Below are 58359 nucleotides of genomic sequence, written 5' to 3'. Positions count from 1 at the left end.
TCTGTGATTCTGTGATTCTGTGAATATATTTACAGCGCCATTTGAAAATTAGGCTGACTCACTGAGTTCTACCCAAGTATTTATTCTTATATTATACATTAAACAACTTTTGAAAATAGAAACAATTTATTCATTGAATATATATTTTAGAATTCTATACATGCTACTCTATAGAATTGTATTATATAGGCTTGTATGTTACAGAATTGTATTATATATATTACTATATATTGTATTATTTTATATTCCATTATAGAATAATAATAATATTAGTAATGATTTTTAAGTGATAATGTTTTTCCACTTCTAATGGAGTTCAAGAGACCTACAGAAATAGATGCTAAATAAACACTAAATTTACTGAAAAGTACCAAAAGACCAAAATAAAAGTTGCTTAACAGAGAAGTCTTCAGAATAAGGGATTTGAGCATACGAGAAGAAATTACAGTGTCCCAGAACCAGCATGATCTTACTAGAGGAAAATGAAGCATATCATTACAGGAAAAAGAAATTTAATAAGTCATAGGAGAGCATCATTGACACTTTGGACATATTATTAGGATGCTTTAATGCAGTGCTGTGTTCTCTATGAAGTATTAGCACAAGAAAAGCTTGACATCTCAGTGTGCAACATTCACAGAATTACAGAATCACAGAATCACAGAAGGTTAGGGTTTGGAAGGGACCTCAAAACATCATCTAGTCCAATCCCCTAATTCAAATTAACTTTGACCTAGCACTTTATTATTGAAAGGTTTGTCAATAAATTCTTCTGATAAAAAGATTACCTAAGAGTCACTGCCTAAGCAGTCACCAATCTGAAGATTTTAGAGGACATCCCACTATAGAATGAAATATACATACTGGCAAAGATGTATCTGTTTTAAAATCAAGTCAATGTAGAGTCTGCTAGAGGAAAACTGCTCAGATATTTCAATAACTTGCATGTATTTATCACAATCTGTGATACAGACAACATAACACAAAGGACCAGATTTTGTTCCTAGAAACACTTGTACAGCTGTAGAGCCTTCATGCATGCAGTGCATAAAAGTAAATCTCAAATCTGAGAAAGTTAATTAGGTCAGTTTACTGGTTATTTTATTCAACTAGATCTTTCAGATGTTGTTTTCTCTTTAAATAGCAAAGAATCCTTACATTTTCCTCTTAGAGGCCACAGTTCCTCTTATATTCATGACAGAATAAACTGTTTCCCCTCCTATTTATTTATATTTATTATGATTCCTGAGACAGCCACAGCACTGGCCTGCATGAAAAAAAACTTCAGAAACTGTTAGCCATAATAATTCCTGCCCATATTAAAGAAATTAATTTCTGTGAAGTTTTGCTTATAGTACTGACCTTTGCTTTAGTACTGAATATTTCTATGGATAAGGGTTCTGTAACTGTAAATCAGCTGCAAATGGGCAAAAAACCCACAGAGATCTGTAGCTATCAGAGACTATGTGTTGATTACAAGGCAAGAACAGTCAGAAACAATGGTCCATACATGTGCTCAGTGCCTTGGAGTGAACCATAAAAAAACACTAGGCTGAAACAACGAGTAGTACAGAAGAATAGTGACAGATCCTTAAAAATAGATTTAATTATGTCTCAGATATTTAAATTACTTTCCTTGTAGCTGCATTCTATAGACTCTTTGCTAGTGATAAAACTGATTATTGACCATGTACAACTTTTTTAGTCAGATAGCCATAATTAGAAAATATGCACAACAGGCTGACATACGGATTTGCTGCATTGGGAAAAAGAGACCATATTCCCTGTATTCTAGAAATTATTTCATTAATAATCACAAATAGATGCAGTACTATGAGCAAACACCTGAAAGAGAAACAAATAAAGGTCAGGAAAGAGATTAGGAGGAAGGAGTAGGCAGGGAGAGGACAGAAATGAGATGATAATCTTAGTCCTAGAGCACAAACTAGTTATGAGTTAGTTAAGAGTAGGCTTCTAAGTACATAGAAAACCTGTCTCTAGGAGAAGTTATACTTTCAGATTTTGATCTTGGAGAAGGAGAGATCAGAAAGAGTATTCTGAGCTAGGAGCAAAATTAGAGTTGCCTTGTTAACTGAGAATATTACACTGGTATAAATTTGGTGATACAACTCAGACTTAATGAAAATTTTCTCATCTGTACAACGAGAACACGAAATAAAAGTCAAAATACATAGTAGCTATGCCTGGTACTTCCTTGTCTTTAACTTGCTTTAATCCTTTCCTTCAGCACAAAGAAGGCATGAATGTTGCTAACTGCTGTAAAAAAGTGCTGTCACAACTGAATGAAAGCATTTCACACCAATTCTCTATGGAAATTTATATAGAACATGAAACAGCAGAGACTTCAGCCAAAAAATGTCTGTCACATTTAAATTAATTCTGTGCTGTTCACAAATTTAAGTGCAAGACAAAAATTACAGTTGCTAAACTGCTAGTTGTAAATTCACTGGATCTCAAGAATCTCTTCCTAAAGCAGAAGAAGTTTTCATCTTTGCTGCATATATATGTAACTTTTGGTCTTGTAACCAAAATAGTCCTTGTAATAACCCTTAGCACATCTTTTTCTTGCAATACTCTTCAGAAAGTTAAGATAAAGCGTGTTTGTTCCAACATACACCTGGAACAAATGCAAATGCCTTCAGTGCACTACCAGTGGATGTGACAGCACTCACCTGTGGACTCTTGAAACTCAAGAAATTCAAGATTAAGGGAAAGTCTAGATGAAGGGTAAATAATAATTCTTCTCTCCACTGACAACTCCTGATCTTTTATCTACATCAGGGATAATTTTGGCATTACAGATGTACTCTTCTCTTACGTGGATAAGAAATTCAGCTGAAAGGAAAGCATAACCAGCTTCACTGAAGGAAGGACACGTACCAGTTCCTTCTATAGCTGGCTATTTATTTCTCTGAAATATAAAAATTGTTCTGATAAAAATTGTTCTGATAACCTGACTGCTTCCTGTTTAAACAGAAACAGATCTGGCTGCTGAAGGTGCCACACAGATGCATATTTCATTTCCTCTCATTCAGCTGCTGTTTATGACTCACCATTAGCAATTTTAATTATAAAAGCCTTCAGTTATAATTTTTATATTCTATCATTATTACTTATTACTAAGTACCTAACTCTAATTATGATGTGGTAATTACTGTTGTTGAATGATGGCAGTCTTCTATCTTTGATTTAAACTATTAGAATCAATGATTCTGCATCTGAAGAAGCCACCACCATAAAATATTGATCAAATAATTTTACACACAGTAGTTGGAAGCAGCATAATGCGGATATTTAAGACTAGCAATTAGCAGGAGACTTTTCTGAATGCAATGGCATTTAAATCAGTAATAGATGTCTGAAAGGACAAAGATATCATTATCTACGGAAGAGCTGTAGGGTGCTTACCACTTAATGAGTGTTAAAAACCCTGAACCAGGTCCTTGGAGACCAATTCCAAAATAATATTTGTTGCATGGTGCCTGAGGTGCTTTAACTACTGTAATACTCAGGAAGGCCCTTTCATTTCCAATTATGTTGCCCACTCTTCACTTGTAACCTTTCACTTGCACTCCCTAAAAGCACTATGGCAGTGCCTTCAACCCAAAGGAAAGCATCCCAAGTGCCTTTGCCTTCATGGACCTGCACTGCCAGAGTCTTAAGCATTGTGTTTGTAGATTGGCTTGATAGGTTTTTGCCTGTTACCCCATACTCTTAACTTTGCCCTTTGTAGTTCAACTTTACAGACACAGAGATAAAATAGGACATAATAATTTGCAAACCTCAAAATATTAACAACATGGATGTACAGAGCTTAGCAGCCAGTCACCATAAAACACATGCACCTGAAGAAGTGTTCTCCAACGGGTGCTCATGCCATCATAAGTGAGAACAACCAGCTGGGAGTTTGAGGGAGTCCTGATGAAGGTTATAAAACTCCCACGGAACAGTGTTGGGAAACATCTCTGCATCGGCAAAGGTGCTCCTTTGGGTCCCTACCACTTCTCCAAGCTGGTCACTACTGATATCCACCCCCCCCTCTCTACTTTTCCTCTCCTTTTCCTTTCCACACTCCTAGTCCCCATGTCCCTGCTCCCTCCAGTAACTTTGAAGTCAATGTATGGCAACTGTTATGTACTCTTTTAGCAAGGCTTTGAACATGCAAGTTTCTATCAATTTTTGTGCAACATATTTGGGCTCCTTTGGACATCAGAGCGTCATAAAATCACAAACCATAAAATGTATTTGGTTGGAAGGGACATTTAAAGATCATCTAGTCCAACACCCCCTGCAGTAAGCAGGGACAATGTTACCAGGTCAGGTTGATCAGAACCCCATCAAGCCTGGCCTTGAATACCTCCAGGAATGGGTCCTCCACCACCTCTCTGGGCAAACCTGTTCCAGTGATCTACCACCCTCATATTGAAGAACTTTTTCCTAATATTCAACCTAAATCTACCCTTTTCTAGTTTAAGATCATTAACCCCCATCCTATCGCTACATGACCTTTTGGACAGTTCTTCCCTAGCTTTATTATAGACATCTTTCAGGTATTGGAAGATGTCCTCAGGTATCGTCCTCTGGAAGAGCTCTGCTATATTCATTTATTACAAAAGGCTGTTTATTTCAGTGTTTAAGCAAGGTGTTACAGTTGTGCTTTTGAATGTCTCCTAAGTGTCATAAACCTGAAGCTTAATACTTACATTGAGAACAACTGACATTCAAGAGATATCACAAAACATGTCTAAATTAACACTTCAGTGTAGACAAGGAGCATACTTCTGAAGTTATTTTCCTGACAGCCCTGGTATTTGTGGTCCAATACTCTTTCCAGACCAGTCTTGAAGTTGACTCATTTTGGAAGGAACTGGAAAATGCATACTGCCAGGGACTCAGTCCACAGGCCCAAACTAGATTTAGTCTGAAGCAAAGCAGCCTGAAATGAACACAGCATGGATCTTAGAACCTCAGCAACAATTGCTTTACTCCAGAAATTCATTTCCACAGGGCAAGCTGTATGCTCTGTGCTAATACAAACATAGCTTGGAGAATTTAATAAAGCAGTCAGATTTTTTAGCTGCTTCTCTGCTGTTGACTGCTGGTTGCAAAAATTTTTCTTCTTTTTCCAAAAAGGACTGGCATTTACTCTTGCACTATGGATAAATCAACTTACCTTTTCATGATCACTTTAAACTTCTATAGTAAAGACAATGAATTCCAGGTCGGGTCATCTCCATCAAAACTGATCTGAACTAGTGAGCTCATGGATTCTGGAAGATAAACTGAGCTATAGGAAACAAAAACATTGAATCTGTGGCCTCTGTACTAAAAATATGCTATGCCAGCAGTTTCAAATATTGGAATTTTTCCCCTCTCATTTTTCTAGGGAAGAGATACTAGCTTCAGTTGAATTCTCAGTTTAAAAAAAATCTTATCTGCAAAACAACCAACTGCAACTCAGATGAGAGAACTACTTCAAATTAAAAGACAAGAACCCTAGGTAGCTAACTTTTCTCAAGGTCTCGAAGGAAAGTTTATGATTACTTGGCTGCAGAAGGATATTTGCACTGCCAATCTGGATTTAAAGACTTATTTCCACAGTGAAGAATGTAATTAGCCTAAGAATTCAGAAGAATAGAAGGCAGCTTTGCAGCATCTTTTGCCTTGAAATACATAAAATAATCCCCAAACAAAACAAAACAAAACAGGAATACAAACAAACAAACAAACAAAAATCACAAAATACAAAGCACCCTTCTCTTCCTAAAAAAAAAATCCAAAATAAAAGTCATCTCTATATTTTACCTAAACTGAACTCTAGTCCAGCTGTCTAAGGCAGTTTCTCCTGTGAGTTAGTGAGATGCTTTGATAGGTAGGCCTCATGTGAGAAATACAAGCCGGGATGGTCTGCATACTTTGGAAAGTAAAGAATAAAAGGTATATAAAAGCCTCTTAAAAAAAAAAGGCAAACATGACTGTTTCAGCCTGTAGCTGATTTTTTGGCACAGACTCCTTAGTTTTCCCAACAGAGTTAGACTTCAGCTGCACCCTACACACTTCATCATACAACTTTTTGCCTCCACCAAGGTCAAGAAACTTCTGTCCTCCTCCAGAAAAGCTCTTCTCTCAGCCCTCCCACCTGCCTTTCCCGCCACAGAGGTGGGGATTAGAGAAGACCTCCTTGCCAGTAGTGTCTGCAAGGATTAGGAACTATTGCAGTTACAGGCATAGGTACATTTCACATAGCATTTGCTGTCCTATTCTCTCTCTTCTTTTTGGCAAACAAGAAGTGAGTCAAGACAAAATAGTCTTTAAGAGATATTTACACTTGATTATGTCAGAGGCCAAAACAGCATTACTGCAGGGGAAGGTACCACTTACTGGAATTATGGTTGTTCCTTTTCTCAAGTTACCATAAAACTTTGGCTTTCAAGGCCAAAGGGTTCTTCTGCAAAGTACTTAAGTATTTGCTGCGTTCCAACTATTTGGCATATTTCTTTCCTTTTGTACCATATTTACTCTTGACAGTAAATACACTCTTGGCGTAAATATGGGGTACTCTCATTTACCTGGCCCCTATATTACTGGTATCTTGTATACCTTGTCTGACTTGAGAGTTGCTAGAATTGTATTTTCTTCTTTACAAAAGCTTCTGCCCTGTTCCATGCTTTTTGCTCCATACACATTCCCCACATCCACCCTTTGGAAGGTTAGTGGTTGGACTAGAGGGGCTTGTGCTCTCTGTGGCAGTTTCATAGGTGCACCACACAACCCATCCTTTAGAGCCTCTATGTGTATTTGCCGTCAGATGAGCCTCCTGGATCCAGCAGAACAGGATTCCGAATACTCTTTTCCTATCCCTTTACAGACAAAAAGATATTCCATCCTGCATCTCCATGACTTACTTATTTCCAGAAAGTCCCATTACCATTTTCACTATCATTATTTCTACTTTCAGTTTGTCTTGTACTCAAATTATGTCAGCAGTACATAGAGGGAGAGGTAGAATTACTCTAAAATAAACTCAGCCAAAGGGTAGGGTTTTGAGTATCCCCTCAAATAATGAACCAGTCTCTAACACTCTCCTTTAATTCCTTCTCTTTGAATGCAGGCTGTCACCACTGTAATCAGACTCATATTCAACCCAGCCATTTTTGTAATGACCTAATTCTCCAATGCATCCTGTATCGGGAGGTTCAGTTTGGGGTTTCATTTGTGATTCTTTTCACTCTCATCACATCTTTACACATCAAACCCACTTTCAAAGTTTTATTTTTCACATAGCTACCTCATCCATCTATCCATCTCGAGTTTTTACAATTGTCTTATTTTCTTCAGCAGCCAGTGCTTGGCTTTCCTAAAACGTTAACAGCCATAACAGGTTTGCCAAAGTAAACCTTTCCTGTACAAAGGGGACCTTTTAATTGTCAAAAGCATAACATCAGTCAATCGATTTTTGCCTGGTATTTTTTGCTAAAGGCAAGTAACAAGAGCAACCACTTGCTCCTGTCCACTGTTACTTATTCAATAGAAGTTTACAATGTGTATCCCAACTAAAACTTTCAGTGAGACTATTTGTCACAAGAGTCCTGGACATGAGCTTGTCTTCTCTTTCACTGCAGCTTTGGTTTACTTAAACAACCCTAAGGAAACAAGTAATTATTCCTTCCACCACTTGAACCCCCTCCAGAGTATATATCCTTGTGTTGTACAGTGGTTTTGTTTTATAAGACATGCAGAGATGTGATCTCTCCTATATGCAGAAAAGAGTATAAGGTACAAAATCCCACTTCTTATGCATAGCACATTACCAGTTTGGAAGAGCAGGGTGAGGATGTAACTAGGCTTGCTCTCTGTAAGATATACTGCAGTCACCTGCTTGATCCTTCATAGACATCCATAAAACTGTTTCCAGAAGGACTCAGAGTGAGGCTGGGGGCGTTTGGGTAGGAGGTGGAGCACTAAACTTTCATTATCTGATCAACTGTGTACCACCAAGAATGGGGTCTTATCAAGTCAGACGCTGTTCTGCCAGCTCTCCCCAGCTGTTGACACCTTTTTTCCAACGGAACATGCTGAATAGTTGAATAGATCACATTTATCCAGTTTGTCATAAAATGTGACAACTACCTCATAGGTGTCTGACCCCAACTTTTGTGTTTTGAAGATTCTGCTGCTTCAAAGTTCTCTTAAAAAAACAGCACCTTCTCTGGCTTGTGCCAATGAGACATAGATGCAACACCTCATGTTTAATTACTTTTGGAGCTATTTGAGGAGATACAGACACAGACCTTGATGCTTCAGAAAGACAGCTGAAAATAGGAAGTGTTTCAACAAAATATGTCACTGCTCTCCATCACATAAAACAGAAATAGCACCTCAAAGTGAGAGACGCTGTTCATACAAAGTCAGCTGACCATTTCGGAGAAGGCTGTCACATTTTGTAGACCTAAATCAGATCCATTTGACAGCAAGAGAGTATTCAAACCAAATTGCTCCTCTACCAGCTTTTAGGAAAATTTAAAATGACTTCATATTTCCCCTCTCTGCAGTTTTATGTAGAGAAACCTACAACTCTCTTAAATACCTGTGCTACAGATATTAATGATTAAGAACAGTGATATAAATCACATGTTTAAGGTTTTTTCTAAACACTTCCTACAATAAGAGACAAGCTTTCTCTAAAAAATATATGTAAATGTATGTAAACTAAGTTGTTGGGTGTGTCTAAACTCCTCTCATCTTTACGTCTTGAATGAAACAGTTAGCAAATGTATCAGTCTGCAATTTGCAGGAGAATTGAGGCCAATATTAGAGCATCAATATGTTTCTGGGTATTTTGATATTTTTCTAGTAGAAGTAAGATATTTAGAAGAAAGAATAAAAAATAGATTTTAGTCAATACATCATTTTTTTGTTAAAATTCCTGTTAAAATGACTTTCAGCCATTTCTATATCCAACTTTCATATAAATATGCTTTTACACTACAGCATCACAGCTCCCATTCCACTTTTAGTATTACTATTACAGCATTAGTTAGGATAAAAACCCTTATTGGATTTGAACAGACTACTCTGTAAATAGCAAAGAGTCAGAATTGCAGATCAGCATCCCATAATAGTTCACATTTTTACAGAAGACTGCTGTAAGTAAAGAGACAGCAGTATAACATGTGACCATACACTCAGACAATCTAATTATTTAAATGTACATCACATTTTTAAGGCTAGTGACCAGAATGCAAATTGTCAGTTTTAACTATTGGCTTTGACTGATTTGTCTCTCTGTGCTGTCATGGAAACCTATACTACATTAAAGACAAAGAAACAATGGAACCTAATTAATGTCCCATGCGTCTTCTGCACAGCAGTACTGGGCAGTTATTTGTAACATTACGGCAGCACCCGCAACATGCTTTTCAAATGCTCAGCATTCAGATTGCTCCTCAAAAAAAATAGTATTCATATAAAAATATAAATATCTATATAGAGAATGAAGAAGTCAGAAGCACAATATAGATAGAAGACTCTCCTTCCCTCCTTCCTTTTCCCTGGCTCACGTATTTTGATGGGTTGATTTAAAGGAGAAAAGGCCATTTTGAACTGCCCTTTCTTTTTGTCCCTGCAGTCTGGCAGTTTCTCCATAAGAGCAAGAAGCAACCTGGGTTAGAGGCAACAGCCTGTCAGGCTGTCTTGAAAGGAGACGTCAAGAGGGAAACATCAAGTTGGTGATGAGAGAATGTTAAAGAATAGTTGAGAAAGAAGAATCTCTCCTTGTTAAACACTACTTTGTCACCTGCCTTCTGTCATTCATGTGTACTGTGATATCTCTGTACGTTACTTCCAGATCTGATTTTTCCTCAGAGAATCAGTGTTTGATGAGGCAGGAACCACCACATCTTACTTTTCTAGACTGATCCTTAGAAGAAGGCTCTGCAGATACAATGATACACATGATGCTTTATTGTTCCTGCTGCAGCTTCAGGTAAAAAATTCAGTATTCATGGAGAATGTGGAAAAGGGTAGAGGATAGCATGGGTGAAAGTCTTGTAAGCTTAATTGAGACTTTTCTTTTGATTATTTAATCAAGTTCTCCAAGTCAGAAAGACAGGAAACTAAAGTAATACTTTTTTGCCCAGGTTAATCAATGGATAGTTACAGGATTTTTTCTTTACCGCTGATTCTAGACTACAACAAAAACCACCATGGCTCAGTGAAGGAGATGCTTGTTGGACACTATCATTTAATTTCTCTATAATGATACATGCTCCACTTCTGGGAGTTATGAATGAATAAAACAAAGCATCTTCCCAGGGTTAAACTGAATCGCTTCACACATGATTGATAAAACAGTGGAAAAAAGTGTTTAAGCAGGGAGTGTATCTACTTCTGCTGACGGACCATCGAACTGGCTGTGGCAGTGACGGGACCCTGGTGCCGGCTGCCCCATGCCATCAGCCCAACTGGGAGCCTCAGCTGTGACTCCTGCTCTTTTCTGTGCACAGGGATGGAAAACACTCGAACAAAATACAGCTCCCTGACCCCATTGCATTTGGCAGCTCCATTCCTCTGAAGCTGCTGACTGCATCCCTTGTGTCCTATAGCTTAAAACCAGAGGAGGAGGAGTTGCAGGAGGTGGAGTTTAGCCAGGATTCCTTGCCTGAATTGCTGGACAACACTTTGAAGGGCCTTGTTTTTCTCCTGCCACTGAGAAAGAGCACAGACAACTCAGGAGAGCACAAGAGCCCTGATGACATGCAAATTTTTCAGATGTCTCCTGAGTAAGAGAGATAAAAGCAAACAAAAATTACTTTCTAGACTGTGAAATGAAACTGTTCATTAGAACAGTTACAGAATAATGACTACAGGATGTCATTAAAGCAGGCTATACTTGTCGAAGGTTGTGATAACACTAATTAAAGATACTTTTTCATCTGAATCGGAGTATCAGCCACTGTCACTAATTATGCAGTTAACGTGAATGTGGCACTAGTTGTACTAATAGACAGCAAAAGAAAGAATCACAGGCAACTCAATATTTACTGATGGATCATCCTGAAGCTGGCATACCAAAGCACTATTCAAAAGGTCATAAGATACTCTTGAATTATTTACAGAAATAAAACAAAGACAGGAAGAAGAAAGAGAAAACCATTAAAAAATAATATTTTTATCCATCCACATTTCAGGAAATAAAATAAACCATTTTAAAGAGTTCATAACAAAATTGACTGCTGACCAGATGACTCCAGAGAAGAGTGGGACTGAGACGAATGGGAAAGGAAACGCAGGAGACTGCATCTGAGCAAGCATTGGTCTGCGTGTCATGAGTGATAGACATTGGTGAGCAAAAAAAGACCTAATATGTTAGATTAGAAACACATGTAGATGCAATACGGAATTGTTCAAGGGCTTGAAGGAACACTAAATACAAGCTTACTGAAAGAGCAGTGCCAACAGAAAAGTTTCATTTCTTCTTCAGCATTGAACTGGGTTAGAGAGTCATAAAAGTAGTATTTTTTTCCCCTGTTACTCTGAGTGAATCATGTTGTGCTGAGGCAGCTGTTGGTCACAGAGCTTCTCTGGTAAATTGCTCATCTTAGAGCCTTTTACTTGTGATGTGGAGGAAGACCTGCTCATTTCTCAGTAGCATCTGTGCATGAGGCAGCCACCTCACAGCTAGTCCCAAAAAGACGCTTCACTCTGTGATTCTAGGTTCTCACCATGTCATTTTCAATGTTTCGCTCTTTTTGAAAAGCCTGCCTTATCAATCTTTCTGTATCTTTATGTCCTAATGACTAGTGCTAGTTTTTCAGAACAGTTAAAATTCTTGTTTCCACTTGAACAAATGCTAGAAAACTGCATGCTTCATTGGTAATGTTCTGTAATTTAGTGATCTCAAATATGGATTTTGGTTTTGAATATTATCATCAAATAAAGGATATTTTGCTTAAGGTAGTATCAGGGTGAAAAAAATATTTTTGTTATTTTTTTTAAATGGTTGTAGAGTTTTCAGCTTCCACAGAAGTAACAGCATCCACAGAGGCCTATAGCTCATCTTTTTTCTTCTTTGGAGACACCTGAGAAACAAAACTTGATTTCTTCTTCCACTTTCTTTATTTTCAAATATCAGTAAATGAAGTTCAGACCTTGAAAAATCTGACCTATGTACCAATACTGGTTACATTTTCTGATTATGTTAGATCTTATACCCACTGAAGGGGAAAACTGCCCTCTCCTTTTATCCCACAGTTCACGTCCCTCACTAGGCTCATTATAACATCTGTTTGCATTTTTATTTTCTCCCACCCTTCTACCAGCACATCTGTTGGTAAGCCTGTGAAAGCTATGGTTGTGAAGAAGAGTTACTTTTTTTAGTTTCATTTTGCTTATTGGTTTGCCATCGGGACTCAATCCCACCACCTCGCCTCTTCTCTAAAAAGAATTTACCCTCTGCATCCTGGATAGATTCTAGTTTAGGAAGTTAGAGAGAATTTGACAGGTAGAAGTAATTTTCCTTCTAGCTACAACTGCTTTGCAGAGGAATTTAAATAGTCATCTTCTTCATAGTCCATGACCTTTCCTCATTCAGGACATAGTTTGTAAAAAGTACAACATCAGTAGAAAAGGAACCTTAAATCCTCCTTTGTGTGGTGTGTACTTATGAAACATGAGAGTTAGTCTCTTCTAATGAGAACTTTACACTGCAAAACTGTCATTAATTTAGAAACAAGATATCATTAATCATTTTCTGAAGGCTTAGTATTGGCTTCTCACTGCACTTTACAAGTACGACAAATACCATTTCAGTTCAATAAAATGGAATTAAGTGCACACTTATGCTGTAGAAATCTGTACCTGGCTTTTAAGATAATAAAACATTTGATAAATTTTAATGAACCAAAGCAAAGGGTGTCCTAAGCAGACAATAGTAAAACAATAATTCATTAGAGAACTTCCTGCTTTGGTTCAATCCCACTATTGGCCATTTTAAATACACTCTATTCAACACAATTAAACAACACAAATTTAAATTGCCTTACACTCAAGATTTTTATTATTTCTTTACATGTCTTATATCTGTATAGACTTTTGTCTTCTGTTCTGTCCTTTTGGACATTTAGCCAAAAAGGTCCCCAACTTCTAAGATTTAGCAACATGAAAAATAGTCTTGGCACTCTAGTAAAAGTGAAAAGGAAAGAGCTGACTTGAGGAGCTAACCTATTACCTGAAGCACACAGACATTACTTCAATTATCACTGTTCTGATATTCCTTGCTTGTTCCATGGTGGGTTTTTATTTTCTTTTAATATTGGTGGCCTGACTTTTACATCAACTTGTTATGCATAAAAAAGAATTCACCTATGTGTCTAATCTCTGTTTTGAACTAAAAATAGCATTGCTAAAACCTCAAATATATTCTAAATTAAACTACTAGGAATAATTTTCAAGACATATTATACCTCCAGTAGCCTCCAAGAATAACTTGAACATTTTTGGACTATGTGTAGATTTGTAGGATCTGTTCAGTGTCAAAGCTTTTCAGTGAAAGTGTTAAGTACTTATTTTTATTCTGTAAAGATCACCTACTTTGCATTCACTCTCTGGATGACTATGGATGACTTTACAAGTACAGTCAAGACAGTTTTGAACTCTGATGGCTGTCCTACAGTTGTATAGCTTCGTTAATGTGGTGCTTAGCTTCATCTTACATAGTCTAGCTTCAGCAGAGCTTTTAGTCTAGGCGAAGTGCAGTCCCAGTTTCCATAGCATAGGTAAGAGTCGCTCATGCCTCCCTGAAAACAGTGGACTTGCATGATGAACTGATTACTCTGGCACTGATTATGAGAACCACTTTACCTACAGGACCTAGGCTATCAGTTTATTTACACACTTTAGGTATCATGTTTAGCATTCATAACCTTTAAAACAGAGAAGAAAAAAAAAGAAAAAGAAACAAAAAAAAAGAAAAAGAAAAGGAAAAAAGCGCTGCTTGCCTATATTGGCAACTGAGGAGTCTAAAGTATTGTCTAAGGGCTTTTCTTCTTTCTTTCCCCAGCCTGAAAACACTGAAACCCTGCTCCCCTGCAAGCTCTCCTGAGAATACCGGTACCACAGCACTGGAGTTCTGCTTCTGGCCAAAAAGGAATAATACTATCCCCACCACAAATGTTCAGAGAATTATAGTGACTGTCTGCACCACAGACCTGAGACATGGCCAGGGCTAACCCCAGGCCCATGAAAGTCTGCTCTGGATAACAACTATCACCCTCTGTGAAGTCAGAATGAGGCAATAATCATGAATTCATAAGAGGAACTTGACTGAAACTGAACATTCTTAAAATAAAAGGGATTCTTTTTCCCAGCAGTTTTATATTTATTAGTGTTTATAATAAAATTATTCTTGCAGTGAAAGCTTTGTGTAAGAAAAGTTCATTATGGGTCAGCAAATGAAGTCTTTGTCTCAGTAAGAATGATGCAGAAGACAGGGTCCTAGGGTCCCAGGATGCAATGAGACACACATGAGATGAAATATCTATTGCAGCAGTTTTTAATGCAAAAAAGATCAAAACTTAAACTATGCCAAAAGCCAATTCCTGCTTTTATGAGGAACATATTAAAGTTAAGTACAAAAATATGTATTTCAAGGTGACATCAATTTCTCACAAGAAAACAATTAGTCACCAGAACAAAATTCAGTATGGACAGACTTGATACAATGTTCTAATACTGGTAATTAGTATCTTTGGGCATGAAAACCAGTACAAAAATAAGTAACTGTTGGATCACGCATTAATCAGCCAGCGAAGATGTTACAGCTAACACTCATTTAGCACAAGCATCCAGAGGTTACCAACTGGCAGTGTTGACTCCAATGTCACTACCACAGCCAGAAATAATAACCTGAATATTTAAAACTCAAGACAAATCTTTCCTATATTATCTTCTTCCAATTATCCTACCGTTCCTGCTGCCTCATCACCTTTTCTTGCCCTTTTTCCTCCATCATTATATCTTCTAAGGCTCTGGAGCACAGACATTTTTTCCAATCTTACATCTAAGACTTCTATATCTTTACCTACTCCAGATTTACATTAATGCAGTGATGAACTGATCTAGCTATTAGAGGAAACTACTCACCCTTTGCTCCCTCTATAGCAAAAAGAGTTCACCTATCTAAGCTCTATGCAAGACACTAAATATATCTTTCTCCCTTAGTTTACCATCTCTTCTTGCCTGAAAAGGAATCTTAGAGTCCATCAGATATCTAGAATGGCCTGGGATTGCATGGCCTGGGGTTCACAATCTCAGTTAAATTCACAGAAGAAAGGTGTATTGCATCAACAAACGCCAGGGGCTGTTCTTCAGCACCGAGACCAAATGGCACAGAAAAGTCTGTGTATGTCCTATTAAACTGCCAGCCTCAGAAAACAGGGTGATGGCATGCAAGCTGCCTACTGGAAGCAATCTGGCTCTGCCTGGGGATTCTGTGGGATAGTGCTCACCCCATATCCCACAGCTAGGCTAGGAGTGGGTCTAAAAATATCTAACAGTATGGAAAAATGGGTTTGAGAGTCCAAGAAGAACACCCAAATTTAAATTACTACCACAGACGCAGCCAAAGAGGGCAACATCATAGCCCTTCTTCCCATAAACCAGACTCAGAGAAGCTGGGTATAACCAAAGGAAACTAAGAACATTGAGCACCTTCATTACTCTACAGGAAAACTGAATGTTTGTCAGCATCTGTTGTTTCATGACCTTTGGGGGTTCCACCACATGCTGTTAAGATAGACATCATTACAGCTTCACTGTCCTTTTCCACAGAACTCCTTACTGCTAAATAGGCAGTCAGGCTAATTGCAAACACTCAACCTGCATCCCAACAGGAAACAACGCAAGCTCCCTGCTCCCTTCCAAAAATATAATGCAGCTTTTGTGTTCGATCATGGACTTTACTCACAGCCTTTAGTATGGAGTCTCATGAGGCTCAGAAAGCTGGTCATATTAGATATCAGAAAGGAAATTTCCTATTCCCTATAAAATATTTTCAGTATAGATTAGGTCTACTATATCAAGACAAGTTACACAACACTGCAGCCACTAGGAAAACTCACTTAGGTGACCAACCTGAACCACCTCCTCTTGGTGCTTAGTGTCTCTGATAGGTATCTCATGTTCTTTGAGTGGTTCTTTTCAGCTCCACCCAGCAGTAACACACCTGGCCACATGTTCTTGCTTGCCTGAGTCTGTAGGTTTATGCACATGTTTAATGCCAATCTGAGGAGCAGAGCCGTGCTATGGGGCAGACCAAGGTGATGTTTCACTCAGCCTATTCTAGCAAGAGTACCTTTGCAGAGAAGTTATAGTTTCCAATCACGTGTATGTCTGTACATTAAACAATCCATCCAACGCTTGAGACTGAACAAATAATTAATTCGCTCCAGCATTCTTTTATTCTCTCTTTTACCTCCCCTTTCTTTTGAAGACAGATTGGTATATTAGGTGAATACGGAAATGCATGAACATTTTTGCTATGATGTGTGTTCTTCACCTGTTCCAGTTTTCACTGGATTTGAAACTTAGTCTTACTCTAGCTGGAAGCAATAATATACTTTTGTAGATCTGTCTTATGAAATGCATAGAGTTTCCAGAGACTGATGACTAGAAAGAAAAATACATCAAAATATAGAGCCACTCTGAGAATGCAACTACCACTTCTTTATGGCTTGTTAAATATATCAAACATATTGTTCTGTCTATAGGAAGATTACCTATAAACTGACAAAAGTAAATCTTTACGCTTTTCCTTCTGCTGCCTTTGAAATTATTCTGACAATTTAAAAAGGATATAACAGCTTTAAACAAGGTTATTAAAAATAAGATCACTTGAATGTTCCAAGTTTTGAGGGATGATGATAAGTTTTTTCAGATTTTTCAGTACCGCATCAGTAGAGAAATCATTTTGATAAATTATTTTTCTTTTCAAAAAAACTTCTGTCTTCTGCGGTAAGCTGTATTATTTTCAGAGCAGCCAGTGCATTTACTCATGTTTGAAGCTAGGTCATGTAATTAGAAGTCTAGCCACACTGGTACATTGGGAGTAACCTGGCTCTTGGCTCAGTCCTAATGCACGATGTAAGAAAGATATTTAAAATATGGATCTCTTCAGGAACACTACTTATCTTGCCCAGGGGATATTCAGATATTTGGGGAAGGGTAGATAAAGATAAAATGCTGTATCTCAGAGGGGCACATTGTAGTCTTAAGGTGGGACTGTGTTAGGAGCTGACATTTCTACAGCTCATTCATCTATGCTTGAAATACCCAACATACAAAATGTCTGATAAAAAACAGAACTGCCTTTCATTTTAAGAAGGAATCTCTATTATCAGAAATTCCTCTAACAGTGATAAAATTGACTACAAGGCTCACATATCTTTGAGTATTTATTCAATTCCATTTCTAAAATGAAGGTTATAAATCAATCCCAAGTCCTTCCTGAAAAATGCTGTTATCCTCCAAGCCATTATGAGCATTTGCAGAAGAATGATTCTTTTCTGTGTCAGATGTTATGACAGTTCATAGTTCAAATAATATGATTTATAAGTTGAGATTGTGAAGTTGAATTTAATAAAGCTCAGAGAAGATGCATGAGCCTCAAGAAGCTGTTTAATATAGACCTTTTGAAGTTGAGATGCTGCTCTTGTTTTATATTAGTTGTTCTGTATTCTTGTGTATGCTGGGATTATTGATGGATACCAGCAGAATTACCCAATACAGATGGTTTACCTTCTTTCCTCTTCTCTTTCTCTCCATGAGAATTTAGCTGATGACAGATTGCTTAAGCATATCTCATTATTTCTTTGTGCAGATGTCATGCATAATTAAAGGCTTTTCCAGTCTTCATGTTTGTTTCTTGATTTGCCAACTTTTCTTTTTGATTATGTAATTCCTCAAAGAAAGATGCATGCGCTTGGTTAGTATTCCCTTTGGTTCAAGGAACTGCTGGGAGATTTACCATTATATTAATTTTATTTTGAAGGTCTACATGATTAACTTTTGAAAATCAGCTGTTCTGGTTAGGCACGGTCCCACAGACTCATGAAAATCATAGAATCATAGAATACCAGGTTGGAAGGGACCATAAGGATAACCTAGTCCAACCTCTCAAGGTGTAAGTATAGTTTAAATGAGTTGATCCAGCACCCTGTCAAGCTGACTCTTAAAACAGACCAGTGTAGGGGAATTTACCACTTCCCCTGGGAGATTATTCCAATATGAAAATTGTTGTCATAAACAGAATTTGAGAAAGCTGGTGAGGGATCTGGAGCACAAGACTCATGAAGAGCAGCTGAGGGAACTGAGGTTGTTTAGTCTGGAGAAAAGGAGGCACAGGGGAGACCTTATTGCCATGTAGAACTACCTGAAAGGAGGTTGTAGTGAGCTGGTTGTTGTTCTCTTCTCCCAAGTAGCAAGTGATACAATGGGAGGAAATGTCCTCAAGTTGCACCAAGGGAGGTTTAGATTAGATATTAGGAAAAATTTCTTCACTGAAAGGGTTATTAAACATTGGAATAGGCTGCTCAGGGAACTGGTGGAGTCACCATCCCTAGAGGTATTTAAAAGATGGGTAGATGAAGTGCTTAGAGACATTGGTTTAGTAGTGGACAGGTTATGATTGGACTTAATGATCTTAAAGGTGTTTTCCAACCAAATGTTTCTATGATTCTATGACTTTCCTCCAAATGCACTTATCAATATGGATTTGGGATTTGATATTTTGAATTAGAAGAAATAAGATTTCATTTCAAATAATCTAAAAGCAAATAAATAAATTTTGATGACAGTGAAGTTCTTCTTACAGTAAATGATATTTTGAAAAAAAAAGCAAATATTTTGATAACAAATTTCCCCAATTTTTTCATCATGTATGTCCCTTCCAGACAAAAGAAGAGCAGATCAGATTGAGGCTACCTACCTAAGCTTAAGTCTTACTTCATCTACGTGGGGATTAGAGGAGGGAAGAATCAAGGGGAGGGGACAATGCAACCTAAGTACCTAATCTCATTTTCAAATTAAAGGAGAAATGTAGATTTTTCTGAAGGCTTTTGGAGTGTCATCCAGACTGTTATGGCCAGCTAATTGGTTTTCACTGAGATTGCAAGGGGAAAATAAGATAGATACATTTATATCAACAGATGTCTTGTCACTATCATCACGTTCTCTGCACTAGACAAGTAGTCAGCTCATCTAGATGGCAGGAGACATGAGGTCTAGGCTTTCTTTAGCACGGGTAGCCGGATCCCCAGATCTTCACTAACTACATGACTGTTTAATCACAAGATCAGAAAGTGTTTCACGCAGACATACTTTACTACAATTCCTCATCTAAAATCTGCTTTCAGTTTTTAGCCAATGACAATCTAATCTAAAATACACATACACCATGCTTAAACCACGTTAGAAAACCTGTACACCACTACTCTTCTCAGTCTGGGTCCTGCCTGTAACTGAATTTCTGACTTTCTCTAGCAGGGTGAGGGGTCTTTTAGTTCAGCAAACAGTGCCAGTATCTGTGTACTGATGTGGGGGCTGCAGCAGAGCAGTAGGTGACAAATTGGTACTTACCTTCTCAGAACGCTTCTGAATATCCTTGGGAAATCAAAGTTGGATACCCCAGCTAAGCAGGGAGATGACAATTAAATTTAGCAGGCTGGTGGGATTTCTGAGTTTTAGTCACCAAAATCTTACCTTAAGCAGGATTTCTGAAAACTGATGTGCACCCTTAGAGAGTATGACAGAGCCTAGAAAGATAGACTAGTCCAAAACAGCCCGGTCAAAAGAAACTCAACATTTACACGAGCTGCAGCTGTGTTATTGCGAGTGTTATTGTTATTACAACAATTCCTTGTTAAATTAATACTCCAGTTTGTGAAACAGGATAGTTAGTAGCTCCCATTACAGCCCATTTGTACATTTCTAATACAATTAACAAAATCAACAGAAAAAATTTAACTCAGAAAAATGAAACACAAATCGAGCTGCAATTAGTATAGAAGAAATGCAACTTCAACTGTTTCTTTCCATTAGTATGCCAGGAATTGACTCATAAAAGGAAATCTTATGGATTCCTGCTAATCATCTAATGTTGGTTACAGCTACAATGTAAGTATATTTGATTCAAATTATTATAGCATGTAAACTGCAAGTAAAAATACATTAAAAAGGCTTCTAATTCACAAAAAATCAATGAAAATGCTGCTATTTTAATATATTATTGTTGGGAGCAGATAAAATATGTTTAAGGAATATTTCTTGCAGTGTTCCTTTGGATGGTAGTAAACAAATAAATGAAATGTACTTTCATTTATTAAATAAATAAAATACATATAAGATGTTTCACAGCTTCATATGGCTTAGTGTTAATAGAACAGACGTGACCATTATTTATGGGTCTCTTGTGTTTTTTCTTTTGTGTTCTTTTTGCCTGGAATGTTTCGTTAATTCTAGAGTACTACATTTCTCTTTCACATTCACATTTCTCATACACACATATAACATTTTAGTCTTGAGATCTTGTGACAGTATCTCAGAAGCACTGAGATAAAATAATAAATTAATTATTTACAACAAAAATCATAACACCAAACACATTTTAAAGTATTGTTAATTTCAGATTTAAACTTTGGCATTAAAAAAGAAAACAAGAAATAATATTTATTAGCTGATTATACTTAGTAATTTGAATATTTTTGTTTCACAATAAATATTTGAACTTTAGTTCTTCAGCGTTCTTATGTTATTGAAGTATCTTGTAGATGATGTTAACCTCTGACTGTTCTGCACAATGCCTAGTTACACAGTGGAAATCTTTGCCGCCTCTTGTTAAAGAACAAAAGTTTGTGTGAGTTCAAAAGAGATTAGCCAAACGCATAAAGGAAAAATCCACAGGCTCTTAAGTGGAGAGATATCATATCTTTGGTGAAGAAATCCCCAGAGTACAGGTTGCTGTAACCTTGGAAAATAATAGACTAGGAAAGTTTTGTACTACAGCCACGGTGTTTGTATATTGTCCTTTAAGCATTCAACAGGATATTGGGTTAGGTCAAGTATGATAATTCATGCCAAGATGAGAACACTTGAGACAGGTCCTTTTTAAATGAATTTTGGGAACAGATTCTTTGCTGGTACAGATGAGTGCAATTATCCTAAATCTGTGTTCACTCAATACAGAACACAATTCGGCTTTCAATTCATGAAAAGTGCTAAACTGGCAAGAAGAAATTTTTCACCTGTACAGGTCAAGAGTGGGCTAAAGGATGGGCAAAAGACTTTAGGGTCTTGACCTCCAGTAAGACAGCTAAAACTCACAAAACAGAATGTCTGTTCTCATTGTGGCCATCTGCAGCCAATTAAGCTATTCACTAACTGAAAAGTTTTCATATCATAATGGTTTAAGTCTCCTTTTTTTGAACTACATAGGACATTTTTAGATAAGGGAGGAAAAGTCTGCATCCCATTACTGCTATCACTACATAAAAGCCAGCAAATATTTTAAGTTGGTGGTGTAGTTGAAGATAGTAATTACTTGACCAACATTTTCTCACATTCATATGTGACTGAGGCATGCAGTGCATAGCAAAAGGAAGATAAGAGAAAAGGTGACAGAAAGATGCTTTTCCGTGGTTCTATGTCAACCGTTTTTTTAAGAGTAATTGAGTTTTGAATTTTCTCTGAAGAAACAAAAAAAAAATTAACAGAATGGTTGGGTTTGATATCCCACAGCCTTATAACAAATGTTTAGTCCAGGTATTGTCAAAAAGAACCAATGAAGATGGACAGAAGAACACATTTCCATACACTGCTGTAACGATCTGGCGAGCAATCAAACCAGAAAGGAAAAGATGAAAGTGATGTTTAAATATTCCAATGCAAATGGTCACCTTTAAAATGTTCATGAAAAATAAAACCCTCTGCAACATGTAATACCTTTAAAAAAGATGTCACCATTTATTTTTCATGCTTTTCAGTTTTCCAGCCTTCCATAGACTGAACAGGTTCAGCAAAGAGCAGAAAACAAGAGATCTTTAAGAGAATTTTAAAGGTTTGCTTACCAGAGATTGACTAGGAAGGGATGCTCCAGGCCTTGCATTATCTGTAGCTCCCGAAAAACATTTCTAACTTCATCTCTCTCAATGCATTTCTGTTTATTCATATATTTCATGGCATACATTTTCTTGGTATCTCTCTTCTGTACAATGCATACCTAATTGACAGCAAAGTAAAAGACAAAGTTTGACTTCTACAGAAAAGAAACTCAGTTGTGACTTTGAAAAAAGGAACCTTTTATGATATTTCAATAATCCAGATCTGGATAGCACAACTTAGGAAAACTTTCAGAAAGTTCCCATTACAGCTATGCAGGATCCTTCTCATTAATAAATTAACAAAAGAACATCCCACCCTGGCATAAGAAGAAATGAGGATAGAGAAATGTGGCAAAACTTTCAGAAGTTACATGGTAAAGCTAGGAGGAATACAGTCCAATTTTTTTGAATTACAGGCTATTTCATTAGTCATAGAAATTACCACCTCCTGTCTAGGAAAATGCACAATCATTGTCCTCATTCCTGCAAGTCAATACACACATCATGATTACTGCATCGTAAACATAGTCTGCGTACACAAGGCTCAATATTTCATCTAAATATCAAAATTATGCTCCCTTAATTATTGTTGAAAAGAAAAAGAATTTTCATACAGAGATTTATCATAATATTTTTGAAGTCACAGGAGACCATTACAATGATTTAGTCTCTGGCAGTAAATTTCTTTGCTTTAACTTTGTTTTCTTCTTTTTGGACAAAATTAAAATAATTTAGTAAATGCAGGAACAAAATCTTTGTGAATAAAGCTAGAAAATGTTATCAGCAACACATGTAAGAAATATAATCTTAAATATGATTTATGGCAACACAGAAACATAAGATTGTTTTGCATCTCACTCCCAAAGCTGGTGAAAATCTTATCTTCACAACAGCCCTGCCTACACACATAGAGCAAAACTATATCTCCAGCAGACTTTTGTTCTGAAGTGTTTTTCCTATTAATTGATCGTGACTTTTTAAAATGACACTCCTAGTGTGTCTTCACAGCCAAGAGAAAATTTGCTAAAAATATCATTTTGATACAACACTTATGTTACTGATATAGTCTCCAATCAGAATTTTTCATCATCAGGATGTATACAAACTGTGTACTGGAAGCATCTGGTTTAGATATCGCAACTCTGTAGTGTCTAAATTCAAGTATATTCTGAAGGATCCACTTGGTGTGGGTGCTACTATTTTATATGTATAGTTACGTGCATACACACACGTGTGTTCACACACACACTGTATACAGTAATAATTATATTACAGTACACACACATAAAATTAGTGCTCGGATTCCTTTGGCTTTGAGTTGTATTTTAAGGAACTTGCATGTTCAAAATTCAGAAATGGTCTGAAGAAACTAAGACAGCTTCCCACAGCTGAAACCTCTGACTTTCACAAGGCGTCGTCTGGATTCTGGACCTGGTGACAAATGCTCAGCACCAGGGTGAAGATTTTAGAGAGACCTACTGTGTGGTCACTTATTTCTTAAACACAGAGGAAAGGCTCCAGGAGCATATCATCAGCATATTCTTCTTCCCCTACCTTTTTCCAGCCCCTCCAAGAGAAACTGGGCCAATGAAACCAAACTGAACGTGTTTCTCTGCAACTCTATTTCCATGTGCCCTTGAGCTCAAATCTACTCCAAAGATAGGAGACAGCAGAGTAATTTTAACCTATCATGATAAGTTGTGATTAAGCAGAGTTTCTAATTACCTTTCCTAGTGTCAAAAGGTGTTCTGCTAATTAAGTAAAACATGGATGGCAGTGTTTTCTCCTGAGCCTATGTCTTGGTTTCGCTGGGATAGAATAATAGAATCAGTTTTCTATTCAGGAAAGCTGCATTTTTGAGAAGACTACAAAACTTGATTTAGTGGGAACAAAATTGACAAGACACTTTGGTTTAGTTTGTGGCCAACCATTGTATGCAGGTTGCCATAGTGATCAAGATCTCCAACAGTGAGTTATCCAGGTGCAGAAGCTGGGAGAGGCAACAACCAGAGCATCTTACCCACCTGGCCAACATAATTATTCTATGCCATAAACATCATGTTCACTATAAACTGAGGAGTTTGCTGGGGACAGCCCTCTTTCCTTGATGGTCACCATCTCTGGAGAGTCTTGTCCATTGTTCTGCTCCTGAGGCCTGCTCCTCTGCTTGCTGTGACCTTTGTCCTCTCACTGGAGATGTTGACAGTGTTTCTCATCTAGTATTCACTGCTGGGAATGCACAGCTCACAAACACTACATGAGATGAGTATATCTCTTTGTATTTTATATTCATATTCATATTCATATTAACATTAGTTTCTTCTTATTGTTTCAAGAAATCTGTTTTTATTTCAACCCATAGATCTCCTTTCCTTTTCCTGATTCCCCTTCTCAGGTAGGAAGGGGTCACTGGGTGACAGAACAATTGCCTAAATGAAGACAGCCCATCAATGTTGCACAATGGTGTGTTCTGAAGTTTTGTCTAATTTTCCTCCTTGGGCTGTTATGGAAAGTCTGAATGTTGATGATGTCCTTAAGATAACTAAAAGTTCAAAACTATATGTAAAGAACCCAGACTATGGAACCGTGGGGAACCGGGGTTAGCCTTTTGAGGGAAGGAGAGGTAGCAGGTGCAGTTGAACTGAAATGGAAGGGTGGAAATTAATTGTTCAAGCTTCCACAGAGTCTTCAAAAGTATAAGCAGAATTTGCAGGGTCAGTTTCTGGCATCCTGTCTGAGATTATGTGGACACTCCAATTTAGTGAATCACTTTATAAACTACAACATTTATGGATTCTGGCTGAGAACCAAAGTCCAGAATTTCATTCAGTTACATGAATTTGCAACATGATTTTCATATGAAACTTGGCCAAGACTGAGGTGTTTGCAGAAGTCTCCCACTACATAAAAGGCTTCCGTATTGAACTGTTGATTAGTGAGATTGTTGAGAGAATGGGATTTTACTCAGCTGAGAGTTACACTTTTCACCAATGGGGCAAGCTAGGATCACATACAGCACCTAAAAATGTAAAATAAATAGGTTTCAAAACACCACTGTGACTCCAGAAGGCACTCGGTTCTCCTACCTGCCAGAATGAGGTGAAGACAAGGGTATTCACCACAGCTGAAACAGACCATCTGTAGCTAGTAGAAGTTTGCCTAGTATGCAGCTTTAAAACAGAATGATAGTAAATATTTTCTAGCAATGTGTACCTATGCACATCTTTTAACATGGGTTTGAAATCAATAGGATTTTAATGAATATACTAAAGCTACATCCTACTAAAAATCAAGAAATCCAAGCTGCATCCACATTGATGTTATTATGAAAAGTGTCTGGTATTGCTACAACAGTGCTGAAAAGTAGTGGGGATCCTCCCTGGTATTTTTACCTGCTGGCTTTCAGCTCGTCTTAGGACATCAAGACATCAAAAGATCAATGAGCTGAAACTTTTCCACTGCTGCAGGAAAGAAAGGTAAAGCCCTTCAGCTTTCCTCACATGGGCAGCCTTAATGGGAAATGTTTAAATTAGATTTTTTGTTTATGGTTTACATTCTTTCCCAAGAGGTCATTTTAAAATAGGGACAAACAGGTGCCCTGGAACCTCAACAAACAAATTCTGTGATGACTCATTATTGTGGAAGTCTGTGCAGAATTGCCTTATTTACACATATCAGTATGGAAACCTGTCACGTTCACATTACTAAAATGTCCTCTTTCCATTTTTCTGTGAATATCATTTACCAAGGCCCAAATAGCGCCCTGCTCAAACTGATATCACTGCTCCAGCAGTCTCTATAGACTTTGAACCAAATATGTTTCATAAACTCAACAACTGTCCAGCTTCACAATCAGCAGATAATGACAGACACATCCATCTCCACCCAGGGTATGGGTCTAAATAGGTCCAGGGAACCATCTCTAGAGGGATGGCTTCTCTTTTAAAGTCCCCTGAAGAGACTGCAGATGACTAGCTTGCATGTAGAAATCTGTGTTGTATATATTTAAAGACGGGCAATATGAATCCCCATTAATTTTCTTTGAAATAATATGGTGCTTATTCTTAAAAGTGTCTCATGAAAATATTCCCTTTCTACAAAGGGTTTTTCTACATGTCTTAGCTGTTATCATGGAGTTATATCTTTTTTTATATCCAGGAGAATGTAACAACGAATTGGCTTCAAAACAGCCAGGTTAAAAGAAATCTGGCCAGAGTGTTGTCTTGGAGCCACTTTCAAATAGATTATAAATGCAGGGAGACACTTCATTTTTCAAGAGCAACATATGCCATGGTCCACTTCTAAGATACCTTCTTGGGTTTTCTCTGATTTTGCCTGCCAAAAACAGAGTGCCTAAAGATCAAGTCTGATCTGCAAATTAATAGGTCACACAGCTACTAAAACTGCTATGGGTGACAAAGTGCCCTATGGGCTATTGCAGACCTAAGTAAGGGAAGTGAGAGAGTTATGCTCAGTAAAACTGGGGCAGAATTTGCTGATGGTTTGATACAGAAAGCTGCATAATGCTGTGTAGGCTGAGAAGACCTAAGTAGCTTTAGAGAAGCTCTTTCCAGAGTGAAAGAAGGAGATGGATGAAAAGATTGACTTGATGTAAAGCACGTATTTCTTCTGTCTCCTGCTGACTTCAAAAGACTTCTAAGAGCTGCCATGTACTTGATCCAGAGAGAACAGCAGGGAGCAGGAGCACTTAGTCTCAATAAAGCCATTTTGGTCTGAGTTTGGTACACGAGTACTTAGACTTCTCAAACTACCATACAATATTGTTTCATGTCAGGTCATAAAAAAAGGAGAGATGCAAAACTGCAGCTGGAGAAAGCTCCTCTGTGCAAGGTCCCTGATAGTGGAGAGCTGGCAGCTGGAGTGCATACCTCAGCTTTGCTCCTGTATCATCATCAATGATGTCAGGTCAGAAGATCAGATGGGACACTCATAGCTTCCATGAGCAATCACAGCCCAGGAGAGGGTCTGTTGCAATGCATGGGCAGAGGACACTCACCTAGACGTAGGGGACTACAAGACAGAAGTCAGCTATGTTTCACATTCAGTGTGGGAACTGACAAATCTGCTAGGAAGCATGTGCCTGAAATACTGCTACCTTGTCTGTTCTTACCCACACACTCTGAAGAATCAATGTTCATAGTCTCAGTCTACAAGCTGAGTTGGAAAGATTTACAAAAAGAGGCTTGAGAATGGATGTAATAAATTTGGCTTTACACTGCCAGGGTATTTCATTGAAATAGGGGGATTCATTCCCAGATTCCCCTGAGCAAAGTATGACAGCTGGAGCAGGGACCAAGCATCTGCTTAGTCTCCTTTCATATTAGCTCAAGCTAAAAATATTGGTGTTTACACTGTCAAATAATATTAATATTCTGGAGTTGTGTGTTATGTTGCTTTTAGGATAGCAACATATTTTTTTCTGAAATACTTTGCATATTATTTAGTAAAGTACCCTCAATCAGTGCAGACGTGATTCTGGGCTCCCATCTGTTTCACACCAATGTAATTTCAATTACTTCAGCAGAGGAAGTCACTGTTTTCTACAAGCAAATTAACCAAAAGTCCTGATCGCAGCATCTTAAACAAATAGGAGAGTTTGTACCTTCATATCATACTTTCAGTTTAATTTAAGGATGTCAGATTGTTCAATATACCTGCTTCCATGAAAAAAGAACTTGCAAAAAAAATTGGTACTATAATATTCCTGAAAACTAGTTGTTTCAGGTGAATACAAATCATTTTGTGGATGTAAGCCTGCAATTATGTGGTTATTATTGCATGATCTTCAAATGTCTACCTTTTTGAGATATTTTGTTTGATAAGAATGATGGTTCTGCATATAGCAAAATGGAAAAAATCAGCCAGATTAAACATGAGAAAGTATTTTTAAGGTATTGCGTGGCATAAAGAAATAAATACTTAGACCAATGTTCAGCATTTTCCATTTGAGTATTTTAAAGTATCTACTTCTGAACTAACTAATTTCTGAACTAACTAACTAACAAAGCAAAATTAGATAATGTTTCCCATTACATATGAGGACACCAAAGCATAAGCAAAGAGCTACCTTCATCTACCTAGCAAAGTGTGGTCACTGAAGCCAGCAAAGCTACTTTTGGAGCAGTGCCACACACCTTACTTGGGTGTAGCAACCACAGTAATTTAAGAAATATTGAGAGAGCGCGCATGGTTGTATCAACAGCAATAAAATAAAAAAGTAGAGCATGTCTTAAAACATCCTACTGCTCTCAAAAAAAAAAAAAGGCCACAGAGCAGCCATAAAGGAAGAGGGCAGTTTAAGGAAACAGTGATACCAAACACGGTGTTATATGCTGCAGGATGCTACAGCACAACAGACCCCAAACAGTAAACAGCAAATCAACAGAGATTAGAGGTCTTGCATCATTTGTTGATGTTTTCTGCTGCCAGGTACTTCCAGAAGGACAGTAATAGGAAAAGTTGCCAGCAACGAGGCTACTAAATGAACGATAATGGTGAGATTGAATCACAGAGAAAGACACTTGAAATTGTGGCTGATTTACCATGTTGTGCTTTTGGCTACAGAACAAAAGGTAGTTTTAAAATTAGTTTCTTTCTTTCCCTGTCTGTGGAAGGAAAAACAAGGTGATTGGTCAGAAACTTGCATTCATTTGGGAAAATTAAGCCTGCTATGCCAAACACTCTTGTGTTGCATTTGACAACTGCAACATAAGGATTTAAGTTTAGAGGGGACTTATACATGAGTTCTTTCTTGCGTTAGACAGGTTCTCTCAAAGTTGTGAAACTCTGTTCTCACCCACAGATACCCTCAAAGCAAGTTCACAAGAACACTGCAGCCACATGAGTCCGTAAGAAAATTAGATGTTTCTAAAAATATCATAGAAACATCCACCAGTTTCCTGAATGCCATGGAGAAGAGTGGATCCACCATCAACAACAAGCCTTCAAAAAAGCACATAGACTTCATTCATTTTTCTCCATGATGTGGAAGGGCGAGGGCCCCTTTGAAAAGGCAGAGACAGTAGATGTGTGAATGAGGAAGCTTTCAAGAAAGAGGGATGCAAGTGATCTTTGTGATGACCAGCATGATTTGGATATATCTTAGGCTGCTTATCCTGGACCTAAATTGCACTCCTGAACCTCTCTTTAGTTTGACATGATATTCCATAAATGATAATTATTGTGGTAATAAACAGTCACAGATTTCCAGCTGCCCTGATTTTTAAGGGATTATCAAATGCCATTTTGCACTACCAGCATATTCTCCTATTGACTTCAAAGAGTTTCTCTTGGAATCTACTGGCCCAAATAAGGACCATACCTTGAAAGACCATGTTGTTCTGTGACAAGTATTTCAGAGCTCTGTAAAATGGAAGTAATTTTTCCACAAGGAAGGTCAAAAGCCAGCAAAATCCTGTGTATGTGCTTAATCCATAACTACAGAAGTAGCTCACTGGCACTCAGTTGGCATATACTCAAGAATCATTTCAATCAAGATCTAGATAGCTATTGCTTGATCAGTTACTGAAGTTACATGTCACCTTCAAATGTATTCCTGTGAGTAAAGGTTTCTAATATTTTTATAGTATGCTTTTCTCTGACTGCATGGCCTTGTATTTACCTATATTAAAATTTAAAACCTTGTTACAGTCTTTATTACAGGAAAGGAAGGTTGTCTACTCATGTGCAAACAAATCATTAATCTCTTTTTCAGCAAAAGCCTGTTGAACTGAACAAACATTTACTCAATGATCATAATTACAGTGTATGTAAGTTTACACAATCCCAAGTGTATTGAATCTATGTAAAGTGCCTTTAAAATACTGCAATTATTTTAAAGACATGAATAAAACCAGAGATTTAAGAACAAGATCATTCTAGTGGACTGTGTAAAAAAGTAGTCTGCTCCTTCTTTTTTGTTCATTTCTGTACTGGGGACCCTAAATTCTGCTAATCTCCATTGAGGGACTTAATTATTGCAATCATTTTTACTAAATTAATTTTAGTGAATATATTTTAATAGAAACAATGTAATGGTCAGAGTCAGTTCATACTGATGATCAAGTGTCTGAGAAGCAAAAGGCTACAAAACCTATGCTTCTTTATCTTAATCTAATCAAGTCACCCCAGAAATACACAAGGGAGTTCTCTATTAGATTTTGAACTGGTAAAAATAAACTGATTCTTACCTTTCCAAAACTCCCTTTCCCAATAGCCCGCAATATTTGAAAATGGTCAAAGTTAACTGCAAAATAAAGGAGAGAAGAAAAGGAAAATAGTTTGCAGAGTGCAAAGTCAGAAGCAGAAATCAGATAAGAAAAAATAATGACAGCAATTCCAAGTAATACCATTTTACCATGTGGTATTTACTTTTTCTCTTAAAACACCGAACATAATTAATATCTAGCAAAGAGGAGGTTTGCTTTAAAATATGCTGTTAATTTTACTCAACAACCCATCTTGGTCCAATGCCTCCAATGCCCAATATCTTCATAAAGAAACAAACAAGTAACAAGACAGTAAGTTAGCATTACACAGCTATTAGAAAAAACTGCTCAGCATTTTCCAGAATATTAACATCTATTAAAAGGGCACTGAATAATTCAGATTAACACCATCTGTTTACAGATATGTAGTAATATAAGGATATATGTTACAGTAATCACTCTGCAGGGTAATTCCCATATGTTGTTACAGTAATGGAAGCTTGTCCCGTGATCAGCCCCTCTGAATTTTGCCACATTAATACAATACATAATGCTAATATTGCAAGACTATTCCATAGATGTAGCATAAGTTTGTTTTAGCTTGGCAGTAGAATGGATTTGCTCACCCTTCATGAAAGTCTGACAGCAGAGTCTGCCCTAGACACTGAAGTGATTTGTTGTGAAGCTGAGTGAGAGATTTAGTTTCTCAGAAATGTCATTATTGTTGGTGTCGCATGAGACTGAACACAGCATGACCTTCAAATCTCTGGCTCATTGGTAGGTCTGGTGGTTTAAAAAAAAAATCCAACAACATCCTGAACAAAATTGATATGGAGCCACCGAAAAAACAAACATGGCAATGTGCGATACAACTTTTACAGTCACTTGTCAGAAAAGAATCACACCTAAAGCTTAACTCAGTGAACTGGAGTTCATAAGTTCAGTGCAACTTAACAGAATTTTTTTTTAATTAAAACTTTCTTACATTCCTGTCTTTGTTCTTGTGTCTCCACATGTCTGTTATTAGCCTAACAGGAATCAGCAAATTTATGGAGAGAGACTGTCACTGGAAAAATGTGGTAACACAAACAAATACAACAAAAATGTGACTCACATCATGATGAAGAAGAAAATCTTATAAAACCAATAATACTTTAAATATCTGACAAAAAGTTGTATCAGCTTAAGCTAAGCACTGAGTATTAAGTTGCAAGGTTGATATGTATCAAGCCTCTGAAAAGGGCTAAAATCTTATTTTCACTCTTCCAGTAATGTCTCATGTACACTCTTAATGCCACTTATAATATATTTAAGCATTTGTTTATTTATGCTTGCTTACATTGTCTTCAAGAAAACATGGTTGCTCCTCTCATTAGTGCAGCTATAGCAACCACCTTCCCAGTAATTGCTGGAGACCAAATCAAATGCAGAGCTGACAGAGCTGAAAGCAGCAAAGATAGATGGTAATTCTGAATAAAGCACTTTTAGGAAAATACATAACCTTGCAAAGAATTTATAAGATACTTGGAAATTGGAAAACAAATTTTGTGCTGAATTGTGTAAGAGTTAGGGTTACTTAGATGTTTGAAAAGAAAGATTGTCCATCAGTAACCTGCAGCTTGGGTCTCTGCCCACAGATTTTTACCAGTGGGACTCTGTCCTGTAGTTCCTGGTGGTGTGATGGACAAGATGGTTAGTTTAGCAAAACCACCTTCCACACAGACTTATGTCAACTTAGATCTTGTTCCCACAGGTGATGCCTCCCAACTGCATTCTCCTGAATGGAGGATTTGATAGCTCAATGACAGGGATCTTTAAGTCATCAATTCTTCAGTTTAAGTAGGAATTCAATGCCACACTGAAAATGTTCAAAACTATGTGTTAACCTCAGTCATTTCTTTGACAGGGAAAATTCAGCATTTTTTCCCTCCCATATGCCGGTGGTGTTTGTTTCATTCCATTGCTTTCATGTTTCCTATTTATTTTACCAATTTATAACAAACACTTTCCTTAAAGAAAACTTAGTTTGAGTTTATTCTTCTTTACCTTGCACTCATTCAACTGAGGCCAGTCCCCAAAAAACAACTTGAAAAGTATTGAAACATTCTGCAATTACCTAAATTTAAGTCAAGCCACATTTAAAATAACAGAATCATAGCATATCAGGTTGGAAGGGATCTCAAGGATCATCTGGTCCACCCTTTCTTGGCAAAAGCATGGTCTAGACAAGATGGTCCAGCACCCTGTCCAGTGCAATCCTAAAAGTGTCCAAAGCTGGAGAATCCACCACTTCCCTGGGGAGATTAATCCAATAGCTAATTGTTCTCATTATGAAAAATTTCAGTAGGACTTCTCTACATTATTGTCCTAAAGCTTGTCTGGTTCTGAAGTGGATCGCTTTGATGATTTTTTTTTGTAAAACTAAAATTAAGCATTTATTTTTAGCTATGAGAAAGACTTTTTTTATTGTCCATATAATTTCTATTCTATTTCTCCATCCTTCCTTCTTCAATAGTGCTTAATGCTCTGAATCACTAGAACAACTTTTTTTTTTTAGATTGGATTTAATTATAAATTGGACTTCTGTAAGAAAGAAATTATTAAATGAGGCATTAGACCACGAAATTTAGGATGGACTAGTAGTCAAATAAGTGGTTAAAAAAGTATAGCTGATTTTCTCAGGTTTTATGTTTATCATGGATAGAAAGTGTGACATTGTACTTTCCAGTGTTCTTTAAGAAAAAAAATAGTGTTTTCTTTGTATAGTTCAATGTCTCATAAGCCTTATCTTAAATCAAGGTACAATGGTTGCAACACATTTTGTGCAAGAGATAATGAAGTTTATTTTAAGTTACTATGGAAGTATGTAAACACACCTGTTCCTGCATTTGACATGAGCTAGGCTTGCAGCCACTATGGTTTTCTGGAAAGATTAATTCACTAAGCTGAGACAATCTTGTCTCTTTTGATCATTCAAACACACTCACAACATTGTAGATTCAAAAACCGGGAAGTTCCTCCCTTGGAATGCTGGGAAAGGATAATAAAAGGAATACCTTTGCAGCTGAAACCAATAACAAATTCAGCTTAAGATGTTTTAAACCACAGCGCCATCAACAACAGAACAGCAATGCAGAAGGCATGTTAGCATCACAGCCTTGATAGAGTCAACGGTCAAGCTAAGTTTACTGCCACCTTATTAGTGCACTGTTCATTTTCCTCAGGTGTTTTCAATCTCACACCCTCAGAATTTTTGGCTTATTTTGTTCATCACACATTTTCTTAGGTTTTGTATGTGCTTTTTCTCCCTTTTGGTGAATATTCAACACCCCAGGGTCACCAGCTAGTCTGTGAAGAATTACAGCTCACCATGACCTCTGGCATTCCCAATGTTTAAAATACCATCAAGGTCAGACACTGTCATTTCCTCTGTGCAATGAGGATATCACAAGTATTACATTCTTGTCCTCTAAAACATGACGTGCCTAACTTGTGGAGCCTGGTGTTGGAGATAATGACATTTTTCTAGTGCAAAGCCCTGCTGAGATAATGGTGTGGCTGGCAGAAGGACGTTTTCTTCAGTAACAGTAATATGACTATTACTCTTTTGAAAATAGTCTTCTTGGTATCCTTTACTCAAGATGAACAAAAATATTTTCCAACTTTTTGAGCACTTCTTTCATTTTACTGCCACATCATACTCTGAATTTGAGTTTTAGAGTATGGATATTTTTCAAAAATCAGAATTAGTTTATAATGTCTTCAGGTAATTTTTCATACAGGCAAATCCACAGAATGAAACTGCAAACATTAACAACAGTATGATAGAGATTCCTTTCAGTTTCATTGATTTTCATCAATTTGGAAAAATCAAGTAGTTTTATAATTTCCCCTCCCCCACCTCCCACCTTCATCCCTAAAAAGTTACCATTAATTGAGAAAGAGAAGTATTAGGGAATAAAACAGATATTTGTCTAACTAAGCAGAAAACTGATCAGCATTTATGGTATCTGTTGTATGATATGGTATCAGAGTGAAGGATGCCTGTTAATTTCAGCAATGAGCTATATGTGTGTATAAATTGAAGTATTTTGGTTTTTTGTATTTAGTCATGCTCAAATAAACCTTAAAATGAATTCCACTGCACAACGTCAAGTCTCTATGAATAACTTTAAGTGCAAGTATACCTTACTTCGATTATTGTCATGGTTTTGAAGTAGCCCTATGTAGAGCATTTTCCAGTAGTTTAATGTTGAACTAATAAAAGCTTGGATGATGGTGCTGGGACTCACAAGCTGAATGAAACATTGCACCCTGCTAGCCAGGAAAAGTAAAAAAAGGTGGTCCCAGCCATTTCACATATTCAATCAACTATATCAGTATACTCAAAAACTACAAGGAATATCTAGAAGGATGGTGCAGTGGTTTGTGACCAGCTTGTACACAGAAGTCCCTCTACTGCCACAGTGTTCTCTGCAACCTTAGGCAAGTGCGTCAATATCTTCTGCCCCTGTCTGTAGAAACATGAATCATTACACCTCTAAGCAGTTGTAAAATTAGGCAGAGGAGGCAATTTACATCTCAGATAAGTACACAAGTAACCAGGAGAGTAGTGACAGCCAGTTCCTGTAATAGTGCTTTATAAAAGCACTATAAAGATTGAAAGCCACTTTCAAAGTGTGAAATGCATACTCTGCTGTGGAAGTGAAGGTACAGAAATCCTATGAGGGTTGACTCAAACTCCACACATCAAGTTGCAACAGAGCTGAGAACAGAATCTGAGTCCCACACCAGACCACACCATTTCTCAGGCACTTCTTTCTAACTCTGTAAGTACTGGTGGAGCAGACATTTGTTATAAAACTTTCCAGCAAAAGATAAAATAAATATTTCCTGCTCCACTGCTCCCCAAGGATAAAGTATACTTTGGGGAAAGTATACACATTGCAGACTGTTGAGTTTTAACAACCATACTGCAAAAACACTAGATAGTCTCAGTGGAAATTCCTGGATAGCTGTAGTGGAAATGCCTGTTATTCTTTTTTTTAATCAGCATTACATACATGATGATATATGTTAAAACAATGCGTTCTTTTATATGCATTCACCTCTGCTACATTATTCATGAGTAGTACAGTGATTTGAACGAAAAAAAGAACTGTTACATTGATGCAGATCATTGTGTTTGCTTTATGATGTCACACCAGAACATGAAATTTCTACTCTTTTATTTGTGGCTTTGCTAATCTAAAATATTCTCATGTTACAGATCAGTTGTTCAAGTGTAAATTACGCCTAGGTGAAGAGGCAAAATGTGTATCGGGTGGATTCTACAGAGACCTGTTCTTACTGCAGCTGAGGCATATTTATAGCATGTATCTGTGATTAGTTCAAATATACTCAATAGCCATTACCTGAAAGAACTTTTTATCTCCAAGAGCAAATATCCAATCCAAGGTGGTCAAACAACAGCCATACACATGGTTTACAACATAGAAATTAAATGATGGCCTTTCAATTCAAGAAAAATTGGAATAACTTGAAGCATCCAGAGCTAAAAGCAGACATTCTCCTTCTCTAGCTGAGTCCCATTGATTTATTTATTTATACTGTCCGGCAGTAGCCAAATCCAGGACATGATTACTGTAGCATTAGGAGGTGTACAGTAAAGCCATATTTGGAACACAATAAGCATTTTAAGACATCTAGCTTCATTCTCACTGATCTCAATAGAAAACAGAAACAAGGAAATGTGATGTGGCCATCAGCCAAGAAAATTGATTTTTATTTATGTCTGAGCACTGTCTTAGATGTTACAGGTCTGTTTCAGAGTGTTCTAGTACTTCCTGCTCTGTGTGAACCAGAAAAACAGACTAATAACTAAATCTGATTTTCCTCCTAGATTTGGCCTGTATGGTTTGATCTGAGAGCCACTGGACAGTGTTACTGTTAGGATTTCAATCTGATTCAACAAGCTTCTTTATGTATCTGTCTACTTTTCAGATTCTCTAGCCTTCTCCAGAAGAAGCCACAAGACTGTGCTGACAGAATCTCTGTAGGTCTCAGCAGCCATCAAAGCTTCTTAAAATTGTTACTGTATTTCCACGCAAAAACACTTAAGATTAATAACCAAGTAGATAGAGTAATATATAATCAGTATTCATGATGAAGTCACAAGCTCAAGTGGATATAGGCAGGACAAACATGAATGATGCTTAAAAATTAGATTAAGGTTAAAAGGTTACAAAAAGGTTAGGGTAGACGTAAGGAGACACATTTCATCATGTTCTGTTCATGGGAAGCTCACTAGTAGAGAGAAATATCATTTAAATTAAGTACAAAATAATTTTTATTGACAGAATTTTAAAGTCAGGCATATCTTTGAGGTGAGCAAAGAAAGCAAAATCTATCTATATAGCTTCATTAGTTTTTGAGTAGAATGACCATTCCTGTACATTAATTGACTGGGGAAGCTACTAATTAGAAAGAGTTACATAACTGAAGGACAGGAAAAAAGCCGTTTCAGAGCTGGTTTTATTTCATCAAATATGGAGTGTGGTGCTTTCTGTCATTGTATTTACGGGCTTTGCATTTGAATTGCATGACAATGTCTCAATTCTTCAGGCTTAATAAGTGTTTTAGTCTCAATAGAAACTATTTTTAATTATGATGTTAAAAATTTTTTATAATTATCCAGAGTTCACTTGCAATTAGAAAGAACTGAAGAACTTTGTATGTCAAATGAACTGTATTTAAAATTCAGTTAATTTTACTTTGAACTTTAAAACCATGTTTGCAGGTTGAACATGTGGAAAATGCAACTCTTGTCTCTTGGGAGGTTCTGATACTTGAACATTAGTTTACACGCAAAAAAAGAAAAAAGATATGGCTCTTAATGGAGCAAAATAATTATGACTGTTGATTTGAAAATGCAATTTTCCTAATTTATCAGTTGAACTGAAGTATTCCATTTGAACTAATACCATTTTTTTTTCCATTTTAAGCTATCACAAGAAGATTACAACAATAATAATCTTCCACCCTGCTGCAACTCAAGAAGTTCAGAATAATGTCCATCTTATAAAAGGAAATATATACTTCAGTTTCCTCAATCAAAATGAAACATTTCTGTATTATCAAAAGGCTTTCATTTCAGATTTCTTGACTGATCCAAGCGGTTTCTTTCACAGAAGCTCAGTACTACACTGTGCTTCCTTGTGATGGTAACTATGTCCATCTATGAGATGTGGTGGGCGGACTATATCTCCCATTATGTACATATACCCATAGCACTTGCGTGATGCACACTTTGTTGAAGTGTCATATCACAGAAATGTAGTCTAGCTTTGAACAGACTTAAAATGAAATCAGTTTGAAAAGGTAAGCTTGAATTCTATTCAAATTTTCAAAACCAGCTTAGCTTTTCCAGTAGAGGCTGAATTTTTGTAAGAGTATTTTGATTTTGCAAAAAGTTTAATTACCCATTAAAAAGATATTGAGAGGAAAAATCAGTTCCAAAAATAAACTAAATTTTACTGAAATTGGCACTTTTCTGTTAAAAAAATCCAAATAGAATTATAGAGTTGCTTGTTACCTCCCACCTATGTTGCCTTTCAGAGATGATGAAGGGGCAACTACCTCTTCTCTAGATTGATAGAAATAGGAAGAAAATCTCCGTACTACCACGTTAAAAAGGTATAATTTTTTAACTTTTCTTATTCCTATATTCTAGCAATAGATAACTGGTACCATAGATAACAGAGTGGGCTAAATAACATCTGCCATGATGCATTACAGGAATTCTTATTGCCTTATGTTAATCGTCCTACAAGGTAGTACTTCACATGCAATTTTAGTGGCACTTCAAATTCACGGAATATTTAGATGATGCACAGTTTGCTCATCAAAAGCAGTACCAACATCATGGGGTTCTACTCTGTATTCAGTGAAAATCACCTCACATTGTATTGTTAAAAGTGTGTTTTCTTCCTAAATGGATGGTGAATTTTCTGAATACATTCTTTAAAATAAATACTGGAAAGAACTACAACAGTCTACCAATTTCCAAAATCCTGTTAAAACAGACTAAAGGAATTTGGTGAAGCAGCTATTGATTTACACTGTTAGAGAAACAGAAGTATTGCCACAGCCAGAAATAAATTTGAAATCCAAGGAAAACTAATGTTTGAAAACAACTAAGCTGCTAAAAAAAGATGCCAGGAGCAATTCTCAAAACCTTGATTCCTTTTTAATTCTGTAAAGTAACATAGTTCCTTTTCTGACACTAATCTGTAAAAGCTATAAAAGAAATGACGATGCAATTTTTCATTGTCAAGAAGACTGCAACTCCTTGGTAAACAAGAATATGTTTGAACCCAAAATTTAAATGAAAATTTCTCTCCAGAGCTTTTTACACCTCTAATAAGGCAAAATAAAAACATACTGTCATTAAATACATCAAGTCTGTAAAATATATCAAGCAACTACCTGAAACATGTAAATCAAAGTTTGCTTCTTGGGAAAGCAGTACAAGCTGCGAGTAGTTACAGCTTTTTTTTGAGAGAGCTTTAAACTGAAACTACCGAATGCCATCCTACAATCTCAAGACCCCATCTGAGAAATCCGTGATACATCAACAAAACTAAGAAAAGTCACCCTGATGTCATCTTCTGTAAGCCACTGGGAGGGATTTATAGGGAGCAGAGACTTGTCAACAAGCCATTGAGGTCCACAAAATGTCCCATAGCTGTAAACTGCAGTAGGATTTTGTTCTAAGAACACCGTCATTCACAGAATCACAGAATCCTCGAAAGATCATCCCGTCCAACCCCCCTGCCAGAGCAGGATCACCTAAACTAGGTTGCAGAGGAACGCATCCTAGTGGGTTTTGGATGTCTCCAGAGAAGGAGACTCCACAGTCTTTCTGAGCAGCCTGGTCCAGTGCTCTGTAACCCTTACAGTAAAAAAGTTTTTCCTCATATTCAGATTGAACCTCCTATGCTCCAGCTTGCACCCATTGCCCCTTGTCCTGTCATTGGCTGTCACTGAGAAGAGCCTGGCTCCTTCCTCCTGACACTCGCCCTTTACAAATTTATAAACTTTAATGAGGTCTCCCCTCAGTCTCCTTTTCTCCAAGCTAAAGAGACCCAGCTCCCTCAGCTGCTCCTCATAAGGGAGATGCTCCACTCCCTCAATCATCTTTGTGGTCCTGCACTGGACTCTTTCAAGCAATTCCCTGTCTTTCTTGAACTGAGGGGCCCAGAACTGAACACAATATTCCAAATGTGATCTCACCAGGGCAGAGTAGAGGGGAAGGAGAACCTCTCTCGACCTAAACCACACCGCTTCTGATACAGCCCAGGATGCCATTGGCCTTCTTGGCCACACGGGCACATTGCTGGTTCATTTTTGCCAGAAGTCTACTGAGAGGTTGCCCTGTGGTCACCTTAGTAAGGGCTTCATCAGAAGCTCCAAGGACTGCAAGGGCTGCTGTGATTGCTATCCTGGGGAAAAGCAAAATTTTATTGCTCTGTAGAAGGTGTGGGAATGTTTAGCTGTTGCTTTGCTTCACAAGAATTTTAACACTGATTTGATGAAATTAGCTATTCCGTTCTGAATGATTGAGCATGAATATGTGTTTACTGGCACAGGGTAGTTGTAGCAATCAGAAGAACTCCTGTGACTGCGTATTTCTCCCATTGTTCTTCTTGGAAGCATTAGATTAAAACATAAAGCAAATTTTCTTGGCTTTATGCCCTTTAAAACTAGTCTAAAATTTAATCATAATATTTCTTAATTGGAGAGTTGCTGCCTCTGTGATCTTCAGACAGTTTACTCTTTTTCAGAGGCATACACAGATACTCTGAGGTGGCTGGAAAAAAGACAGTAACTGAAAAACAAGTTTTTGCCTGACATGGTTTTCTTGAGAAAATGTAGGAAGAGATGAGAGGGAAAATTTATTATTTTAAATAAATAATGTCAGTCTGAAGGATGCGAAAGCACTATGAAGTTCTGAACTTTTGATTAATAATTTGATTTCAACTCCAATGAAAGGAGCAGAAAATTATCTAGATTTGGGGTCTTTCTCATGTTTTTGTTTTGTTCCTGCTTTCCATTTTACCTCTTTTTCACTGGAGAAAGAAGTCAAAGAATTACAAAATGAAAAGGTCTTCACTGATCTCAGCTGAAATTAAAAATTCCCTGCTACGGATTCATGATCATTTTTGCTTTGCTATTATTGTTGTCTGTTTGTGTCCATGTGGAGTGTGTGTGCATTTCTGACTGGCTTTTTTTCTGAAATCAGAACGTTTCAATAAATATTACTTTTCATTTTGCTTTTAGCTTTTAAATAGAAATAAAATAGAGAGCTTTCTATTCTAAGACAGCCTAATAATGAGAGGAAGTAGAAAATACTTACATTTCCCAACATCAGGAGTATAACTTATATGCTTTAGAGCTTATGCACACAACAAAATTCTCTTTAAGGCCACCTCACCAACATTGTGTTTTAGCCCTTCTTTATGATCCTTGTCATACGAAGCAGTGACAAGAACCAGGTAAAGACCAGGTAAAAGACTTGCTTTTTGAAAACCTGACAAGAAAATGATGCAGTCACATGGACACCATCTCTGACACATTGCAGACAACAGGAACAGAGAGGAGAGCAGGAGCATCCCTTTTGGTGGTGGCATGGATGTCTAGATTGGATTTAGCTAATTTTGATACCTTATGATAACCTACAAGGCTAGTTTTGTTAGAAGTCTGGTTTCAAGGGCAGTAGAATGAGATAGTCACCTTCATAGGGGAGTTACAGTACTTTTTAGTAGAGTTTATATATTTGACTTTTACAGAATTTTTTTTATATCAAAGTAGAGATCAAAGTAGAGATCAAACTTTGATTCCTATCCTATTGAAATATACTGACTCTAATACTTGCATTTTCATCTCATGTATGAGTACATGTGATAAAGATTTAAAATTTTTTGCTAAGTAGGTCTTTTGACTTAGATAGCAATCCCAGGAAGGCAATCAATTAGTCTTCTGAAAATAAGCAGGAATAATAATAAACATCCTATGCCAGAAAGACTTTTGCAGCATAAACCACTTACAGGAGAACCACAAACAAAGCATTCTTCTAGTGCTATTTCTAATTTCTAGAAGAAAGTTTGTTTTGTATAGACTAACTTATTTTAGTGGAAAATAATTCCAGCTTTGATATCTTCTTAGTCACTCAACCATGTAGCCTATTGTAAAGCAGTGATTTAAAAAATTTTACTATTATAAAATTTTACTATTATAAAATCACAAGTCAGTGATTTTTTTTTTTTTTTTTTAAGATCAGTGGAATTTTTAAGATCCCTTTTTGTTGCTACGCAAAGAGTTTTGGTTTGTGATAGGGTAAACATTTGGTTCAGAAAAGCTATTAACTTATTCGCAACACTGGAAACATCAAAAATCATCAAGGAACAATTGAATTGATGTACTAGACCTTATCACAACCAGTGAATAGCAAGAAAGCCTTTGTAAGTTTCCATGCTGTTCATATCTCTTTCAAAGAGTAAATTTGACATTGAAACTAAGGAGAAAAGTTTCAGGACCTGCTCAGATGTAAAATGTCTTTAAGACCTTTTGCAAGTGATGAAACATAACTCCCTATTGTTTAGAAAAGAGTGCTTCTGATTGACGATGTTTCTTACTTATGAATATGCTGACAAAAAGAATCTCTGAAATCTATTGCAAAGATAAACAGGTTGACAGGTACGTCCAGCAGAAAAGATACTCCTTGAGAAAATGTATTGCTAAAATACAGAAAGTCTAAATTCCACTTTAACTGTAATAGACTTCACTGTCAGATCAGGATACACATAATAGACTACAAAGCATCTTTTTCAACTGGAAAGTGGAAATATTCACCTCTCTCAGAGCTACTATACAATAACCTCATAAATAACTGAACTGGAAGGCTCTCTGAGGGAAGTTACTATGGGAATAAAATGTCAAGTTTAAGTGGACAAAAATCTTTTCTCCTACAATAAAATTTACCAGAGTGAATCTCAGGTGAAGGAGAATTCTTTAAATGAAGTTACCAACAAAAACCTCTGTGAGGCATCAGTCAGTTTTATCCACGTGGAGGCCTCTATAATTCCAAACATGCCAGAGGGAAGCTAAGAAATCTCTTTGCTTTAGGCTTCTTTGGGCAGTGGCTCCAAGAACATTGTTCTTGCAGACCAGGTTTTCAGAAAAGGAGTCACGGTGCTATGATAATGGGATGTTAGGGAGCAATGTGAACAGGATTTTACCCATGCATCAGACAAAGCATGACTTCTATTTTGCTTCTAAATTCAGATCCCAAGAGACGAAGAGTCCGACTCCAAAATTGGATCTGGAAGAATTATCTCTTCTATTTTTAACCACAACTACAAATTAAACAGTGGGGGCAAGTAAGGACACTAAAGGATCATAAAGATTTGTGTTTCAATTGTGATTGCTTCCATTTAGTGTTTTTAAAACTAATGAACCCCATGGGCTTTAAATGAATGATGCAAGTTCTCTCTTGCAGCAGAAGTGTGCCTAAAGTGCAAAGCTGTAGGCTCGTTTTTCATTTGTCATTGTAAGATTAAAGCTCATCTGTTCGATAGTTGTGATGTTCCCCCAGGAAAAACCTTTCAAAAGAAGCAAGCAAACCTGCAGGTTATAAATGTAGCTATCTGAATCTGGTTTGTCTTTTGAGATTTGAAAATAGTATCAAAATCACAAGAATTTCAAAAACGTTTGAGGATCATTTCTGAAGATGTCCAGGTATTTGTGTCTTGTGGCTCTTCCTCATCAAAAAAGTCACAAATATCAATGTGAGAAACAACAGCCCTGTATCTGTCAGGGCACTGAGAGCACTACCTTGGCCTTGCTGGCCATGTGTGACCTGTGTGAGAAAGAGACATGAGGAGCCTGATGGGGACCTGCCATGGCTTTCCTGAGCTGCACTTCACCTCAGTCCTCACCCAACCTAGACTGCAGGCACATCTGTGCCTGGCCATGTACCTCAACTACGTTCTGGACCTTGGCTGGCCCCACTGTCACTGATCCGCTCTGCTGGCCTGGCTTGGCGACAGGACAGCTGGACCCTGCCCACTCCTGTTGCACAGTGATATTTCCAGAGCTACAGCCTGGGCCACAGTTTTACAGCACTGAGATCCAAATGCTCAGCAGTAGCTGAGGGTAGTATGGGGACTGGAAACAGAAAAAACTGTCCCTCATTAAAAAGGCAGTGCTTAATTAAGTTAGCAGCACATATAGTGAGTAAATTTAAGTGCCAATGCTCCAGTACAAAAGAGTTAAAGAAAATTGCAAGTATTCCATTACTGCCTGGCCACAGAGAAGCACCTCAGAGTCCAGCAGAAGCAAGATGCCTCTTGTACTAGTCAGATTTCCATCAACTGTTTAAATAAAAGAAACAACTTTAAAGAGGGCTGACCTTCTCCATTAACCCCATCCTTAAGCCCAGCCATAGTTATCCATCCTCCGCAATTAAACGACTTTCACTGTATACTTCAGCACTCAAGTTGCATCTTACTCACAGGTCTTGTAAATTTTTAAAACTATGTTATACTTTCAAAATAAAAAAAGTCTGTTTTAAGGATGGAACCCCAAATACAAACCTCTGAGGTTCCAGACAGACTGACCTGAGTCTAGCATTACAGTTCTGATTTTCTGAGTTTTCTGGAGCCAAAAAGGGGCTCCTTTTTTATTCTAGCTAGGATTCTTACTGTTCACTGTGTGAATCATTTAATTTCATAAGAATCACTTTGCTTTATCTGCCATTTTGGAGTAAAAGCAGCTCTTCCTAAGGTTTTCCTACCTACATGTTCAAGACCCAACTTTTGTTGATCGAACATGATTGATTTTTCCCAACTTCAGTTGAAGCAATAGCCTGATTTATTAGGTAACATTAAAATACCTTTCTATTTTGATACTTCACTTTCTTTGACTGTTTTTCTTCAGTGTGTAGATGCAGTAGAAAAAAGATCTGACAGTAACAGCTGTATTTAATTAATTAAGAACTTGCAGAATTTCAGTGCAATTCAGATTTCGTAATCTCAGGGTTTACAGATAAATATTTAATTATTGAATTGGTAGTTTTGGTACTGAGACTGAAAAAGATGGGTTGACTGCTGTTCATACAATGAAACATGATTAAGTAAAGATAGTTTCAGCCTAATGAAAGTATGCTTATTTACACACCAAAAGTTATTACATGCATTGCTGAAAACAGTACTTATGAATAAGGAAATCAGGACCTTTGCCTTATCTAGTCACTGCTAAGACTAGGAGTGAAGTATGAAAGGTCTAACTATGAAAGATAGATGCATTCACAAAACAAATCAAATCCACCTCATTTTCATCCCTAGGTTTTCACATCAGCTGGCACAGAGGAGACTGAGGGGACAAGGAGGACTTCAGACCAATCACAGCTCCCAGGTTACGGCTAGGGGTTTGCATTGTCAGCAGAAGGTCAGTAGACTCTATAACCCACAACTTAACCTATAAAGATTTGCGTTATATCACCATACAACAGGAATAAATAGAAAGATTAATTAGATGTAGAAGGTGGGCAGCTGACAGATATTAATGGAAAGAACATAACTTCTAATTTTAACAACAGAAGCTATTAGCTGCAAAGCACAAACAAATAGTGAACTGCAGAGGATAAAATTGCTCAGTGTAGCAGAAAATTTGCTAGGCTTAATGCCTGAAACATTTGGTGTTGAAATGTGGTTATACCAATTCTGTATAACCACAGAAATAGAATCTCTAATAAGTTTAATCATAGATGTTAGATGAAAATGATGAATATTGGTGACTCAGTGCTACCACATACCACAGGTTTGTTTTGACGAGAATAATGTATGTATAAAAATATCTATGTATACATATATATATATAGAGAGAGAACTATTCTCTAAAAATACTTATGTATCTATTATATTTTCTTAACTAGGATTAAATGGTAAATCAGTAGATCAGAGCTTCTTCTGGCTGTTTCTGAAAAGAAAATTAAACAGCCTTGGTTTCTTCGGAGTACGGAATAGAAAGCTTTCAAAGTAGCAAAAAAAAAGTTTTGTTTTTCACCACCGAGTCTATCACTTTTTTTTTCTAGTTATCATAATCAACAAATACAGGTGGAAAAAGGACTGGAAACCAGCTTAATATCACTAAACACTAGAAGAAACATATTGAATATGACAGTAGTCAGCAGTCTTTCCCAGGCAGTCTACTGGGCTGTATTTTTCTTTTCCAAGTTAAAAAGTAGCACTGCAGGAGGTTCTTTGCAACATCCAGGATATTGTGTCACTCGAAACATCAGGTTGCCATTGATCCACATATGTCTGTAGATCAAAAGATGTATATGGTGTACCTAGCAGAGGAAGATTAGGAGACTGAGAGCTGATCCTGTAGTTACTCAGCATTTATATGCCCAGGGAAGCATTCAAAATTATCTGCATCTCACTAGAAACAATGAAGAAACTGAATGTGACAAGCAGTATTTCTTCTCTGTAAAGTAAAACAACCATACTAAAAGGGTCACTTTCTATTAATACATTTAAAATCCATACCTGTGCTCCATCTGACACCTGTGAGATAGACTGATGGCTCCTGGCTTAGGAGAACCAAAGGTCTGAAGTCGGGCCAGCACTTAGCATAAGTGCTTTAAACTGCTGAAAACATGGCATTTCTTCACTGCGGCATGTTACTTAATCTTTTCTAAACAGCAGACATAACCTCTCCTTACTTTCAGAAAAGCCTTGTGAAAAGCCATTCAGAGAGAAGATGCTGTCCTAGCAACAGCTAGAACTTGTCCAGCCACCAGCCAAACTCCTCTTGCACGTCCTGCCTCACAGCCAATGGTTACAACTGTCAGGGCAGCAGTTCTCCACGCTCCCATTCATCAGTAGAGAGCTCCCTGACTCTGAAAGAACAAAAGTTTGGATCGCCAGGAGAAGTTCTCAACTCTCTGACTCTTCTCCAGCAAAAATCTCACAGCACTTAGCAGTGACAATTTTGTTCAACAGAAGATCTATAGATTCTGCAAGAAAATTTGTCAACACTGAGATTTTTTTTGAGATTTTCCACACTAAAAATGTATTTCTCTTTCTAATGTACTTTTATCTGATATTAATATTTGCACCATAAAACAATCTAGCTTAAAAGTGTAGCTTAAAAACTTAAGCAAAAGACCTAAAAGACTGGGCTGGAAAATAGCTGGAAATAGTGGTGCAGTTGGCATACTGTTGCTGAAAAATCACATGCCAAGGCTGGGCAGAGAGGAATCTCATGAAGCTGCAAAGGACTTTTGGCTAATCTGTTCCTCCCGTTATATCCAAACCAATCTCAGTAAAGGCTCTCTGTTATATAGCAATGCCCTGCACATAAGAGTATATAGCCCACTCTGTTATTTTCATAGGCTAAAACAGTCAAATGTAAAGTAGAGCTTAAAATAATAACTTTTCCCTACTTCTCAGAAAGGATTTTTTTATTAGCTTTTTTTCTTTGACTTCAAGCTCTGTGTAGCAGATTACAGTGCCTAAGTTGTGGAATTGCCCCAAAAGAATTTGCAGGCTCTACATCTTGGACAAAGATTTATCTATACCTAACTCCAAAAGGCATAAAAACAATCTTCATAACTTAATGTGAAGTCCAGGGGGAAGTGGAGAATGATTTCAGAAATGTGTGAAGGACACTCAAGAGGCTAATGGTGATTTTGTGATTATATTGCACCTCTGTTTTAACGAGGTGACTAAGTACAGTTTTCATCACTAAGCAAGGAAGGAAGAACAATATCAAAAGGAAATAATAATTACTGAAAGGATTAACTCAGTTTTCATTTTTAGATCTTAAATAAGGAACAGCAGGTGTTCCCTTACCACTGCAAAAGTAGGAAAAAGAAGGAAAATATTTTTCTTCTATTGCAGTATATTGCCCCTTAGTATATTTATCTTACCTAATACAACAGTCCTTCTTACACAGAACAGTGTTAGCAATACAATGTCAAAAACAGTGCTCTATTTCATTATCAAACCAAGCTAAAAATGACAGGGCAGAAAAGTACATCAGCTGTAGAACCAATGTAAAAGTTTTCATACTTCAAAGAACTGGAATTACAATAATTAAAAAAAAAGAATGAATGAATGAATGAAAGAAAGAAAGAAAGAGAGAAAGAGAGAAAGAGAGAAAATGAGAGAGAGAGTGGAAATAAAAGCAAAAAAATATTGCCAGATAGAAGTAAGAGGGTAAAAAGCAGATTTGATTCATATTTCAGTCTGAGTCAGATAACCAAACTGAAGGGTAGGTTTGATGACTACATCAAAACAAGCATTTTCAAAGTAGAAAAAGGTAGAAAAGGTTTAATGAAAGATAAAATAGACTTTTACATTGTGACATGATACTATGAAGAAAACATTTATGGAGATATAAAATTTGGGATGTTCAAATCTGATTCATCAACTATATTTAGTTATCATTAAAGCCTTAAGAAACTGTATAATGGCCTGCCACTGACTCTAGTAATGCTTTTTAAGAGTTCCTTCAATTTGAAAGAAAAATAACTTTTTCTCAATTATGGAATGAATAGAATTGTGGAACCTAAGTGTCTATAGTGCACTTAATAATCATGTCAGAAAATAGGGTACAACATTTCTAAGAATAAAAGTGTTAAAGGATTTGACACCCTTGTATCAAGACCTGTGACAGAGATCATAGAAAAGAGGTGTAGCAGAAAAACTGATTATAGATATAAAGAATCTTCCATTAGTTATAGCAGACACTAATCATATGCAAAACTGAATAAAGAACTCTGATGAACTGAGTGCAAGTGAAATAAACTGAGATCTCCAGTAAGCTTTCTTCAGTTGCAAGCTATTAGATTTCCTGACAGACAAAGTATGCCAGGTGAGAAAACACAGAAAGCTGACAGCCCCTAGAGCTGAGGTGGTGATTTAAGAAGAGACATCATATTTTTATGAAGATTTTCTACAGAGTTCAAGTTTCTAGTGGTTAAAAACAACACTGTTCAATTGCTTTGCAAATCCTAGCCTGTCCTTTCAGACCATTTCATTTACTTATGATACTACACAAGTTGATAGGAATCAATGTGGAAATTAAGGAAGCTAAAGGCAAGGTCAAGCTGATCAGGTGAGAGATGACTGCAATGTAATCAAGTCTTCTGGTTATTGGGGTGGAAAATTACTTCTTTAGGAAAGAAAGGAAGAAAATCCTCATCTCTGTGATACAGTAGTACACGCCTGCTCTTAGTTAGTCCCTTGCTGGTGCACACTTCAGGTGAGTGCTGACTGTCTAAGGGAATAGGCCAATATATAACACTAAGGTTTTCCCGAGGACAACCTGAAAACAGGTCACATGCTGCACTTATGTTGCATTTGTCAGATTCTGGTAAACGAGCAATCTGAAAGGGAAAGCCTGGTACTACTCACCAGCAAAGCAAAACATGCCTTTGTTCTTTCCTCTGTTCTCCAGAAATTTCTGTTATAAAAAGGTACAGTACCAGTATCTATAAAAAAAAAATCTTTGCATAGAGGAAATACAATAAAAGCCCATCTTATACATACTCCAAAACATTAGGCAAAGGAGAGCAGGAACTTGAAGGGTACAGTGTAATGTTACACTGTATAAATATGATGTATACTTTATACAGTATTAAGTTATTTTAATAGTTTAAAATGAAGTCAAAGGAGGTTCCATAAGATACCATATTAAGAGAATAATTTCTAGGTCCCAATAAATATATTGACACTCAACCTCCTCATGTACTGAGATGGTGTAGGCATCTTGGGCCTCATGACCACTCATCTGCAGATACTGTGTGTTATGAACAAGCATTTCTGATAAAGAAAGTAGTAGGATTACATACAGACAAAAGCCAGTGTTATTACTCAAAAGAGTTAATGTATTAGTGACTGAAGGCCAAAACAGCTTTGTTCTTCTTTAACCGAAGAAGAACTAAAAATTCCAAACATTAGCCTGTTTGGTTTCTACAGACACTCTGCATTTCTTAGTCATGCAAAAGTGTAATTGAGTCCAAGGAAATTCAGAATACAGTTTAATTAAGAAAACAACATTTATTGCTAATACAAGTTTTTGATCTATGTAGAATAATACTTTACTTTTCTTACGTAAGCTTATATACACACATCTATACGACGTTCACAACTAAAGCAGCAAATTCAGCAACAGCTCAACATAGGCTTACATTAGGTAATAAGTAGTGTAGTTTAAGGTAACTGATTTAACTAGTTCATGAAATTAAATCAAACTGTACTAAAGAGAGATCAGGTTCCCTGATGTGCACACTGCTTACTACTCCTGCTTGTTCCCCTCCAGAAAGTCCTTTCCTCCCCTGCTAAGTTTGGTGGGTAATTGTCCTGTTTGTTGACTCTTTCTCTTACTTGTTTTACCATGATAGGATACTGTGGAGCTCCACTACAAGTCTGAGCTTAAAGTTGTTGAAGTTGTCACTTTCCTTTGAATATTCTCTCAGAAATGTTTGCTTTGTATTGACTGATCTCAGTAGCAACCTTTTCTCTTCCACACCTTTCCCACCACCTCAGCTTTACCTCATTCCAGCTAAGTCAAAATACTGTGAAACCTCCAAAATAAATTTGACAATCTTACCCTCTTTTCTGCCCTTCAATGCTCAGTCCCAGATGTCACTGCTTACTTGTTTTAGCATCAGGAAGGTTTCTGCCTTCTCAGCTTTGCTGTTTAGTGAGAAATCTAGAAAAAAAGTCTTGTGCTTGACCAAAAAAAGCCCTGTTTTCTTCATTCAGAAGAGACTGTATAAAGTCAGTCCTGGTAGGATAGGACCTACTTTCTTTTAGTATCTATAAGCAAGATCATAATTGCTCATTATTTTTTCTTCCAAATATTTTCTCCGTCATTTTCTAATTCAGTTAGGTGCAGCACTTCATTCCGGGCTGAACTTCCTCCATTTACTGGACAGCATGTTACACAAGGTTCACAAAAAACTGCATTACCACATTGTTGATGACTTTGCAACCCACATCCACACATCCACATCAAGGAATTCTTTCAGTTCCATGCCAGATGCAACCAATGATGCAGTGGATGTCACATTGAAGCCCAATGGGAGCAGATAGACCTGTTCCCCCTTGTTCTGTAGGAAGGTGTCAGAGCGGACTGAGTGCAGCCAGCCTCGTGGTCTCCCTGGCTGGTCTTTTAAATTCTACTAGAAGTGAAGTCAACATTGTGCAGCAGAATCAGTTTAATGTTTTTGCACATTTGAACATGATTTTTTCCATGGGAAATCAAAGCATTTACTTTTCCAGTGTGCTGCGTCTTCCACAATTCAGCTTCTGCAGAACCCAGCTCTCTGAAAGCCTATTCTTGTGGCACAGAAAACCACAGCAGCACAGCTGAAGGAGCAGGGTGTTACCATTTCACTGCAAGAAACATCTATGAACAGGGATAAGAGACAATTTATGAATTTGTAAAGGAGTGATTGCAAAAGCAATGGTGATAAGATTTAGACAACAATCCTAGTTTCTTACAGTTTATTTCACATTCAGTTTTCCCTGATCTTGGATAGGCATCTCTAAGCTTATCTTGGGTGATGCCCAGATAGCCATTAATTATTTATACTTAGTTACCCAAAAAGCCTGTCTTGACATCCACGCATACTACGTAACACGCATAACAACATGGGTAAAATGTTACCTCTCCTGAGCACTTACACTTCCTAGATAACAAGCCACTAAGATATTCGTTAATATTCTTAGAAGCAGGTGTCATGCCAACGACTTGTGTAGATTTTGGAGGGCTAGAGAAGCAGCAGCAGAGACTTTCACAGTGCCTTTGCTTAAGACATAGGTCCTGAAAGGGATATTTCCATCAAAGTAGAAAAATAAATCATGGAATTGTAGAAAACATATTTAGGAAAGATCTTGAAAATTCATCTGGTCCATCTCTAAGCAGTTGCTGTGAGACATCTTGTTGAACATGAATGATAGTAAAATAAAGTAAAATTGGTAAATACTTTAGCTGTCCCTTGAAAGATCGTTTAGAAAGATTCTAATCCTGACAGTGTGGAATACATCAGACACTGCACATTTTTAGGACAGTCAAATGGGGGAACAGAGATGCTGTTCATTTGAGGGAACAAGTAGCAAAATGCTAAAATGGAACTGTCAGATTAATCGTGCTCATCTTCAGAGTTCTCTGTAGAAAAGGTAAACCCATGATCTAATATTAAACTTCACCTATATTCAGTGTCTGGAGAGGTCCACATTATTTGTGTATGTTGTACCAAAGCTTTAAGAAGACTGAGTCAGGAAGATAATGGCTGATGGTGATTGCAATATCATGACATTCCTTCTGAACCTCCTTTGCCACAGACCATGCAACAGTTTGGCAGTGGGTACCTCTGTGACTGCTTGGAATTATAATATTCTTTTTCTGCCCATTAGAGTTTCGGAAATGCATTGCACTACACATAAAGATGACTTCACGACTAAAACTCAATACATAGAAGATAAAATTGTCTATAATTCAACATGGTCATAAAACAAAAAATAAAAATCCAATGGTCTGGATCTTATTTATCTAAAACCTTGATATCCAGCATAAAAAAATGCCCTCAACACCTGTTTTATACTTTTTTGGACACAGAACAGCCTTAGTCACAATGTAGTATTCTTACCCAATCCAGTTCTAAGGAGGATTGGAATATACATCTTTGCAAAGAAAAAAGTAAAATGCTACATAACTCACCATAGAAACTGCATGAACCAACCAAAAACCCAGCAGAAATATTAATCCCATCCTGTATTTATTAATGTCACTAACAAAATGTAATTAAATTTTAAGCCCTTTATTTAACTGTTCTGTAGGCCTGTATTTCATGAAACAATTAGTTCAAAAAGAGCATGTTATTAGCCTCATGATTTGAGCTCTTTGCAGTTGTTACATGACTGCCTCAGATGTTATCCATTACAGCTTTGTGGTGGCAGGCTGATGAGCACTATCATATTGCTGACAATAACCGGACACTGCACCCTCTACTTTGAATCTGACTCACTTTGACATGTAACCATTGCTTTAAATTGGTTCCAAGTGAAACTCTAGTGTGTCATTTTCTCCTGTGTCATTTTTTCCTATGTCTCTTTTACAGGTCTTAAGCTTTCACTGCACTTTATATAAATTCAGCCATTTAGCTGAATTTAGCTATCTGAACCATATTCATTTCAGGCCTTTTTGTTAGGATCTGTATCTATTTTTTATGCTGTTAGTATAAGATGGTCTTTTCAGCATCAGGTCATTTAGTAGTGACATTTTCTGCAATTCACCAACAACTTAAAATTCTTCATTGAAGCTGAAGACTTAAATGAAGAGATGTAGAAATAAATTTAAATTACAACTTAGAATTTAATGTTTAACTACAGAGGATGGATGCTATATTCTCTAGCACATAAGATTCTGTTGAGTTCTGTAGTTACGACACTACAGCAGAATGAAGCCTTATGACTCAGGCAGAGCAGTGGGACTTCAGCACCTGCTTGAAGTTAAGTAAATCCAAGAGCACTACACTGAACCCGGGACTGGCCGTGTAGAAAGAATCCAAGCCATGTTGCTATGTCTTGTTTCCTTCATACAAGACTACAGTACTGAGGCACAGCGTGTCACACTGACCTCCACAAAGTAGTGTTCAAGCTTTATACCTTCAAGATGCTCAGTGAAAGGTTCTTTGGAAATATGTACTTGCTTTAAACATAAAGTCATGTACTATAAAAACAAACACAAGCTCTTAAAAAGTTAAGTGCACTTCTTTCTAAAAGTAACTGTAGCAAAATTACTTTTTAAGCCCCAAATAATCAAATAGAACTACCATATGAGTTCACAGGATAAGCTTCTAGCCTCTAACACTTTTGTTTCTCATCCTTCCCCCTGTATCTTCCACCACAATGTAGGCAATTAATTGTTCTTGCTATGTGGTAGTAGTAATATCTCCCCTGAGTCAACTCTTTTCTACATTACTCTTTCTACTATTTCACTTCCACCTGTTACATATCACTGAAATTTTAAGAGACCACGGTCAAGCAAATCCAGCATGAAAGATACTCTTTATGGTCACCAGGTTATTGCTAACATATTTGTTACTTATGATACTAAGAATGTGCAAATAACTTTGTCAATGGTGCATATCCCCTTCACCCTTCTATTGCCATTCTTGTGAACTTATTGCTGTTCCTGAAGAACATGAGGAAACACAAACTTCTTTGCTCTCCTGATATTAGTATTGGATACACATATTCAGGAAAGGATAGACGTTATGAGAACAGGAAATATTCAAAGTAAAGGGAGTCAATGTTCCTTTACTTCAACAGTATCAACAAAAATCATAGAATCACAGAATCATTAAAGTTGGAAAAGGCATCTAAGATCATCAAGTCCAACTGTCAACCCAATGTCACCATGCCCACTAAACTATGTCCCGAAGTGCCACACCAAAACTGTTTTCTTTTCACCTTAGTGCAGAAATGACTACATAATTAGTGTAGTATCTAGGTTGAAAACACTTTCAAAATGTCTGAAAAATGTTATAGTTCCACGTCATTAAAATACTTAGCTTTGGCTAGAAGTAGTGATGCTGCTACACCAGATCTAGTTGTCTATCCAACCTATACAGCAATAAAAAACAAAAAAATTAAACATATTTTTCCATTGAGCGTGTTTAGCCAGAGTATAAGCTCTAGGCAAAAAAAAGGACTCTGTTCACTGAATTTTCATAGCTCTTGTTGTGTTTTAACCTAGGCTAAGAATTAAAAATGAGATAAATACAGCATGGGTTTACCAGAACCCATGTATTTTTTGTGCAAGAGTAATCAGATATTTTCCTTGATGAGAAACTTATTTTGTAGTTGGTAGTCTTGGCTTAGGTTTCATTTTTCTCAATTTCAGTGAATTGATATATAAGATAGTATAAGCAAAGCTGAACAAGTTTAGGATTAACTGGCAAAATGCAAGACAGGTAACACAGAGAAAAAAATTATTTTGAAATGGGAATTATGAGGCTGATGGAGGTTAACAGCAAAGAAGACGAAGTCTGGAAATAATTTAGCTAAACACACAAATATTCAGTGGATTTGGTAACTGGCATAGAGCTGATGAGAGTGGTGATACAGTACATTGGCAAAGTAATGGAGGATCAGAGCATCACAAGGAAAGAAGTGGGTAATCAGCTTTGAGAATATGAATTATAGAAATGGATCAAAATTCAGTCATGCAAAATGCAAGGTCATGCACATAGGAACACCAAAAATTTCAGCTGTAGATTAGATCTCATCAGTGGAAATTACTGAACAGGGCACTGGTGGACTAACATCACAGGGTGACTGAATTGTCCACAAGATACCTCCATGAAAAGGGCATACGTAGTTGTAGGCTGTACCAGGAAAGTTATTTCCAGTAGGGATCAGGAAGTATTGTTTTCAGTACAAGGTCCTGGTGAAAACTCACTTGTAATTCTCTGTACAATTTGGGTTAGCTGTGCATAACCAAGACAAGTTCAAATGCATGCAGGTGGGGAGCACAGAGTGTGAAAAGACAGTGGAAATAAGAGAAAAGTAGAAGGGGTTATCTTACAAAACAGAGAGTCAGAGAGGACATTTTGGCAGTCTATCAATGCACTGGAGTAATCACATTAAAAAGATTAGTGTATGATAATGATGGGTTACGCTGTGTGTGATAACTGGCCATTTACAGTGTGCAGTCCAGCCTTCTGCCTGGATCATTTTTTACTATCCTTAGCATGGTAGGAATTCTATGTAGAACTTACAGTTTTTATATCTACTCAACGGATCAACATCTAGCCTCACTAGACAGAAAGCATGAGTGGTAACTCTAGAGCAGAGACTCTATACGCTTGTCTAGCAGTACCTGAGTGCTCTTCACATACTATTCCCATATACTTCTTTGTTAAGTGGTACACTGAATAAGTAGCTTGTTTTATGATTTACAAAGTGACAATAAAAGGTCTTAAAGGTCTTCTTCCCAAATTAATGTTTTATTCTACGTTCATCATTATCATGGATGAGCATAACATGACAATACTTTTTTCTGCTCATTTTTCTTATTTTAAGAGACAGCTGTGACATTACACACAATACACTAAACAGCTTAGTTTCTACCATGCCTACATATTCATGCACAACTCATTTATTCCAGTTCTTTTTGAACTGATAAGCTTTGTCATTCTTGAACAAAATTATACCATTGTTGTAGTTGCGAGAAAATTCTGGCTGATTAAAGTAGGTATTTGTTTCAGCTTTAGCATTAAAAGAACACTTTGACTGATCAAGGTAGTTAAAGTAGGTTGATGATTAAGTAGTTAGAATAGGTATTTGTTTAAACTACAAAGTTAAGAAAAAGACTACAAGATATAGTTGTGTAAGTACTTAGAGAAGAAACATACCATGCTGAAGAGAAGAATTAGACAATAGCATGAAGGATAATAGCTGTGGTCAGACCACCATAAGAATAGGCCGTAACTTTTCTTTTTTTTTTCTTTTCTCTATGTCAAAATCATATAGGGGTAATTCAATGCCTTATGTGGTGTGATAGTGGGGAACCAATAAAGGTGAGGGGGAGAGTAAAAGGTGAACATCATATGCATGCTCATATGATTTAGCTTTGTTAAAAATGTATAAATAGGCTGTGAAAATGTATGGGGGTTGGAGCACAATTAGAGGAGCTATCCTCTGTGTCTCCCCAATGCTGCAATAAAGAAGTGCCTGCTTATCTGCAACTGCGTAGATAAGTTTTTCTCATCGTAACTGCAACCCCGTCAAAAAGAAACAAATCTACTTTCTTTTGCTATACTTTCTCTTTTGCTTTTTTTTGTAATTTCATATTGAGCCCAATATTGGAGAACTGTGACCCTTGTAACTACTAGTGGGAATATGAAATACAGCTTGTTTTTGGATCAAACCTTGTAGGATACATTTTCAAAGAGGATATATTTTCCTATATTATTTAGGTAATTGGGAAAATTCCATCCATAATAATAATTTGTAAGTAGTATAGGAAGTAGGTTATTGTTTCAAAAGCAATAGGGTCTTCTGAACCAGATGGTTGTGCTAAGCATAATATCTTAAGAGGAAAAAAAGAGATGATGTTAGGAATATTCATAAGGAGGGAAAAAAAGAACAAAACAAAACCAAGCAAAGAATAAATAATGACCTAATGGAAATCCATAAATACTTTATGTGGTTTTTTTATTAGCTATTAATAATGGCTGCATTACAGAAATGTTTTTCTGAGGGAAAAAGAACTAAGTGGCACAGTCTTCTCTGCAGTAATTTACTACTGAACTTCGTTCATTTTGTTCAAAAAATGAGCACAGCCTTGTCGCATGAGAAGAAAAAAGGTAATAATTCATGGAAAATGCTAACTTAAGAGAGCCCAATCAAAAGTCTTACAAAGGCAAAGGCACAGATATTTTTTTCCGTTAGAGTGTCTAGACAAAATTAACACCCTGCTTTCACTCTTGGGTATTTCTTGATGAGTTACCTCAAGATTTACAAGACCAATTGCACATGATCCAGATTTTACCAGGGGAGAGGGAAGGGGGACATGTAGAGGGTGTGTGGGGGGGTTCTTTCTCTCTCACTTGTTTACATAGCATGACCTATGGTAAATGACTGAAATTTTATATCAGTACAAGAAAATCACACCTATTGCACCACAGTTCACAAATAGTAAATAATTTGTCCCATTCTCCACACAAACAATGGAGTCCTGTAAACCAAACTTCATCAAATACCTCTCCAAGGTTTGTCAAGGAATAGGAAATTATAATTGTATCTTAAATGTAAGTAAATGTGTATTCATCCTTTAAGCACTTTACATTTATTTAATATATTTCCTCCCCATTAGCAAAATAACACAAGTATCTCCATATAAGGAAGAGCATACATGTTTTTGATTTGTTATGAACCTCAACAAGTTGAAATTATGTGAAAGTCTATTGAGACACACTTTCTAATAAAATCTATTGGGAACTACTAGGAAAGAAGTATACTCAAAACTAAGCATCAATCCTCCAGATAGGCAACAACATCTATCCCATAAGTAATGTTAAAAACACTTTTAGTGATAATATACAATTATCTACTTCCTAAGAGTGCAGTGTTCTCTTTGCTTCAAAATCCAAAATGATTGTAATTGAAATGCAGTCACATAATTCCAGTTAAATATGGTCTGCATATGAAAATTACATAGAAATACATAAATTGTGAAGAAACACCATATTTTATGCAAACCTTCCCACTGGCTTCCAAGAACTTTACAAGATACACTTTCTTATGACGTATTATTTAGGCAGGGAGAAAATCTCAGAGTAACAGAAACAGGTAAGAAAAAGTTTCAGAAAGTAAAGGTGATGGAAGAAGTGTACTGTCTGAGAGAGACATCACCTTTTAAAATGGGCAGGTGGGCAAAGAGTCAACCACAAGCAAAAACAAAAGAGTGGGCATCCATCTCCAAATTGATGCCCGTTCACAAATACGTGAAGTTACCTGCCATGTGCTTAAACCCCAAGCCACGGTGTGCAAGACTTCGGATGAGCTCGGCTAAAAGCAAAACACCCGCGCAATCGGCGGGGACAAAGGTGGGCTTTCCCTCTGCCTTCCTCGGGGAGCTCACCCCGCAGCAGACAGCCCGCTGGAGGAACGCTTCCAAACTGCTCCCCGGAGGAAGCGGTAGTAGGAGGTGCCAGGCACTGTCGAGGGTGCTGCCTGGCTCCGAGGGTGCTGCCCGTGGCCCCGAGGTGGCCCAGGCGGTGGCGAGTGGGGCGCGGTACCTCGGACAGCTCCGCACTCACCGTCCTCGTTCTCGTCGAAGACCGGCGCCCTGTGGGAGTGGCCGCCCCCCAT

General features: G+C 37.1%; 1 protein-coding gene across 1 annotated transcript; it reads right to left on the bottom strand.

The window, feature by feature from the left end:
- Positions 1 to 22139: 22139 nt before the first annotated feature.
- Positions 22140 to 51220, bottom strand: LOC104548081 (serine/threonine-protein kinase 32B-like; the record flags this gene model as incomplete). The annotated part of the gene is made up of 3 exons (XM_010193999.1): positions 51163 to 51220; positions 30383 to 30438; positions 22140 to 22291 (listed from the first exon to the last, which is right to left on the bottom strand). Coding segments are annotated over exons 1-3 (266 nt in total), but the record flags the coding sequence as incomplete, so codon positions are not given.
- Between the last annotated feature and the right edge of the window lie 7139 nt (positions 51221 to 58359).

The sequence above is a fragment of the Mesitornis unicolor genome, unplaced genomic scaffold (genome assembly GCF_000695765.1).
Source record: "Mesitornis unicolor isolate BGI_N332 unplaced genomic scaffold, ASM69576v1 scaffold26871, whole genome shotgun sequence".
In the NCBI taxonomy this organism is placed as follows: Eukaryota; Metazoa; Chordata; class Aves; order Mesitornithiformes; family Mesitornithidae; genus Mesitornis; species Mesitornis unicolor.
Note: the sequence above shows the minus strand (reverse complement) of the source record. Positions and strands in the feature narration are given on the sequence as shown.